The following is a 72,089-nucleotide window of genomic DNA, read 5'->3' on the forward strand; positions in this document are numbered from 1 at the left end:
ATTTACACTGAATATGCTTTTTATGGTGCAATGTATTGTACGTATGTCTCATTATGTAAAATATTTTGTACTCGTATATAGTTGAGTAGGTGGCGTGTGGATAAAGCACAAGCATTTAAATGCACTGAAGAGCTCTGCTGTATGTATTGTATGATGACAGTAAACTGAACTGCTTGTCAAATGAGACTAACCAACCAAACTGAATGTTGAGACTTTTTTTCTCAAAAACAAATATAATGTACATGTTAAATAAAAATGGATGTGCATGAAGTCTGTTGTGCTTGTCTAGTCTGTCCTGTCCTGTAGAGGGCAGCACTGGGTTAAATCAGAAAGTGCTAGAAAGTGTCAAAATAAGAGGGATATGATGGCAGCGTTTTACAGACGTGAAGAAATAATGATGTTAACGACTATAGAAAGGAGCGTTTCCTGTTGAGCAGGTAGTTTTGGGAATACCATTTGGTGCCCCCTAAAGACAGAAAAGAGAAAGCATAAACATTACGGGAAATGTGCTGAAAATCCAGAAATGCTACAAAAATACACAAAAAACAGATAAAATATAATTTTTTTATAAAGAGTTATGTTAGGGTAGGTTAAATTAGGTTTCTTTAGATTGGGATGGGTTGGGATAGGTTAGGTTTGGATGGGTTGGATTAGGGTAGAATAGGTTAGGTTAGTATAGGACAGGATAGGTTAGGTTAGGTTATGACAGGTAATCTTAGGATATAGGGTAGGTTGGGTTAGATTAAGTTTGGATGGGTTACAATAAGTTAGGTTAGCAAAAGCATTCATATGATGGTGCTGTTTATCTAAAGCCTTTTTGGAAGGTGTTTTTTCATTTTCGACCTAGTCACACAATATTAACAAAGGTATGCAGACAGCCAAGTAAAATAAGTGAACGCCCATACGTTACACCCACAATTCCAAAACCGTTGGCATTAACATGTTGCTACAACATACTCTGCTCCTCTGAGAATCCTGCAAGATTTTGTAACCTGGATGAAGGAATTTGTCTCCAGGGATTTAAGGGCGTTAGTTAAAATGTACACTGACATTTAGCTTTGATAAGTTGTGACCAGCTAGTATGCCAGTTCCTCTAAGGTCATGGATCTGTGATGCCCAGTCAAGCTCTGCAACAAACTGGGAAAACCCTTTTGGGGACATTATTATGTTAAAACAAAAAAAAAGAATTTTCCAGAAAAAGTTGGAAGTATATATATTATAATAATAATTCTGTGTTGCAGCACTTTGATTTATTTCACTGTAATTGAAAGTAAGAGGCCGAGGCCAAATCATGAAAAACTGCCCAATCACCCAAAAGTCTGTATACTTTTGACCATAAAGTGAATATTCTGTTGTCCTTAGGAGTCAGCAGAAAAATATTTGCACACTAAAGTTAAAGTAATAGCACCCAACATTCCCCTTGTGGCCAATTATACAAGCTGCGCAAGGTGACTCACACACTTGAGTCTCCATGTTGCTCAATAAATCACATTCATAACATAACATTACACAAACATCTACCTGCATTCTAAGCGACAGGATTCAACTGTTTCACTTCCAAACTTGTTTGTCTTGAAACCTTTATTGAACACTGCAGGTGGTGTTTTACATTCCTTGTCTAGTTAATTTTGGTGAATAAATTCTATTTACATGCGTAGACATAAATCACATTATAGCCGATGTGGATTTTGTAAATGCTGTATATCTACTGTAGCCTATGCTGACAGAAGATATGCAGTAGATATAAATCAAATTACAAATCAGTAATCTGTCAAACTGCATTATATCTACATTATGAAACATCTGCATTTCCCAGAGAGGAACTTGTCATTTATCTACAGAAACTGAGGAGAATGGAAAAGGAAACTGTTCACTGAAACCGCAGGAGCTCACAGAAGGAGAAAGGGGAAGAGGAGACGACATAATAGGCTACAACTGATACTCCTGCACTCAGACTGTGGCAGTGTTTGTCCAGCAAACATTAACAGACTGAAAATCTGTTACAGTTTTTTCATGTATCCACTGTAGCTGCTGTGTCAACTGTAAGTTTCAGAATTCCATTATTATTATTATTATTATTATTATTATTATTTGTTGTTGTTGTTGTCATCATTGTAGTAATAGTAGTCGTAGTAGTAGTACCAGTAGTAGTAGTAGTACAAGTAATTATTAGATATTGGTTTATTTGTTTTGGTTTTTAAGGTCATGACTGAATTAATATATTTTAGTTGGTGCACATATCTTTACTATTAGTTTGATGGCTCAATGGAGCAGTAAAACAATAATAATTGTAATAAAAAATGTAATAAACAGCAATGTAACATAAGTATATATAGTTTTCTTTAAACTTAAAAAGAAATGTGTGTGTGTTTGTGTTTGTTTGTTTGTTTGTTTGTGTGTGTGTGTGTGTGTGCGTGTGTTTACTTTCAATGTATTTCATATGCACTTGAAATAGGCCACACTTTGGTCCTATGCTGTGAACTTTGACGGATTTGAAAAGAAACTTGAAGAATGAAGAATGAAGAATGAAGAATGTTTTCTAATGTTTCCTCTGACTCATCGTGGATCACATCTGTCCGGGGGAAGTGAAACAGATGAAATACATAAAAATAAAGAAAACAGTGTAAACAGCGGTTTCCACTTGCAGCTGAGAGAGAGAAGAGTCCTGTCTCCGGTGTGTGAATCCATCGAGCTGTTTCCTCTTCTTCAGGTTACAGGTGCCGTATTTCCAGTCGGACCTGTTCCTCTTCTTTCTCGACACCTGCGAGCAGCCGGAAGTCAGCCGCTGCTGCTTGTCGTTACCTGGGCGGACTCCTCAGGTGAGAGAGAGCTCGGTGATCACAGGCGGACTCCGTCGAAAACAGCGGATTTAAAAACCGAGGGGAACATCTCACACGAGGAGTCCACTCGACGGGAGGAACGTGTGTTTGTTTCTTTGGTTTTCCCACAGGAGAGTTTTCTTTGCGTCGTGTGAACGGAGCAAACATGCTCGTCTCCGGGCTGCTCCCCCTCGCTTTGTTCCTCTGCGCAGCCACAGGTGAGAGGTTTCGACTCGTAAAACTGAACTCGGGTCCACTTAGAAACGTTTAAACATCCGTGTTCGTGTGTTTTTTCTAACTTTACAACATCTGTCAAGGGTTCGTTGCGGTAGTTTGCCGCTATTTGTCAATATGAACCTCGGGGCCTGCTCCTGAAAACAACATGTTGACCTGCTGTGCGTAATGTCTCCTTTCTGTGAGTTAAGGAGGCTGGTAACAAGGCGAACTTCGTATAAACGTAATCATTTAAAAACGGCTCTTGTTAATAAATTACAAGTTATTTTGGTGTTTTACAACTTAATCTCTGATGTTTTTAATCAAAGGTGCACTCGGGCCTCAAATATGTGGAAACGAGAGGGGGGAAGGTTTATTAGTTCCTCCTCAAAATAAATGCCATTGTGATGTGGTCACTGAAGTGGAGATCGTGCTTTACTGATGGAGGAAGCAGGAAGGTTCACTGCATTTTCACATTCCTTCTCCCACTGTGCTGATTACTGGTTTGAAGATAAGATAACATTTCCCTTTTATTAGTCCCACAACGGGGAAACTTAATAAAGCTCACTAACAAAATTAGACATAAGTAAGAAGTAGTAAACCATGACATATAAACACAAGGTGATATAAACATACTGTATGAACAGAATAGATGGACATTAATTGTATTATTCCGCTTCAACGTCCTGATACAATACAACATGGATTAAAATATAAATAATATATCCAGGGTAAATGGAGAATGTACAGTGTGAGCAGTATATATTGCTTAGTAGCCATTGAATTGCTCCGATAGAAATGAGTACAACATCATGTTTTCAGTGAGGGTGGATGCTGAGCCCCCTGAATGTCCCGCTGGGTTTGATTCCTTCTTTTGCCAAGTTTTTCATTGATCTTGCACGTGAGCTGCATCCTGTGAAGAAAGTGAAAACTGGGAACACAACCCAGGTCCCCAGCTCTCACCATGTGATCCAGCTACTTGGATTTAATTTGTCCGGGGGAACAAATGCATTATTCAAAGCAGCTGCTAATGACGTCCTGCTTGTTGGTAACGTCACATGTATTCTAAAACGTGATGCACGGGTAGCTGCGACTGTGTTAAGAATTTCCAGGTTCTTACACATCAGTGCACCCTGCTTTCTAATCTGCTCACCTTGTAAGTTATTTATCTCCCCAGCGCCGAAACTCTCAAATTATGCAAACAAGGAAGTCATGGAGTTCTCAGGTTTCACTTTACACAGGAGCCCTGTCTCTCTCGGTCAAACCAAAACTGTGACGGTGCTGCCTTATCCCACCTGAGACCAGCCTTTAAAAATGTCTGCAGGGCCCTGTCCTTAAAGCACCTGTCCAATAAACATGTCACTTGTAAGTTTGAATCATCAACTCAAGTAAATTTAAGGCCCTTGCTTTAGTTTTTATTTAGCTGTGAGCTGGGTTATGTACACAATGAATGACTCGACACACAGTTGATAATTAACTGGCTCCTGTTCTCTGTCGTCGTTGAAGTCTCTCTCTGACTCGTCAAACAACAAGGTAGTTGAATCATCTCACTCCCGACACTTAACGCATTGGCAGCGGTGTAATGTAATGTAAAGTGTTGCAACAGATGCATAAATGGGGCGAGAGACCGGCAGCATTAATGATTTAGCCAGCCGTGTCTGGTGTCAGCTCTGTCGTGCCCGATAAGACCAAGTATCAGTGACACTTGCTCGTGGTTTCACCGGAAGTTTTCTGGCCGAGCAGACGAGAGCAAGCCACATTTTTGTCGTCCACACCCTGAAGGCTCATAAGCACACTGGCATTGTTTTACAAGGGACGTGTTCCCTGATAAAGTGCTTTTAATGGGAACTTTAGAAGAATATAAATAACGTGAGCTGCTTCTGAGGGGATGATGAGCTGGGTTCATACCCTTTTCATTTATTGGTAACACATGTAGATATTTATAGTCTGGTAGTGATAAAAAGTCTTGTTTGTAAGGCAGCAGCTAAATGTTATCGTCACAATGAGCAATAATTACATTTTCTTGGCAAATCGACCAAATCATTTAGTCTTTAACACGTCAAATAATTTCATACCGAGTGTCATTTTCTCGAAGGGCAAATTGACTTCATATTATCCTTTTAGATATTTGATTTACTATCAAAGAAAATGAAGAAATCCTGTAGATATTTAAATTTCCTGAGAGGGAGCAAGTTTTTTTTCTCTCGACTGATATGGACTCTTTGGTGCTGCTACCAATATTAAGTATCGTACAACATTTTGGCTACCAATTAAATCCATAAATAAATAGAAACACAAATACAAAACATGTTATACATAAAATGCGAACATAAATGTTTCTCTTTTCAGCGTTGTTTATTGTATAAAAGGCTTTGGTCAAACATAAACACTGATACCTATGTGACCTTAAAGACTCATATTGGCCAAGTGATGTATTGGTCAGGCTCAGTTTATTTTCTTTAAAATGACAGCATCAATTTCACACATTATTCCTGAAAAGAGAAACCAAGAATATCTGCTAATCTCAATATCTAGGGCTGCTTCTTGTGTTTTAGCCTCATGAATATTACAACAAAGAGGTTTTTTTTTAAAATCCAGCTCTGGCCTCATACGAGGAAGACTAGAAATACAGGCTTCCCTTCCAACTCTAGCCACAACATGACCGTTCTGTCTGCTTTGGATTGGTGCTGCTGAAGTCCTCAGAGATCACCGACCTAATAATCATTATAATCATATTCATCGAGATTGAAAGATGTAGCTCTACTTACAGAAAATGAGAATTAATGCACAGCATCCTGTGGTCTTAAGATACAATTTACTCAAATAAGGATACGTTATTCTAATCAGTGTTTTTTTTGTTTAGGTGTAAGAGGCTTCACAGTCACTACCAGTACTCCAAATGTGCGGGCGAAAGAGAATGACGGTGAGTCCTGGGAGTATAAATGAATTTAAATGTATTTAGTGATGAGGGTTTGTCGTCATCTTGACGTTTGCACGGACGTCGCTCTGTGAGATGTTTGTGAATGCAAAGAGAAACACAACTGAGCCTCTTTCAAGCTGTCGTTTTTTTCATTCCACAGTTATATTCAAATAAAAAAGTTGTGTGATTGTATTTTATTCTTTGATGTCTTGGAGTAAAATCATGTTTTATCTGTACTATTGTAGTTGTTGCTATTATTATTATTATTATTATTATTATTATTATTATTATTAGGGGTGTAACAATTATCCATCTTGAGCTGATAAAACTTTTGCCCCTGGTATGAGCTTGATGATTTTTTGCGGTCGCGATACAAGATTGTGGTTTTCCACTTGTAGTAATAATGATAGTAGTTATAATAATCATAGTGATATGGTGGATGGGTATTGTGCATTCTCTTACTGTGAGCTCTGTTATTTCAGGAGCTGACCTAAAATGCACTTATTCGGGAGACTTTGGTTCAGATGCCAGAGTTGAGTGGAAATTTAAGGACTTAAAAGGCTCTCAGGCATATGTGGTCTTTGATGGGAAACCAACAAGTAAGTAGATGGAAGTTTCTTTCTTTTGTGTCTCTGTCAATGTAAACATTGTCTCACTTATGTGTTTACCTCCTCTGAGGAAGTTCTGTTTTTGATCTTATAGTCTCTGTCCCTATTTTAGTTAGCGTAACATCTCAAAAACTGCTATAAAAGATTTAAAGGAAAATTGGTCAAAAGTTTGGTCAGCTCACTCTATCCATGCCTACATTTGACCCATTTCTCAAAACATTCATATCTCAACCTGTCTTAAATTCATTTATTAAAAAGGTGTCCTTTTTTATTTCCATATAATTGTTGGCAAAATCCTTGTGTGTTGCGACCACACATTGTAGTTCATACCATTCTGTAATCTATAAATCAACTGGGACGATGCACACAATTTAAGTTGACATCTGCATACAGCCTGTGTTGATGATGCAGATTGAAAGTTTCTAATGTTGATAAATAACACATTTAGAGAATCAGGAAGCTTTGCCTGAATCTTTTGTTTTGTTCTCTAATGCAACGACTTTTCCGCAGCGCCATATTCTGGTCGAGTGACAATGTACGGCACCAATCTTAGATTCTCCAAATTGACCCGTGACGACAACGGAGTGTACGACTGTGAGGTGTCTGGTGGTGGGCAGTTTGGGGAAGCCAGGGTGAAGTTGACAGTTGAGGGTAAGGATTCCCAAAACAAGCCTCACACCACAAAATCAATGATATTTGGACATAAACTTAGTCCTGAGTTTAAGTGTTGCAATGTGCATGAGTAGACCTGCTGAAAACTGAACATTATGTCCCGCAGTGCCTCCATCTCCGCCACTGTGCAGGATCCCCTCGTCAGTGACGACGGGCAAAACGGCCATGCTGACCTGTCACGACAGCGTTGGCTCACCTCCTTCCAAATATAGGTGGTACAGAGATAGCACGCTCCTGCCCCCCGAACCTCAAAAGATCGCTGCCTTCAAAAACTACACCTACTTGCTCAACACAGACAATGGCGACCTGGTCAGCTACCTATTTACTATGACTGTGTTTTGTCTTTACTGCGAGCGTTGTGGCTTTTTAAACTAAAAAACTTGTCATGCCTGTCTGCTCAGGAGTTTGGCAAGGCAGCCAAGAAGGACTCAGGAACCTACTTCTGTGAGGCGTTCAATGATGCTGGTCCTCCTCAGCGCTGCAAAGCAGTGAAAATGGAAATCTGTAAGTGCTCTTCACTTTCATTTCAACAGCTTCAATGATACAAATGTATTGTATTCATTCAACAACTTCCAGCCAGTGTCTGTGGTCTATATGCCCTTAAAGGACAGTAAACTGCTTCATCAATAGAGAAAATAATCAAAATTTCATCATAAAGACACAATCTTCATTTGCAATTATGTTTTCATAATTTGGGTGCTGAAGCAGTTTGAGTTTAATTTTCGGTTATTTATTTTTATGAAAAGTTACTAGTTTACCACTCCACTGTAATTCAATGTATCCTTAAAATGTGATGTTTTCTTTAAGGTGACCTCAACACTGGAGGAATTGTTGCTGGAGTAATCATTTTTCTGCTGCTTCTGGCCCTGCTCGGATTTGGCATTTGGTATGCCTACAAGAAAGGATACCTGCCCAGTGAGTGTTCAACATTGTATTAAATCATAGAATTTGAAATGATCATCTAGATTCTCATACTCAATGTTGAGTTTCTGCTAACCTTGGACGAGGGTTGTCACGGCGTGGACCAATCCCACATTTTATGTAGCTCTGGCTAACGCTAAACCACTTCTTCACTGCTCTAAAAGCTCTAACAAAAAACTGTACAACTGTGGTTTTGTAGCAGTGGATCCTTGATTTCTGGGAAATGTAATTTGCAGCTTTATCTGGGGGAAACTTGTGTACTTAAAGATCAGATTGGTACAGAGATTCACATATTCGCGATACCCCAGCCAGCATTTATGGGAGTATCAGATGTGGTATCGTAACATCTACAAACAGTTACTGTTAATGGCCGATTTGACGTACCTCTAATTGTGCCTGTTGCCAAATTAACGTAAACCTAAAGGCAAAGAAGGCACAAGTTTGCCAACTGCAAATTCACTGACGCCATGGCAACGTAATGTTCTCTATTCACATCCCCCTAAAGACCCCAGATTATGGGGATTATGTGTTGTCGTAATTACTTTTTCTGGATTGAAGCCCACAGTGTTAGTCTGTGATAATATGTAGGTTACGCCGTATAAGTTTCTATTTCTATATCCTGAATTAATAGATTTTATTTTGATTTACACCACAAAAGAGAAGATTCAAACTCGTGTTCCAAAATGAATAAGTGTCTTTCTGGAGACTATGTGAAAATGGAGTTTGCTCTTTTAAACCTCAACTTGGTCCCACCATCATGAGGCATGTCCTTCATAACAGAGTCATAACTGTCAGCTGTATGTGTTTACATCTGTACCAAGTACTTCATCTTACTGATGACGTTTCCCTTTTCCCCTCCACAGAGAAGAGTGAAAGGTAAGAGGATTTACTTTTTTATTGTTTTTACTGAATTTTAGCAGATAATCAACAAGCGGATCTTCCATCTCTGTCACCAACCCTAACATGTTTTTTGTTTTTTCCTGCAGCAAACCAAAGCCAAACGTGGTCTACCAGCCTCCATCTTTGTATGGCGGTGAAGATGATGATGTAAGGATGAACCTGCCTGTTTTTGACCTGTCCCATGCATTGTTGTTATCTCAAATCTTAATATCACAAGTTTATTTGGATTCTTTTGTGATATTTATTTGATATGTTTGTTTGCAGAGGGATTTCAAACAGAAGTCGTCATTCGTGGTATAGTCCACAAGGAGATGTCACTGCGGGAGATCACCTCGGGTTTCAAAAGGCTCTCAGCTTGTTTTTTTTCTGACAATTTTCTATTCTGTTCAGTAATTTACAACAGATAGATAATGAGATTTTAATGGAATGTGCTGTGACCAATTTTGGCCTCAGATATTTCTCCAGCTATGTTTTGAAGTGTGTGCGTTTCTGTGTTTCTGATTTGTTTTGTTTAAATGATGCATCTTCATGTAAATACTAAATGTAGTACAGATAATATCAGCACCATCAATTGGGTTTTTTAAAGCAGTTTTTTGTGGATGTTCGTTGCGAACACACACAAAACAAACTACTTATTGAAGTACAATAGACACAATTTTCTCAGATAATGCAGTGTCTTGATGGAACTTTTTAAACTCTAACAGATTTTTATTATGGCACCTTCATTTAAGTCTAATATCTCTGTCTGTCTGTCTTTTTAACAATGCACAAGCTGTTGTAATGTAAACTATTCTTTCTGTAATGCTTGACTAAGGTTTTCTTCCTTGTAAATAACATTCTTTTTAAATTACATCGGTTGAAACTAGGAAGTGTTTTTACCGAGCTCCTTGACACCAACTACAAACTTACTTCACATCATCTCTGGCTGTTGTTTGCATGACTAGCATGTTTCAGGGGCACATTTTCCTGAACATATCATTAAGTAGTTGAAATATATTTTGTGTACACGTGTTGTCTCAGAAATACATTTGCAAACCTATCAGCTACGTTGACATTTAAATCATGAAATTAGTTTCATCAGCAAACAATTAATGGTAATGTGTTAAACATCATGCGTCACCTTTTCATAACCATTATCTACCCTGACATGATGGTTCTGTAGTCGACGTCCAGACACTGAAATGACACAGATGATTTTGTATCATGCACAAACTCAGTTAATGTGTTTGGGTAGTTTGCTTCACTGCACATTTTCTGCATCGCTGGGTCTTTTATAGACGTTTTAGAGCTGTTGTGTCAGCTGACGATTGTAACGCTGCTTAATGTATCGGTTAATAAAAGGTTTGTTTTTACGGCTTTTTTTTCTCTTGTGTCGACAAATTAGTATTCAGCTTTACTCAGGAAAGCCTCATTAGAAAAAGCTTGTCTTTACTACTTTTGTTTTTCTATTCATGTGTGCGTGTCTGAGAAATGGAAAGTAGAGGTCAATTGCTGCAGATTACAGATGAAGACACAGCTTGGTGTACTAAATAACAAATTATATTATTTAAGGATCCAAGAATACCGTACAATACAAAAGTATTTTTACTATGAAAATGTGACTGCAGCCTCATTAGCCCTCTGTTCCAAGAGCTACACTCATCTATTTCGTCAATATATTACTCAAAAGTGCAAAGTCATGCAGTAAAGGCATAACGTACTCCCAAAGCAATGGTTCAGTAAAGAGCATGAAGCATACAGTCACTCGTGCATCATCAGCAGTCTGGCTGTAAGTGAACTACTGTCTAGGTTTTCTATGTGCTCATCCTTGTGTCACCCCCTTGTCTCCACATGGTATAAAGATGACTATCACTCGTGACTTTTAAACCAGCAAGTAAAACAAAGAAAAGAGGAATGTGTCTCCACCTTGTAAGCAGTCACAAAAAACGTTTTCTGTAACTTGTGAGGGAGAAATGTTGAAACCAGTGGACATTTTAAAATTTTGAATCACTACTGGTGCAGTGAAATTATTGTTTCCATTTCTAACAATCAAGATATAAATACACAGAATATAGTGGAAACGTTTTAGTCAGTTTAGATGTTTAGATTCTTATCCATCATGCAGCACTATGAAGGAGGCATGTGATCAGTCCCAGAAATATCAGAGAGGAGGAGTCTGAACATCATGGAGTCATTTCACATAACATGAAGAGACGGAGACCGCCACAATCCACAGGTGAACCAACTTTATTTTTGAAAGCATCAAAAACCTTTGTTCTGAACTGCATATACATGAACCATCCCAGTCTTTTACAGTTTACATGAGTCCAAATCTGAGCATGAACCGAATGCCCAGTCACTAGGACCCAGCCTTTTTGTAACAATATGAATAAGCTATGTTTTTTCTGTAAGTGCATCCTGCTCACACGAGAGGGGGATATTCCCTTTAATGTTCATGATACAGTCTGACAGTTTGTGCATGTCCATGTTGTCACCACAGTGGGGTTTCAAAATAAAATGCATGGACTTAAAGTGTAGAATCAAAAGGTCTACACAAGTCCTGATGTTGACCACGATGGACTGTTAATTGCTGGATAACCCTAACCCCCTAATCTTAACTATTAAGAAATATAAATTATATCTCATACACCAGATTTTTATTTTATTATGTGCATCAAAGATTCAAGACAGGTTTTTCTCTCACTGTGTAAACTGCGTTCTTTCTCTCCAATACGAGTGTACTGTCCCTGTAAGAAAAGTGTCCTGTCTCTTTAAGAAGACTGATCTGTCTCTTTAATGAGAAGAGTCTACTGTCTCTTTAATTAAACTCTACTGTCTCTTTAAGAAGACTATTGTATTTTTAAGGAAAGTGTACTGTCTCTTTAAGAAGAGTGTACTAGGAATCTGTATTGTCTCTCTAAGGAGACTATACTGTCTCTTTAAGGAAAGTGTACTGTCTCTTTAAGGAGACTATACTGTCTCTTTAAGGAAAGTGTACTGTCTCTTTAAGGAAAGTGTACGTCTCTTTAAGGAAAGTGTACGTCTCTTTTATGAAGATGACTGTCAAAGTGTACGTCTCTTTAAGGAAAGTGTACGTCTCTTTAAGGAAAGGTACTTTTATGAAGACTGTACTGTCTCTTGAGAGACTGTACCGTCTCTTTAAGGAAAGTGTCTCTAAGGAAGTGCCTCTTTTATGAAGACTGTACTGTCTCTCTGAGGAGACTGTACCGTCTCTTTAAGGAAAGTGTACCGTCTCTTCAATAAGACTGTACTGTCTCTCTGTCTCTCTAAGGAGACTGTACTGTCTCTTTAAGGAAACTGTACTGTCTCTCTGAGGAGACTGTACCGTCTCTTTAAGGAAAGTGTACTGTCTCTTTAAGGGAAGTGTACTGTCTCTTTAATTAAAGGGACCGCAGTACAGGACTGGAGCTGTTCTCTCTCTCTCTCTCTGCTCTGTATTCATTCATAAATAAGACATCTTGTGCAGAGGAAGCTCATCTGTTAGCATCATATTCTTCATCCAGTGAACCGGATGTGAAGGTCGAGCAGGAGCCAGACCCGCTCACCTCCTCTGCGGGCGGACAGTGAGTCAGGGGCCCGATGGAGCAGAGCTGACTTCCCGGGGCTGACCCCTTCATGTGCGGGCCGACAGGAGGCAGCTCGGTCCAGCCCACAGCGTCCGTCGAGAACCGAGAACATGCTCGTTTCCTCGCAGGGTTTGGTGTTTTCTACGCGCTTCCGCTCAGCACAAGTCCTCCCGGATTAAAGAGCCCGCCGACTCCTTCCTGCTTCAACCCTCCGATCGCTTCTTGATTCTAAACAAATGTAAATACGCCAGAGGAGCCGAGGAGCGGACACACTGATGGAGCAGCAGTCAGATATGGCAGCGAAAGAGGACGTGTACGCCAAAGTGACCCCGCGGAGGCAGCGCCAGAGCCGGCCGAGCACCGTCAAACACGGGTCCGCTCTGGACGTGCTGCTGTCCATGGGGTTCCCCAAGACCAGGGCGTGAGTACACACAAACACAGACAGACACACACACACACACACACAGACACACACACACACACACACACACACACACACACACACACACACACACACACACACACACACACACACACACACACACACACACACACACACACACACGGTTTCCAGTCTGCATCATCAACATCAGCAGCTGCAAGGAGACACTACATGTCTGCTTCTTACTCCGCCTGTTGTAAACACACGTCCCAGGCTGTGGTTTCCCCCTCTTAAACTGACATTTATACTCTTCAATACACACTAAGTTCATCAACAGGACCATTCTACAAGTTTAAATGTATGTTATTCAGATGTATGTGTTTTCCCATTTTAGTGGCGAATAACACAGAAGAAATAAACCTACATTAAAGGGATAGTCCACCCCAAAATGACAATCTACTCTACCACTATGCTGATGGAGGAGTGGGTGAAGTGTTAGAGTCCACAAAAGTATTTTGGTATTTCAGGGGTAAACAGCGTTGCAGCCAAATCCAATACAATCGTTTTTTATGTTTGAAGACGTTGTCCCCAGTTACTTCAATTCTATTGGATTTGGCTGCAAAGTCATAGCGGTGAGTAGGTTATGATTTTGGGTGAACTATCCCTTTAACATCAGTTTGTATGTTGGACTGTAACATTGTTCTATGGATGTGGCTGTTTTTCTTATATGATAGTGGTGGCAGAAATATTTTTATTACATTCATGCAACAGTGTGTTACACTGAAAAGTAAAGGTCCTGATAACCAAAGTTAAAAAGAAAAGTAGTGAAAGTTTATACTACCAGAAAAGTTTCCATAAAAATATTAAAAGTACTAAATGCAAACAGAGCAACTCCTTCTAGTCTTATGTTGCTATATATTATGCAATAGCATTATTATTACTGATGCATGAAGTGGCCTTTTAATGTTGTTAATGGTGAAAGTAGAGCAAATTCATATGAATGATGAGTTTAATTAATTATATTACAACGCAACATATATGAATTGTTAACTGTAAACCTGATAGCTCCTGAACACTTTGAGAATTTGCCAGGAGACGAGCAGTATTGGCTTGTGATTGTAGCCTGCGGATTATGTAATGCCATTCAAAAATGACGAGCAGTCATGAGTGGTCATGTGTAGTCTGCTCGCTGCTTGTGTCAGTGGGGTCAGACATAGCATAACGGTGAATGATTATTGATGATATGCTCGAGTATTTGGTTTAGAAGTAGAGGATTGATTAAGTCTCAGTGACTGAGACCATCAATCAACAGAGGCATCTTTCATATAAAACCGGAAACCAGAGAAATGATAAGAATGGTAAATATAGACGTGTTGCATTGTCAATGAATCAGAGAATAACCTGAACCAGCCTGAATCATTTTACCCCTGAATACATCCTGTGACAGGGCTTCTGTGGCCACAGACACTTAATCGCTTCACAATTTCAATGTCAGTTCTCACGGCTCAGTTTTTACATCTCAGCCTCCTCTTTCTGCACCGGCTCTACCTCATCAGATAACCTACAGTCATAATGTCCCCGTCTCATTGTTCCTCTTCTCTGTGACACGCCCGTTATATATTAAGCCTGATGATTTGAACAGCCTCGTCTCACACAAAAACCTTTCTGAACGCACAGCAGGGCCCCAAACTGCCTCCAATGTATCAAAAGAAATTTAAAAAAAAAAGTTCACAGTCGTCAGTGGCAGGAATCATCTGGGAGCTGATTAACTCCTGGATCTATTACAGTATCTGCTTTGTCGGATATAAAACCGTCTCCCAAAGTAAAACCAGGGACTAACATTTATCGTGGAGTGTTGACAGTTTTATTAGCTTTGCTAAGTAAGACAGAAATGGTGAAGAGTCACTTTTCTTTTTTCACTTTTAACTACACTGATGCCGTATCTCAAAAATACAACCTTCTTATCTTCCACCAAACTGACTGGAAGGTCATTCAGGCTTTGATGGTGCCAGACGCCAGCTCTGCCTCCTCCTGCCTCCTGCCCCACTGCAGACAGAGTGAGCAATTGAATTTGGTTATATGTGCAAAACTGGCATCTATTATTGATGACAGAGAACACACTTTGATTTGATCGAGGCTTTAAAATTATAATGAAGCAGAATAATTCAGCGTCGGTAACTTCAAGCCTGTCTGGTCTGATATCTGTGAGGACACAAGAAAAGAACACAAATAGTTGGATAATACAAAAGACGAACGTGTGAACGGCCTGAAAACCCTGATCACCCTGGGTGCTGGAGTTTGTTGTATTAGTTTGATGTGACTTTATTCCAGTAGTAACATACAGATATAAGTGAGAGAGTATTGGTTGGGTATCATTAGAAATATTTTCTTATCCTTTTCGAATAGGACATCCCATGTTTTTTATTAGTGTTAAAAAGATAACCGTGGCACCTTCCTACTCTATTGATCATTTTAGCTTCTTTCAGAGTTTTTTTGACTCACAACTTTTTTTTGCGGCGGCTCACTTTAGTGCCAGTCAACCACAAAGTGACCTTCACTCACCCACACAGAAAAACAAGTGGGTCCAGGGTACATCATCAACGTGTGTGTGTGTGTGTGTGTGTGTGTGTGTGTGTGTGTGTGTGTGTGTGTGTGTGTGTGTGTGTGTGTGTGTGGCATAAATAACTGGGCATACTGGAGTCACATACCTGTTAACCAGAACTAGGAAACTACAATAATAAGACTTCATTTTATACTAAATGAGTATTGAAAGGACTAGTTATTGAATTACTGTAGTGAGCTAACCAATAACTTTCTAGCTTGTCCGACCCAGTTGGCTTTATTCACTCCCTTTTATCCCAACAGTTGTGTTTACATTTCCTGGAAGCTGCTGTCAGCAAAAGGCTCTTATATATACGCACTGTACACTACCTGCCACGCAACAAGCAGCAGGCAGGCACATTGGATTGCTTCATATCGGATCCATGTGAAAACAGGCAACTGTTTTGATAACAACTTCTCAATGGAGGTTTTGTTTTGGGCAAACATGAGCAGCAGTTTAAGAGTTTTGGCTAAATATAATACAATCTGAAACTGGGAAAATGTTGATTTGAATGAGGACGTGTCCAAAATATCAAAAATAAATGTCAGTTTTGCTCAGGCCTTTCCATAGATGGTGGTGAGAGAGGGAATAATAGGAAAATCAGTTATCAGTCATCGCTTCAGGGAACAAGAGCTTCATTGTGTTTGAGCACTAGGGAGCATGAATCATCACAAGCACACACCAAACAGCCTCTGTGATTTTAATTGGGGGGGTTCTGCTGAGTCATTCAGGAATTGACCAGTGTAATCGGATAGGAGCTGTCTGGACAGGGATCTCTCTCGCTGTGCTGATTGAGCCTGATGGTCGGAGGCGTGCAACTTTGGGAACGTATCCGACTGAGAGTGTGACAGACACACAAGCGGCTATTCTCAGGTTATATTCCTGTGACTCTGGTAGCTATAGCGTGCAGTGAGTGGACCAGAGTAGGGTTAGATCAGGTTTGGTTGGACTATAATGAACATTTAATTGGGCGGAGTGCTGTTAAATGCTTATGACCGCAACTATTTTCTGATGAGTAAGATCTCACTCCAATTGTCATTTGTTATTCAAAATTTGGGCTGTGACAAATTGTAAATGAGGATTATCACAATTTCTTGGACAAAACAATTAAGTGATTGAGTGAGAAAATAATCGCTTGTTGCAGCCCAAATATGGAACATTTTCTTAAGAGCTCAACTGAATGAACTGTATATAACATATCTGCGTGAGTACTTGGCCTCTACTTTACCCCAAATTCTCTAGTCCTAGAACTCTGGTGGCGAAATACTTATAGTCAACAAATAGTTTGTCTACAAATCATCATAAATGTGTTAAATCTTGTAAACTGTAGAATGTAAACTCTCCCCAAGGTTACTAAAACACACACAATTTCCTAAATAAAATACTGAGGAACACTGCTCTCATTCAGTGATGCACACATTCATGGAAAAACAGATGACTTAATTTCTCCTTCAGTGTGTGTGAATCATACGTTTGTGTTTCATTAATAGAACTTGTGTAACTAGCACTTTCTTGTATCACTGTGGTAAAAGTGGGTGAAGTATTAACTTCTTGTTTTGTTTCAATTTCCTTGGTATTCTAGTTATATTCTATTGTGCTTGTGCGTAATAAAAATACTGGTTAGTCAACTGGTGACCGTTGAATACAGAACAGGCTGTAGGAAGTAAATTTAAATCGGCACATGTTTAGAGGAACCATCTTTCAGTTCAAGTGAAGCCTGGTTAACACAGGAAGACAAATGATGAGTGTGTGTAGTTTTAAATGTTAAATGCTAGTGGCTAAAATACTGGAGCTGCATAGATGTTAACTGTAAACACTCATCACAAAGATGAGTCCCTCTGCTGCTCGGCTGGACACGGGAACCTACGGTAGTGGTCATAACGATACTTTAATTTAAACAAATGAATTGGTTTTGAGAAGCATTAGAAACTTCACAACAGCAAAGTGAGCAGAAAGCACGTCTGCGGCTCCGACATGTCAGCAATGCGACATGTCAGCAATGCGTACGAAGCACGAACCTGCCTCAAAGCAGCCGTGCAAAAAAAAAAACTCAACCGAAATAGAAACACATTTGACTATGATGCAGTTTTCAATCATCTACTGCAGCTTTGTTTAGTTTAGTTAGGGCAACAGCCTCAAAGCCTTTTTATTAATCTGGTACTAACATCATGGAGACGGTGGCATTGAACCAGAAGAAGAGGAGCAGTTTCCCGTAAAGGAGCACGACACTATCATGTGACATTTTACACCAATCACACACGTTCTTACAGTGACACTAGCCTGTGGAAAATTCTAAGACCACACTTTGGGGGGAAAAGCCTGTGCCCGGATATGGAGCCTGAAGCACATATGGTGCTTTATTATTTTCTTTCCAGCAAAAGTCATTTTTAAATAAGTAGTTATACGCAGATTTTAATCCTCCGTTGATTAAGTAATTGATTAGCATAGCATTAGCATAATCATTATTGCTCGACTAACCCCATGATAAGGGCCTGTAGGACTGACTTAGCCCGATGACATCTGACAACACAACCGTGCGTCATAACGGTTCACTGAAATGTGAAAAGTAGCTTCTGCTTTAACATGTTCAACAGTGATACAGTTCTTGAAGGTTGCTCATTTGATGCACATGAAACTGTCTTAAGGCCCAGACGTGTTTATGGTGTGTTCCATCCTGCTTCCTTAGCAGAAAACTTAAAGGTCGCTGTGGTTACTGTGCTGCATCAGGCTATGTACGGTAAATTCACATTTTCTCTTCACCCAAGCTTTTGTGTGTTGAAGAGGAAGTCAGTGTGTGTGCCGACTACGTGAGACTGTGCTCTTTAACCATACACGTAAAAACCACATGTAAAACTTTTTTCTACCGTGGCAAAAAACTGCACTGTGACAACTTTGTCCCGTAAGAGCTCCAGATAAAGGTGATCATGACGCACAGTGTGTACAAACTGTACTTGGGAAACTTTCTGCGTGTGCAGCTCGTAAGCACACACAGCTTCTAGACGACCAAGAGGAAGTCGCCCATTTCCGGAAGTGGCTTGTGACCTTGACTGAGCGCTCTGTTGAGATGGTGGTTTGAGGGCGGCTGAAGCAGGGGGTTCACACGTCACTCGCAGTTGGATACACTGACTGAGTTACCACAGTTCTTACATATCTAAATCTTTTGACAGATTGACTAGTAGATCATATTCCCAGATTTGATTATTGATTATAAATTAGATTATTATAGAGTTTGGATGTTTTAAAGTTTTTTTTCCTCTTTTTTTTTTTTAAGACGCCTATTACGAATCATGGATGTAGCTCTCATACTTGTTTTGTATGACGCAGCCTGGGACTTAGAGGATTGCTGAACGATGCCTCACAGTTTTGGCATTGTGCCTCGGTTATTCTTAGCGAAATGTTTGCTTTGTGCACTTTGACTTGTTTCACTGGCGTCAGGCAGCGCTGAAAATAAAACAGCACTTTAGGTTTGACAGAAGCCTTGATTATCATTTGTTCAAACTGACAAGCTTGATGGACACCAAACTCCAATGAGGAATATTATTAACATCTTTTACACCAGACAGTTGGTTCCATGGTGTCAGTCTCTGTCTTCTGCCTGAACATGTGTACTCCTCATCTCTCTTCTCCAGAAATAATAAAGTGAGAGGAAGAGAAGCGGTTCCAGACACCGGCTGCACACAGCTGGCCTTGTTAGACATGTGGTACTGAAATGTTGCCTTGTCAGCTTCGGAGAAAAGCTTTATGAGCGTACATCACCAGGAGCTGGCCTTGTTAGTGGCTTTGCTGACCCTAAAATAAAGGTTGCGGGCCCCCAAAACACACTTAAATCTTATTTCTTATTCATTTTCTTGCAGAGAGAGGATACAGCTAGGTTGGCCCTGTCCAAAGGGAAGAAAATATAATAATAATAATGAAGCTGTACTTCCTATTTGTACTTCTGTACAAATAGGAAGAACAGCTACACTGCTGTACAAATAGGAAGTAAATAAAAAACTGAAAATATGTGTGCTTAACTTCTTTAATCAACAGACATCCATATTCTATCTGTACACAAACAGAAATGTATAAAGAAAAGTCCTCATATCTCTAATAATGTTTGGTTTCATGCTATGACTATAGTAAAGTCCAAAAAATAAACACAGCATCTTATTCCGGGATAAAGCTTCAACATGATAATTATTGAACTTCAGACTGCAGAATAGGTCATAAATCCTGCCTCCTCCATGTTCATAGACAGTTCATGGACCAAACAAAAAAATGTCTTTTAAAATTTTGAAGTACTTATTATTGGACCACGCTACAATGGATTCATCCCCATATCGCTGCTGCGCAGACTCTTCCTCCTGTGCTAGATGGCAGAGGTCCTATCTGTAACTTCATTTCTGGATAGCGAGAGGAAGTGGAGTGTTGTCCATCTTACAGTCTATGGACTCACATCAAATACTGAACAAATATTGAAAGCTGGATTCATATGGTCACATTTTCTTTCGTAATTCCCCCTGACTGAAGGTCAATGAAGAGGTCAAAACATCAGGTGTTTGGCTCGGTGTGGGCTGGTTGACCAGGCTGGACGCAGAGAATCACATTTCCTCAGCTGACGGGGCTCTCCTTAGGGAGCAGTCTGGTGTCGGGCAGTGCTCTCAGTGCTCGTAGTGCGATAAGGGGTTTGTAATGTGTGTTCCCCATCGGCTTGTAAACAGGAAATGTTGAATCGCCCTAAGAGCTGAGTCAGGGAGGGGCCCTTGAGAGCATGTAGCTACAACTTCACACAAGTGTATTGCCAGGGAGGCATAGTTTTGCTCATTTCAATACACTTGTTACGTTATAATATGATCTCCTTGTTGTTTCTTGTTTCTTGGCAATATAGAGCCATGAAAAGCACGACATTATTTCATTGGGGCAGAGGCCCTCATCTAATAATGCTCATTGTCATTTACTCACACAGTGCGGCTGATTTGAAACCATAGCTAATCTAGAGTGAGTTCTGTCCCTGGCTGTCTCTAATATTTTAATCTTTCTCTAGCTGTGAACAGGAAATGCAGTTTATAAATAACTTGCTTAGTTCTTTCTAAGAGCAAAGGGGAAGCCTTTGGGTTGGATGCAGTTATCGAGCACAGTTTGTCTGTCACCGTTTTATACATTTAAAAAAGGAACTTTCAATCGAGCAAAATCAAACTCTTGGTCACAAAAATATTGAGTTGATTAAAAAAAATGACAAAATGATCAAACAGCAGATGTTATGCAGAGAGCTGTGGTGCAGGATGTCCCAGCTTCCTGGACAAAACCTGCTGGCTCATAAGGGAGAGAAGTTGCCTGTGGAACGCCTCTGCTAACTCTGCCCGGCACAGCTCCATCTCCTGTCGTCGCTCTGCAGCTCCCTGCTACTCCTCTCCTTCTGTCTCTGGAGATGTCGGTGTCCCACATTTCTTTTGCCTCGGGAAATGGAAACCGAAAGAAAGAAAGTTAGTTTGACTTTCTTCTACTCTGGAAAACTAGGGTCACTAAACCACTGCTAACATCCAAGACATGTGTCAGGGAATGGACAATAGGGAAGGGACTAGAAAAAGGTAGAAGCAAGAGTGAGATCACTGACCGACACATCACAGCAGGTGAATTTAACATTGTAGAGTTGAATCCACTATTCACAATCTCATCTGCAGCTGAAGCAAAAACATTCCTGGACAAGAACTTAAAATCAGCTTATCAATGCTGGCAGATATCTGTGTGGACTTGTCCCTGTCACAAACCTCAATCCACGCCTGCTGTAAAACAACCATCAAGGGACCACCGATAAGGATAAAACATGTCTCAGCCTCTTAAAGCCCATTGCACAAACTTCTATAGTGCAGAAATAGCTTTGAGAGAATCCTCCTGATTACATCCAGATTGTTGTTACAGACACATTGTACCGTCTCCAGTTCTTGTGTAGACCAAACAAGGTCAAAAAGAGGATGCCATTAGTACAGCAGCACACACTGCCCTCATACACCTAAAGAGCAGGGACAACTATATTTGTCTGCTCCACGGGTCCGTCCTGTAGTCTGCAAGCTCTACACCCATGACTGTGTGGCCTCCCAGAACATCACATCATCAAACTTGCACTGATGTCTGGGGTTAATGAGTCAGCAAGCAGGAGGCAGGTGGCTGGTCTGGAGAAGTGGTGTCAGGACAATAATCTCTCTCTAAACGTCAGCAGACGATAATTTATCCACGGACGAAGCGACACCCACCACTGCACATTGGATAGACTGAGGCGGAGAGCAAGCTCTTTTAAACTCCTTGGTGTTTACATCTTTGTGGGTCTCACCTTGACCTGCACCTGGTGAAGAAATACAAAGAACAAGTTGTAGAAAATTTGGCCAAGTATAACCCTCAGCAGCTTCTACACATGCACCGTGCACAGTCTAGTTTTGCAGCTGCACATATGGGTGTTGCGACGGGGTAAGCAAAGCATCCTAGAATGGCTGATTTTGTTAGTTCACAGAAACAACATGATTCGTATAGGGCCCCCCCCCAGGTCCCTTTTGCCTGGGGCCCCCAATGGACGTTGGCAGGTACTCACTCAAAGTCACCCATGCATTAGAAAGGCCAGAAGGGGCATCAATACCCAGGGTCCCAACTGTGAAGGGCCCTGTGGGAAGCTTGGATTGAAAAGTTTGTCTATCTGCAATTTTTAGCATCATCAGTACATTATTGTTGTTGTCAGAAACAATAGTTTGAGAGATCATTTTCTGTGCCTATAACAATCGTGCTGTTAAAAACAATTCTCAACAGTAACGATAATTTGAGGTTGCAGCCCTGTGAGAAACAAAACGTGGATCAGCTGCAGATCTGTCACCAAACCACAATGTGAAAGCGTTAGGTGTTGAGAAAAACGACTTTGAATATGTTGCAGTTCCTGTTTGTGCAGACGGAAACTCAGACAAAATTAACGATGTTTGTATTAAATGTGTTTATGAGCAGTTGAGTTCTTATTGTGTGTGATATGTTAAGGTGTTGATTCAGTTTTATTCATAAGAAAGGTTATAATAAGTGAGGAAGATTTTCTTTCTACGAGCATGTTATCCATTCTACATAACTACATTCAGTGTTAAACCTTTGCTGTATGAATTCATCACATAGATAAACTGCATTTTCTTTTGAAGTGCCCTCTTTTGCTATTATAGGAAGAGGAGCTATTATTTATCTTGGTGGTCCACATCAGAAAAGAAAACCCACTCTATTTAACCTCATGATCTCTTTCCTCATCAAGCTGTCAATGGTGTCTGGACTTTGCCGTTCACATATGAAGAAGGCAGCAGGAGATAATCCGGGTCAGACATGTTCACAACAACAGGAAAGTCTCCGGAGCATTCAGGCGAGGGCTGGCGTCTGGGGAGAGCGTGTAGGAGACAGGACATGACGTATACATTCCGCTGTGGAAATCAAGTGTTTGTTTACAGCACACAGATACCGGCGCCGACCCTTATCACCAAACGCCCTCGTATCTTGTTGTCCTTCCAAGATGACATCATCTTTGCCGTCTTCTGCATGTGTGGTACCTCTTTATCATCCTCACGCCCACTTGCTCATGGTGAACTCTCCGGACATTTTCCTGCTGTATTCTCACATGGGCTGTCAGAGATTCTGTGGAGTTTTTAGTGCAGCGATTGTCCGAAGTTACTGACTCTTGACACTTGTGTTTTCACATTCAGCCCCTCTGAATAATTTCAGGAGATTATCCAGAGCATGTCTGTAAGCAGCTTACGTTTTGACTGTGCTTCTCTGTCTTTGTAGATTGTATTCAATCTTAGTTCAACCTGCATATTATTATATTTGCACATTATTATATTTGTGTGTGCATGCTATAGTAGATTTGTGTGAGCCATCTGTTTTGATGCGGTCGCATTGGAGCTCCCTGCGCTCTGCGCTCTGTCAGGGCACACTGCCCCAGGCTGTGGGGACTTTGCTCTATTTAGGACCCTCTCAGTGGGACACATTTAAAATGGCTCATTGGATTTGAGCGCTAGAGTGGCACAATGGGCACTGTTGACATTGACAACACAATATTGTGTTAACAGTGGATGTGTGATGGTACAAATCAACACGGCTTCTGCTCACTCACTTAACTGTAACCTCAGCTATAGATTGTTATTTTCTACTCATGAGAACAACCAGTCTGAACAGTGACAGGCAGTGCTGTCTTAATGGGCAGCAAATAAAGCACAGCAGCCGGATGGAGCTCTCGTGTTTGGATATCTGATGAAGTGAATGGTGCTGGGTTGGTTCTCATTGACTTTGCATTTCGCTGTCGTTCACATAAAGAACTGGAGCTGAAAGGAGAAGTGCTCGCATGGCTTGTGGTAGAGTTTTAAAGGTTAAATTCTTCGGAGACGATGTGCGGGTAATTTTCTGTTGCTTCAGACTGAAAAACGTTATTTATTTATTTATACGTCATGTCCTGCCTCTTGCATTCTCTACCCAGACGCCACCTCTCGCCTGAATGCTTTGGATGTTTTCCTGTTGTTGTTGTTGGGAACATGTCTGACCTGGACAATCTCCTGCTGCATTCTTCATATCTTAAAGGCAAAGTCCCGATTGGCCGGACATTTTCCGTTGTTCATGTCTGAAAACGGCTGTACTCTCAGCTCCCACCATTTTGTATCTTAAACATATACACACTCATTTAGGAATGTTGTGTGTAGTTTTTGCCAGATCGTTTTAGATCAGGCTGTATAAGAGTGTAGTGTGTTCAAACAGTGTGTCGCTGATGCGTTGATTGGCTGAGAGAAGGCCGGAGATGTATGTGAACCTCCAGAACTACACTCACATTTAGAAATTCTCCGTTCATCCTCTCTGAACAGAAGAGAAGAAGAAAGCTGCTCGACCCAGTGAATCCCTTCAGAGGCGGCCCACAATGCTAGAGGTTTTATAAAAAGACACTAATTAGATTATGAGCACTCAAGAGTCATCATGTTATCAGCTCTCTCTTGTTTCAGCAACGTCTGGAGAAATTAGAGTCAACGAAATGACTCAGCTAAATCTCGTCTCCGGACACAGACACTGCATCTTTCTTATTATTGTTGATTATACTAAGACACAAGGGATTGATGATAACTTTTCTCAGCATCACTGTCACATTTTGAGATTTTAACATTGTGACCTTTTGCTGCTGCAGGAATTCATTGTCAAAACCAAGATTGAGAGCTGGTTTTCTCTAGAACCGACTCACCTGTAACAAAACCACATCCTGATTCAGCTTCATGCATCTACTGAGCGGTTGAACACACTAAACTAGTGCTGGAGCCGGAGATTTCAAACAATACAACTGTTTCAAATCCATATCCGAGCTGTTCCTCTGAACCTCCGGTATGATTTAAGAACCCCTGTTCCTTTTGTGAATTATAGTGCAGTTGTTGTCATTTCCCAGCTCTCTTGGGTTCTCGGTTTGCTGACATGTGGAAGCGCAGCAATCTCCTCCCAATAACCGCGTCCGGAAGAGAATCTATTGATTTTTCTGACTGTGTTTTGACCTCCTCTTTTCTCTTTGCAGCTTGAAAGCTCTGGTTTCAACAGGAGGCAAAAACGTGCAGGCAGCTTGTGACTGGTGAGAATTACACTTCTCCTTAAATGCTCTCTCACACTTATTAATGAAAATGAAAATGTTAACAAAGGTAAACCTGACATGCCCCTGACCCAGTTTAACGTTTGCATTGACGTGTCACTGTGCCGTGTCAACAGTAGTGCCCTCTGCTGGATGTTGGCCGTCCTCACCTTCAGTCTTATTGGTTGTGTGTGTGTGTGTGTGTGTCGCTCCAGGCTCTTCTCCCATGTGGACGACCCTTTCCTGGACGACCCTCTGCCCAGAGAATATGTGTTATATCTGCGACCCAGCGGGCCGCTGCTGCAGCAGCTCTCACTCTTCTGGCAGCAGTCCCGCCTCTCCTGTGGCAAGAATAAGGCGCACAACATCTTCCCCCATATCACCCTCTGCCAGTTCTTCATGGTCAGACTCTCTGTGTGTGTGTGTGTGTGTGTGTGTGTGTGTGTGTGTGTGTGTGTGTGTGTGTGTGTGTGTGTGTGTGTGTGTGTGTGTGTGTGTGTGTGTGTGTGTGTGTGTGTGTGTGTGTGTGTGTGACATCCTGTCTCATCTCACTAAAGCTCTTCATGAGCATACAGTCAACAACATGGAATTCATTAAATGCGGTTTTCCTCAAGTTTACTTTCATGTTTCTCTAAGAAACTAAACTAAATTTCATATTATCTTGTTAGTTTGCAGAATTCATTGACTCCCTGTCATTTCTTCATGATAAATCCCTGTTCTGACCCCACTTCCTCTATGTTTACACATTTTATGTAAAAAAAAAAATCTTCTTTCTCAATATATTTGGCTGTATGGATTTTTTTCATTTTATTTATAATATAGCTTAAACTGTAAAATATCATGCCTCAATTACATTTCTTTGTTATATATATAACATCTTAAAAATCAATGCTAATGTTTTGTCATATCCGCCAATGTATTGGTATCAGAAATATTTTACTCCCTAATATTGGTAACAGCATCAGCCCCCAGAAATCTGTATCTGTCGAGCTCTATTCTTAATTTTTTGATGTGCTCCTTGTTACATGATAGATTATTTTGTAAAAGATACAGACCTTCATGGTTCCCAGAGGATAAATTCTACCATTTTTTTGTATCATACCACTTTATCTCTAACGCCAACAGCAAATATCCCAACATCTCCTGCATAGTTTGGTGCAAAAAGTGATTCATGGTTCCCAGATTATGAACTTTAATAACTGTGGTGGTCCCCTCATCAAATTCCACCATCTGCTCCAAAGTTGTATCTGCTAAATATTTGTTTTTTGACCAAACCTGCAAAAATAATATCAACCTCAGCTTTTTGTATTAAATACTCCTAGCATGGCTGTTGTTGGATCATGATTCCACCTCTTTGACGTTCATTTATGTCTCATGGGCACATGTGATGGATGTCTCATGTAATGACCGGGTGCTCCCTGTTTCACTGCTGACGCTGACTTTCCTGTTTTGTTGTCTCTGCTTTTTCTCAGTGTGCCGACGGGAAGGTGGAGGCTCTGTCCGAAGCTCTCCAGACCACAGTGGCCAAGTGGAAGGGTCGCATACCAATGCCCCTCCCCCTGGAGCCCTACACCTCCTCGAGCTTCATCGGCCTCTTCGTGGAGGAGCAGGTGGCGGAGGTGCTGAAGAGCTTCGCTGCTGATTTTGCCACAGAAGCAGAAGCTAAAGCAGGTTTGAGTCACATTATAAACTGCCAGATGTGGACTTATTGCATTTACTGTAATCATCTTTTGGGGATTATCGCAACTGTATCACCAGATGATATATATTCATTGTGTGTTAATGTCAGCAGAGAACCTTTATAATCCAAAGAATGTAAAAGGAACTTTACATCATTGTCATATATCTGGTGTTCAAATGTTCCTCTTTTATCCAGATGTTCATGTGGAGCCCCATAAGAAACAACTCCATGTCACTTTGGCGTACCACTTCCAAGCCAGTCACCTTCCAATTTTGGATAAGTTAGCCAAAGACGTGGATGTGACTTCGGGCTGTGACTGGCTGTCTGTGCTCTTCTCGCGGGACATTCGATTTGCAAACCACGAGGTAGATACAGGTTCCCTTACTTAGTTATTTGCATTAAGTGGAAGAAATGTTGAACTTCTTATCACCACTGTCTAATGGTTGTTCACTGTCTGCCCCCTGTAGACACTGCAAGTCATGTACCCATACTTGCCACAGAATGATGATGAGCTCGAGCTGGTGACGGGGGACTTCATCTTCACGTCTCCGGCGGAGCAGGGCAGTGCCAGCGAGGGCTGGGTGTACGGCTCGTCGCTGAGCACGGGGCTGTCCGGCCTGCTGCCCGAGAACTACGTCAACCGTGCCGATGAGTCAGACACCTGGGTTGTTCACGGGTACGGGAAGCCAAATGCGATACTCTGCACAGACACAAACAAAATCCATGGAGGTGTAGTGGAAGCACCTGAGATTGTGCACAGACCAGTGACAGATCATCACCAAAACCAAAACGTCCCTTTTTGACACCACTTCCCTTCTATCTCAAACTTGCAAATCTCTCCAGTGTGTTTTTTTTTACAGCACAAATAAGAAAATGTTGTCGTGGCAGCTGGAAAGGTTACAGCAAGAGAACAGAAATGAATCATTGTGTTAGCCTGCCTTCTTACTGGCCCTGTGACTGGGCTTCTTCGCCCCCACATTATTATTATACCCTTTGAACATGCTGTGTTTCACAGTCATAGGAATTTCTCAGCAGCTGACACTAAACTACAGAACTCACTTCCTCCTTCCATTCAGTCCTCTCACTCTATTGATATTTTCACGACTTAACAAAAACAATTTTACTTACCATTGTTTTTTAATAATATAATAATAATACAACTTTCTGTAGCTAAACAAGGTTACAAAGTGCTTTACAAAATACAAGGGAATAAAACAAAATATAACAAAATGAGACAAAACTAAAATAAGAAACGTAACAATAAACATCCATGAAAACAAGTTAAAAATAATTTAAAGTCTTTTGGATAAAAAAATGTTTTAAGAAGCAATGATTTTAAAACAGGTTAATCTCCTCAGGTAAGGATTTCAAAGCCTCGGGGCCTTGATGGCAAAAGTCTGGTCACCGTTTATTCCTGTTTTTCTGCAAGGTCATATCACTTCATACTGTTAAGTGCACAGTAGTTGGTTATTTAATTTAATTTCTTTTCTTACTGTGGATAAATGTATTACTCATATTTGAAACTTGAGTTGAGTTCTGTGCGTTTGTCCGATTCTCAGGTCACACTCCATCCTCAACTGTGCCTCTCCATCTAACTCTGGCAGCACTGTGGGCGGGTTGTTGTTTGATGGACAGATCAACGACAGTCTACTCGACAGTCTGGTGGATTCTCCCAGCCTCGCCGGCCTCTGTCCTCCCCTGCAGGTACAGTGGTTTTTGTATTGTGGGACTTCTCCTTTTAAAACTAAGTATCCTCAGGCTGTATGATGAAGTGAAAACAACATCATGAACCTTGCTGCTCTCTAGTGGCAATGTTGTGCCTTCCAATGAGTGCTGTGATTAGCTGTGTAGGCATCCAGCTTCAGATCAATGCTGTGTCAGCTTGTGTCCAATTCCTCACAATTTGAAATCTTCCTCTCAGGTGTCGAGGCCACCGAGTCAGTCCTCCCTGTCTAAGATGAGACTGTTTGTGTGTCGCCATGGGGAGAGGATGGACGTGGTGTTTGGGAAACACTGGGTCACTCAGTGCTTTGACTCCAAAGGTTAGCATGCAGGGGAGATGACACCTTTTCACCCTGCAGACGGACATCAGACACGTTTGACTTGAGTATTTCTGTCTTCTCATAAGAGTCTCATTTGTGTCCGTGAAGGTCGATACGTTCGCTCTAATCTCAACATGCCGTCCAGCCTGCCGGCCAGAGCCGGGGGTCATCGGGACTATGATAAAGATTGTCCAATTACAGTGTTTGGCTCCACCCAGGCTCGTCTTGTGGGTAAGTGCATCTTTTTTTATTGGATTTCTTTTCTTTTCCTGGTGTTGTTTAAATCACTTTGTAAAGTACTAATGAATAGTTACCACAGATGACTAAATGATTGAAAGACGGATACTGCTAACACTACAAATACTAGAATGGCTGTCAGTAGAGCACATACCTCCGCCACGGCAGCTGTCCCCTCATGGAACCACATTTCATTTCACTCTATCCATATTTTTATTTTGATCTGCACCAAAATGCACACACTAATAGATATGAGTCCCCTAAACATGACTGACTTTTATCATCAAGATCCTTAATTATTCTGTAAGAAATCAAGGAAAATGTTGAAGAACATCCTATCTCACAGTGTAAAGAAAGTGATAAAAATTCCTGGAACCGCCCCCTCATCTGGATCTGTACCAACATTTTATGGATTCTTCTCTGACCCCTCCCGCATCTTTCCACCAAGTTTTGTGTTAATCCGTCCAGTAGTGTTTGCATGATCCAGCTAAGTGACGAACAAAATCAAATCATAACCTCCTTGGCAGAGATAATTATGTTTCCTTAATTATATAACAATCAAGATGCCTGACATAAGACTCACAGTGTTTTTTGATCCATCACAGGTGAAGCTCTGTTGGAAAGCCACACAGGGATAGACTTCGTTTACTGCTCTCCTTCTCTCCGCTGCGTCCAGACAGCTCAGCACATTGTGCAGGGTAGGAACTCGTCTTCATTTCCCTCGTCAATACTCCGACCACGGTCACAGACAACTGACACAGCATCTTTTTTCGGCTCCTCAGCTGGAATGGTTCACAATGTTGGATCTTAAACCTTCAGTTTGGTTTAGATGTGTGGTTGTTTCATTATTTAAAGCATTAAATGTTAACAACAAACCTTCTGTTGTACCTTGAGACGTCACTCGGACACTGGAGAAGAAAGAGATTCAACAGAAAGTCTAACTTCTTTTCATGTCTTTGCACCTAATGAATGTTTTTTCTTCTTTTTTAGAAATATTTCTTTGTCAAAACCTTGTTGCTGTTCACATTAAGATGTCTTTATAGATTTTATACACAAGTTCTAACAGAGCAGGTCAAACTGACATTGAATAAATGCCAGTGTGACCAGAAGACACGACTTCCTCTCTGACATGTTTTCTCTATGCGGCAGGTCTCCAGCAGGAGGGAAAGACAAAACTCCGAGTGGAGCCTGGTTTGTTTGAATGGACCAAGTGGGTTTCGGGCACGTGTTTACCCAGCTGGATCCCCCCGGCTGAGCTGGCTGCTGCTAACCTGAGTGTGGACACAACATACAGGTACACAGCAAGTGCTATAGAATCTATGCACTTTTTTTGTTGTAATCTGTGATGCTGCGGTTGACAATAACCCTCTCTGGTTACGGTTTTGCTCCTAGACCTCATATTCCCGTAAGTAAGCTGGTGGTTTCAGAGTCTTACGACACCTACATCAGCCGGAGCTTCCAAGTGACACGAGAGATCCTGGCCGAGTGCAAGAGCCTAGGTAAAGTGGAAATGTGCATCCCCGTGCTCGTATGAAGGTCCCAATGCCAGAGTAGTGTTGTTCTAATGTGGGTGTGTTCATGTAAAAGGTAGCAAAGATAAAAGGACAGGGGTGATAGGTGTTTAATAATAAAATATAATATATATAAAATGTCTGTATTGTCTAAAAAGTGGTGTGAGACACTTGTGAGAGATGGACATGCAGTTTGCAAGTGACAAAAGTTAAACATAAGACAAATTCACATTAGAAGCTACTATTTAGAGCGAATTGTAGAATTATATTTATTGGTTTATAGATAACAAGACGCCTACAACTCAGCAACTCGTATGCCAAAATGTTCGCCGACTTTCGGAGTTGTTTTTCCAGCCGGGAACTCCTTTTTACGATTATTCTGACACCATGTGAATGCACAAGAACTGCCACGTATCCACGGTCTTTACGAAAACACAAAATGTCGGCAACATCCACTTGCTACTTTGGCTATTTTGTTTTTGAGATGATTATATTTCACAGCTTCCTGTTTTGATTAGTTTTTTCTTGTTGGAATTATAATCTATGGTGGCCAGTGCGCACCGAGTATGAAAGAAAAATGTAAACTGAACAATGAAACATGCTCCTTCTTCGCTAGCCCTATCCAAAGAAAATGTACCAGACTCTATATACACACATAATATAACCTTCAAAATTAATAGGGTAACATAATTGTAAAAGAAAATGCCTTGCCTTCAGAATCTAAATGTTTACTTTTGATCAGGGGGCCAAAAGCAAAAATTTTTCTGTTGATACTGTCCCAGCCTCTATGTCAAAGAGCCTGAACACTTCAAACTGCGTATAATGACTGGTGAGTGTTCATAAACATCACAGTGAGAGAGAGCTATCTGTGGAATGTGCGTCTCTACCTCTTTCTCACAGGAAACACAGTCCTGATCGTGGCCCATGCCTCTTCCCTGGAGGCCTGCACTCGCCAGATGCAAGGCCTGAGTCCCCAAAACTCGAAGGACTTTGTCCAGGTTGTCCGAAAGGTCAGTCCGCTCCTCTAGTGACGATGCGTCTTAAAAATTCTATCCTCTCCGCATCTCTTTTTCTCTGATAACAATCTCATCTGTCTGCTTTTTCTGTGCAGATTCCTTACTTGGGTTTTTGTGCATGTGAAGAAATGGGTGAGACGGGGGTGTGGCAGTTGACTGACCCACCCATCATGCCTCTGACACACGGACCCAATCACAGTTTCAACTGGAGGGAGATGCTAACACAAGACTGAGGGATGCGCTGTTTGGCTCACTGTCTTTCAGCTGCCCTGAACTGCTGAAAAAGTATTTATTTTTTAACTCACACTGCTATAAATCCAGCCCAACGACCAAAAAAAGCAAACCTAACTATGGCTTCTGTCATCGTGCAAAAGAAAATATGCATAAAGCGAGGCAAACGTACGGCTCAGGAAAGAGAAAAATCCGGTTTGTTTGGAGATCACAGCCAAAACCGGAGCTACAGGTCGGTGGCATGGCCGTCAACATTCCTCTGCTTTGACCCAAAATGTAGAGGTGCAGCTAGAATATCGGGAGATTGCTTGAAGGTTCCTGATGAGCCTGGTTTTATGCCACGAGAAGCTGCGACATGAAGCCCCCCGTCTGTGGCTCCAGCTCAGGAGGAAAGGGCCGATGAAGACTCTGCTCTGCTGCCTTCGCACACACACTGTGACAAGAGTTCAATGAGAGGACTTGTACCACAGAATTACTTTTTCCATGTGTTATTATTTAACCCGTAGCTGTGACCCTCCTGCAGAAGAAAAAGCACAAAAGAAATGTTGACAATCAGAAACGGAAGAACTGATCTTCATTACTTCTGGTGCTGTGGTGGGAAGATTATCACAAATGTTTTATCCCTGTAAATGTCATATCATTAAGCGATTCCTCTTAAGTTAACATGTGTGTGCCCACGTGAATCCTTTAAGCTTCCTGTGAGGTCGTGGTCTGCAGGCAGTATGTGGAGGCAATGCCGTTTCTGTTACAAACTTAGAAATCAATATAATGAAATGGGTTGTTACTTATGTCCAGATGCATTGACTAAACCTTGTTGCTTGTTAATCATGACCCTGACACACACTCTCTGTAAGCCTGATAACCACACTGCTTTTCAAACACGTTTCATTGCATTTCAGTATTTCTTTGATCATGTCAGATGATTAAAATGCTTTCTGCCTATACCACTTATTTGTTGTATGACACAGAAAATCTCTCACCAATGAATAAAGCAAAGTTGTGGAGGTATGTCGGCTTATATACATCAGCCTGCACCATGTGATCTGTAAAAACGTCTTCATGCCAGGAAGAGAAGTGAGGAAAACTATATTCACTATATTATTTGAATATTATTTATTCACTATATCTTTTTACCTTATCTGTATCAGAATTAGGGACATGGAACCTTTTATTTTACATTCTTTTGACTTGACAAGGCAGGAAAAGCTCAGGCGGAACAACATTGGCACTGAGAGTACATACAGTACCTGCGCCAAGGCCCCACACATGAAACTACATTTAAATTAACTTGATCCAGATTGTTATTAGGATCTGCACCAATTTGCGCACACTCATAAATATCAGTCCCCTAAACATGCTTGTATTTTTTTCATTAATATCAATAAATTATTCTCTGAGGAATTAATGAAAATTGAATGAATGTTATAGAAAGTGAAAAAAAAAAAAGATACTGAATCCACCCTTTATATGGATCCACACCAAAATGTAATAGAAACCACAACCTTTCCACGTGGTAATCCATCCTGTAGTTTTTGTGCAATCTTACAAACCAACTAAACAAACATACGGGTGAAAACATAAGCTCCTGGGTGAAAATAACATAAAGGCTCAATTCCATTTAGTGTCCCAGACTGTTCTAGAGACCTGCCAAGCACAACACCAGGACCTCCACCAAGGGGGATGCAGCCGTTATTAATGTTATTCCATAAAGCTGATGTGCTTTTCCTGTTGTGACATGTGAAAATGTCTGCTGTGCCAAGTAATGAGATCCTGTAAAGTCAAGTATTTAGGACAGAAAACATACATCTTTTATATATTGATATGTATTTATGTATATTCATGTCCCTAATCCTTGCCCTGCAACCCGAATGAAATTGAAAGAAGAAGCACTCACTGTTACTTTATAAGTTTTAATTGTTTCGCTTGGATAGAGGAGTTTATCAAGCACTTACTTTTGCCATAAAGAGTCCGCATCAATAATCCAGGTCCCTTATCACCTCCCAACAAATAAAATATCTAGTTGTCTTCCCTGAATATTAATGTTGATGATTATTCTGTTTTTTTTATCCTCATTATAATTAATAATAGCTTTTTGTGTGTTTTGAGATTAGATTTTTGATTGTTATTCTGCGTTACATTTTAGTAAAAGAATGTAATTAAAGGCCAAACAACAGAATCGATTTAACTAGACAGTTGGAGTATCTTTATCTTTAGAGTTTGTGGATAAAATAATACTTAGAATTGATATCCAAACTTTGATCGGGCAACTGTACTGATCAGACAAACAGCAGCCAATCAGAAACGATCTCATTAATGTCCCAACGGCAGACAGAAGCAGCCAATTAGAAACAAGTGTGAGGAAACATTAGGCTCCTGGAACAAACAAGGATTTATCAGAACTTTTTAAAAGAAACAAGGTTCGGAGCCCTGTGCTTGGTGTTTTTATGTGGTTTCGCACCAATAGTCTCATCTGTGTCGTGTCCGGCGGTGAAGCTCCATTTTGGGCTTCACCATCCTAAGGTGGGCGGTGAAAACGAGGAGGGGGACATGGGTAAGAGATGTTCCTCTGTGTTAAATTCACAAAGCGTATCAATTAAATCTGTGCGCTGATTAACGACCTTTAAGAAGATTAGACGAAGACATTTTATTACGCTGCTTTTTAAAAGTTGTAAACTCACCTGTCTTAGCTGGACTCCACCACCTGATGGCGCTGCTGTGGTGGTGCAGGTGTCTGCGTTAAGAAAATAGTTATAGAAAATAAAAAACTTTGAAAGTATAATCTCTGTTTAACATGATTTGATAATACAATGAGAGTCATTGTAACTTTAAGTGAAAAGTGAGATACACAGATTTATTGTTTATGCCCATCATCTGGATCAAGCACGATGCTGCCTTCACGGGAACTCCGACAGAAGACAACTCCTTGTGTATATTTAAATTCAAGGCAATAACAGCGGCGTCATCGGAAAGAAACAGTTCACGCCATGTTGGTGCAATTTAAAAGTTGACACCCTGACGGTCGGAGTAAGAACAGAAAGCTGACAGAAATACTGAAGTAAAGCAAAGGGTCGTCTCAGTTCTCCTCATGAATCTGTGGTGTGATAAAGGAGCAGGACGAGTTAGCTCCTGGTAGCTAACACTTACAGCCGGTTATCCTCTGTTGCTAGCGCAGGTGAGACATTCTGTGTTTAATTCTTAGATATAATATGAACAGCACATGTGTAGAGTTGTATTAATGTCCGCAGAGAAGAGCAGCAGCTTAGTGAGCTTGAAACATCAGTTTCACATTTAACAAATTCAAGTTTCTATACATTTGAACACACATGACCACTTCTTTACGTGTACAGTGTATCATCCTTATCTCCTGTACGTTCACGTTCAGCTGCTGACCTCTGACCCCTCTGACAGCCTTTAAAGTGCTGTCATGAGAATACAAACCTTTAAACACACTGTTTGTTGGTAACACTCAGGTATTGTGATACAAAATGTATCTTAAATCATATTCGTTATATTTTAAAATAAATGAAAACACATTGCTTTAATGTGACTCTAATGTTCCCATTTTGAATTCACAAGTAGCTTTATCAGCATATCAACACAATTCTTTTTTTATCTAAAAGAAGTGAGTGATGAATTTCAAAATAAGGCCCAGTTATACTGGTTATAGTGTTTTTCACATGTGGAGAAATGTAATCAAATGTTAACGGTGTATAATGTATGACTTAAAAGACCTGGAGTCCATTTATATTTCCTTGATTGAAAAAAACAAATTGATATTCTGAAATATGATAGTCTATATAAAAATGCATGGGGCTCTACTATTACCAGTATTTTTAAATTGTTATAAAGGAATCTTCTGTGCACGCAACAGTAAAGTCAATATTAGCATGGTCCTGCACACCACTAGAAAATTGTATGATCTTGTAATGTAATGTTCTCTAAACTGTTATATCTGGTTATTTGGTCAATACCATAGACTGTAAACAAAGATGGATGACACATCTTCACTTCCTTCCAGATAATCTACTTTTGGGTAGCAGCAATGTTGTGCATTTTTATATACAGTCTATGGTTTATACATACTATGAAAGTCAACTTAAGATATACTATATCTTCGGCTAAATTAGTCACTATATTTGAACATGTCTTTCAAAATACTGTAAAAGGAAGTAAAAGAGAGTCAAGGACCTTCTTCCAATATTTACACCTATATAAGGTCATTTAATTTTGAGATTAAGCTCCTCATTTTCCATGATGTCTTAACACAGCACATTCTCACAGACAGACAAGGTTTGTCACAAACACTAGATGGTGCTGTATGATGACCAATAGAAGTAGGAGCCCTTCTGTGAACTACATCCAAACACTTGGACTATCAGCACATTTGTGTATTTCGATTTTCTCTGCACGAAATTCAATAATTTTTTTTAATTTGAATAGCTCATACTAAAACAAATCTCTTTAAACGTCAACATGCAATCTTTACGAAACAGCACTTATATAAAATAGGTTTGCTTGGTGCTCAGTGGTTATACTTAATCCATGCATATCCCTGCAGGGCTCGGAGGGCAGGGGCAGTGAAGGCCAGTGTCCCTGCAGGTAGCAGGTAGGCGTTCAGTGACTCACTCCTCTGGATGGATGAACACCTGTGAGGTTAGTTCTTGTCTCTGTTTCCACTCTTCTTGAAGTTAAGAATTATGAAGAAAATCAGTAGCAGAGCTGGTGCTCTTTTTTCATACATTTATAGTAATATATTTACTGTTAGTTAATGGACATTTCTGAAAGTAATTTCAAATTAAATTTTGATTAATAATCAAGTTTCAATATTCAAGCTTGAACCAAAATACATTAGAATTACACATTAACTCCTTTTAATGTAATAATACATTTCCCCCTTCAAAAGAGTATCCTTTTACTGATGTCTCTTCTATAGTACTACATCTGAGTTGCTATTTGCAATATATCTATATCTCTCTTCATTTATTTTTTAGCTAGCCACGCACTGTGTTTAATATTAAACAATCAATCCTCAGACAAGTAATGCAGGCAGACCATCACTTTCATGCTCTTACTTCCTATCATCGAAAGAAAGGGGAATTGGGCGTGGTGTACAAGATCTACCAGGAGCTTAATTTAGCATCTTTACCAGTACTTTACATAAAACTGTCAAACATTTTCTAAATAGATATTTAATATGAATAAATATTTGTTTTTCCTTTTGGTTGCAAATGTATACCATACAAATGCTGTGTAGTCGGATCTACACATAATAACTAATGTCTCCCCAATTAGATTATATGTATCTTTAATTAAACCCAAACTATTCACCTTTTGGCCACTTGGGGGCAGTGTAACAAGCTGTAAACTTAGCACTGATATGGTATCTTCACATTCTTAATGTTAAAGGTCACATCTCGCCAACACTAAGCCACATTCAAAGTCATGTATGTAGCGGCCAGATGAGGTTCACCAACTGGACTATATCTGGTTCTTTATTTGTTAGATGTTCCGCCATGTTCAACAGCAGAGAACTTACTTTGTCTTTTGTTTGGGCAGGTAGCAGATGCCTCCTGTGACCAGAAACAAGGTTTATGAGAGCAGCGACGACGATGATGATGACGATGCTAAAACCCTTTTGTGGAGCTCCAGGGGAACAACTGAGTCAGGTGATACTTCTGTCTGAGTTCAGCATTACGTAGTATTAATTGGATTGAAACATGTAATTATTCTGTGCATGGTCATCTTCACAAATCAGCTAATTCGTTGTTTACTTACAAATGATTGATTTAATTCAGCAGTGATTTGCTACTAAAAAACTTACGGAGCTGCAGCTTGCGGCCATTTCGTCCACAATGAAAATATTTCGGACTTTTGAAGTCTTGGTAACTTCTGACAACAGCAAATGGCTGTCCAACCCCTTCTTTGAGCAGTTGAGGCTCTTCAGACACAGCAGAGCAGTCGTGAAGGTATGAAAGGGAGAAGTATCTTAAGTGGCTGTCACGCAAGGCTGCTGGGCTTCCTGTTAGCAATGACATCAGCTGAGACACTGGGGGAACTGAAATCTTGTTTTCCTTTAAGATGGTGTAGAAAAGGTCAAGAGGTGTGACCTTTCCCTGTTAAATGTTAAGGCCAGTTGATGGCAAAACCCAAACAACACAAGTGGAACATAATGGTGCGTGGAACAGGTTTTGAATAGTGTGCGACGGGTTTCGGAACCAGGAAGCTGCTGGGCGACATGAACTTTTGCTTCATTAGATTCAGGCACGTGGCAGATATGTGCACTTGTTCCTAAATTTGTGTCTGTGTTGCACTGGATGCGGGAAAGTAATGTTAGCTATTGGGTCATCTTGATTTTATAAATTATTATTGGATTCACGTTTTGAAAATAAACTATAGGTTCCTACATTTCTTTTTTTGTTGCGTAGTATTTCAGTATATACTCTACAGCTGTAGGATACAAAAAGTTATTTGTCATTCAACCCTTTTTCTGAAGAAACTAAAACTTGTGGCAGATCTTTGTAGTGATAAGGAGATGGTAAACCTCCTCTAATTAATACATACAACAAATGCTTATGTAGAAAAATCACATTTCAAAGACCATTCAAGGTTTGTCCCCCCTCTTCTTGCCTTCCCATAATAGCACCCAACAGCGCCACCAGGTTCTCACGTCAACTCCCAATATTTGTAAATGTAGTGAATGGAAATGTGGTGGAAACGCATATTAATCAACATTTTCTTCAGCTAACTTTAGAAGAAAATTAAGACGTCTTGAGTGATTTTACCGGGGTGAAGGAGTTTGTGTGATTTAGAGATTTCGTCTTTTAGCCTTTGAACAACAGATCTAGTCATCCTGCCCACTAACAGGGTTTGACACAGCTGTCACGAGTTATTGAGGCCTCTTAGATGGACCAAACCGGCTTCTGAAAGCAAGAAGTGTAATTCTACTGCACTGGAGCAGATGCTCTCTATAGTAAAGTGCTCCTAAATTACTGTCCAAGATAATTGATTTGAATTAAAAGTTATTCAACTGTAGCAGTGATACCAAATAAGCTTTTTTAAATTTTTTTTTTTAATAAGTATTCTAAAACATTTCAGTTTAGCGTTGTCCACTGTAAACACAACTTTGTTTTTCAGAAAATTTTGAAAGTGAGAGCTTGCATGTTCTGTTTGAGGGCAACTTTAGCCCGAGGGAGGCATTGAGTGATGTTTCCAAAAGTCTCCATGAGCCCCCCCCCTCTCCTTTCTTCTTTTATAAAAACTGAAAGTTCAACACTGTCGTTAGAGGCATTCTTGCCTGCCTCGCTAGGCTGACACACACTAGCCACTAATGCACACTTATGCACAGTTCTATATAATGAAATTCTTCCAGAGGGTCAGTTAAAGTTAATGTGTTCTTTATATTCTCATGTGAAAGATGCCATGCTCAGCGACCTTTGTGTGCACAGAACTACAGTACGTTTGTGAGTTTCTGTGCAACTCTGTTGTGCACTGAAAGCAGTATCGGATGAATTATATCATACTGCACAATGTGAAGATAAAGATGTAAAAAATCTGCACTTTCATCTCTCGTCTGCTCTCTGTGCCGCTGGCCTCTACAAAGATATTTGTAAGAAATAGGTGTATAGGTCAAGTTGATTATCTCTTGTGCTGCTTAAAATATTAACTCTACAAATACTTCTGTCGTTTGGAAATAAGCTCAACGTGTGAAGAAAGAAGAGAAGGGCTGTTGCTGCGCCTCATCTTTCTTGTACATAAGCTGTTTTGTGAGTTATTCAGGCCAAAAGTAAAGCTTCTGCATTACACTCACAGCTGTTCACAAGAAGAGGCTCAAGAAAACGGCCGCTTCTGAGTCGTCCTTTCTTTTCTGCTCTGTCTTGGAGCTGTTTGGGAGAGAGGGAGGGGAGGTGCAGGGAGGAGGAGGAGTAAGGTTGGAGTCCCACACAAGGGGGAACCACTGGCCAAAGCCGTTTCATACTGTGTTCCTCTGAGCTGTTTGTATTCGCTGGGAGTGAGCGTGCACCTGTATCTTTCAGGACGCACTGGTCTCTCTCATTCCAACTGCTTGTTTGTGAGTGCTGTCATGCCAGCGGCTCGTGCAGCAGACCAGCAGGAGGGAGGCAGAACTGGACCGGGCAGTCTCAAAAATAACAAATACTCAGAGCAAAGGAATTGTGTTTGGAGAGTTTCTGCCTCCATTTTGAGACAAAAGAGATCTGAGCAGCAAACTTGCCTTGCCGGGGATGAAGGACTGACAACAAGCAACCTCTTGTGTGGAAGAGGGTAAGTCACTCACAAACAGCTGAAGTTATTCTGGCTTGTTTGGCTTCGACCAGGATCTGTATATAAAGTGTTTACCTTCTTGTGCAACTCCTTGTAAACCCTTCAGCAGACCGAACAATACTTTCACCGTGTGTGAGTGTGTGCATGTGGGGGCGTGTGTTGTGTTTGTTGAATTTCACGATGCCTTGGTTGCTCTGTGGTTCATCTCTGGATTAGACTCAGCTGCTCTGGTTCTCTCAGGGTTTGTTTTGTTCTCCCCTCGTTCATCTGTTCAGACATGAGCACACACACACCTCCACACACAGGAAGCAACTGGACATTGTGATGTTTTCCCTCTATAGGCCAGACATTTACCCCTGCTTGTTCAAATAACAAACGTTTAGTTGTAAACCATTAACCTGTAGTACTTCAGTAATAATAAGATAAAACAGCTCAGTCAGTCTGCAGTGTTGTTGGTAGATTCTCTCTGATTCTAGAGAGTTTAGTTTTGTTTCTTTTATAAAAATTGTGTTTAACAAAAATACCACATTTGATCATTCTGGGAAGTTGTCATTTAATTACCTGCCTTATGCGTTTTTTTTATTGTTTGTGGTCGGAGTTATTCTTCTGGTGCAAAGTTTAAATATGATATAATATAATTAAATATAATTATGATCAGGAACCCAAAGGACATACTGTATGCGTAGAGTTTTGTGCTAACTTATAGCTTTTCTCCGCACTGTTAAAATAGCATCAGAATTGATCAGTCTGGCAGTAGATAATGCAGAAGGTGGCGCTAATTTAAAGTCGAATAAGTGTTGATTTTTCATGAATTCCAGGTTTGAATGTTCATCAGAGGTGAACAAAAAAGTTTCTGGTCACCACTGACACCCAGCAGTGTCCAGACATGACAAGATTTTTGAACCAGTCGAAAATGGAACCAATCAAAGTGGAAAACCAATCAAAACCGCATGTGCATGATCAATTAAACATGATTGTGAGTAACAAACACCAGATAATCAGAGCCGGTAGTTGTAAATCATTTGGACCCAGCCCGACATTGGTCCTGAGTCAGGTTGTGATGGATCTAAAGAGGCTTTCAAACCTATCATGCTTGGTCCGGAACTTCTGACTTTTCCGTTTACTCCAAACTAAAGTAACAGGTGTGAAAGGTGCCTCAGACCAAAGTTGGGACCAAGAGACCAAAATTTGGTTCATCCAAAAGAGGCGGTTTTGGTCTGGATCAAGCAAAACCAGGATTTGGATCTTTTGCAGTGTGAAAGCACTTTCTTTAATAATGGAGACAGTCTCAAACAATAGAAGAAGAAAAAGAGGATTGCACACAGTCTTCGCCTCAGACAATATGTTTGAACAATGTTAATTTTGCTGGTAGTAATACCTCAATGATATTACAGTGGCAATGAAAGTAACAAAGTGAACCGGTTCATTCATTTTCTCCATTCTCCATTCAACCACTACTTTCTTCTTTGCATTTTATATAGATATACAATAACCGAACTGACAACACGCGTAAGTCAAAGCCACCCAGGTGATGATGACAGGACGTACATTTGTCACACAAAAGTTTTTAGTGTGCTCCCTAAATTACGATATGAAACAAAAACTAACCAGATCAAATGAAAACAATGTAACAAAGACCATTGTCTGGACTTTCAGGTGTGAAAGCATCCTAAGCCAACCTGTAACGATCTCCACTTATCTCATTACAATAGGAAATTAAAATTTCCTTTACTCTGAATTAGTGAAGTCAAATCATTTTACCGTATAGGTTATAAACCCCGCCTCCTCCATGTTAGTTGATGTGACTTGTACCAAAGTAAAAAGTCAAAGTACATTGACATTTTTCAAGTTAGGTTTGTTTTATTTGGTTATTTAATGATAGGGTGAGACATCATGATTGACAGCTGAGAATGACTCGCTATTGGTCGAGTGTGTGGTCAAGACCTCGACTGCTGCTCCGCTCCACGATCACTACTGTGTAGACTCAGGCTCCAGAAGCACAAGATGGTGGAGCCCATGTCCAGGATGTTTTAGCATCAATTTTTGTACAGTGGTAAGAAGTGGAGACTTGTTGTCCATCTTTATGTGCAGACTATGATCCATACCTAAAGTTACCTGCTGAAAAAGTTATCGTTCAGAGCAGAGATAATGAAAGCCCGAGTGATGAATTCCTCGTCTCATGTCTATGAGGTTAAGCACTCGTAAAATGGCTGACCACTCTTCGGTAGCCCCAGTTAGGCAGTTTGAAAATCTACACGCTATCCTGCAGGGAAAAAGATTAAAATAGCTCTGCTGTTTTTCACAGGTCTCTCTGATGATTACCGCTTGGAAATACTGACCAGAGTCATTACCAAACTATATTTAGTGATCTTGCTCACAATGCTGCAAACATAGGAAAGTTGTGGGACAGGACCGACAGAAGAAAAAGACGTTGACATATAGGAAGATGGAGTTACCTTAGAGTACGCTTCATGTAAATCAAATTCAAAATAAAACGGAGGTACTGTACCGGGGTAGCAGCAAAAAATATTGACAAAAAAGACGTGGAGGTTGTTGGGAAGAGAAAGTCATGATTCAGCCTCTGCATGCTTAACATTCTTAGCTGCTGACCTCTATGGAAAATAACAACAGCCGGGCTTGAAGGTCGCAGTGCGGTGGCCAGTGGCTGAAGTTGACTGGGTGCAGACCCATTATGTTAGAAAGAGATATTTTAACAGAATGATTAAAAAAATGATAAAAACGTAATGTAACCTTACCAGTAATGATTTTCCTTATTACTCAGAAAAAGACCAGAAGTGTTGAAGATGCTTGTTACCTCTTCGCTGTCCATCTTTAATGTATGTTAATAGGTTAGATTATTCTGTTTTACATTAGGACCACAGCTGTCAGTGGTGTTTTTGGACTCAGACTCCTGTCTGTACGATGTGTGGTCTATTCAGAAGAGACAGACATATATATATCTGAAAATAAAGTAAAGTTATAAATAAAGACATATTTACGTTTTGATTGTGAGGTGTCATAGGTTCAGGGTGGATTATTGCAGTCAGGAAATAAGTCTAAATTTATCTTGCTTGGAAAATGGAAAGGACGGATCACGTAATTGGCATGAGGCTTAGGGTTGAAAAGACAGCATCATTACAGTGATCACAAACCATTTCACAAACGGTTCAGACTAATCCCTGAACAAACATGTCAATGCCAATGTCATGATGAGGCACCCGTGTCAACCCAAACAGGAAGTGTCTAAGGTGTTTTCTGCACATGGATTTAGTGTTAGCAGGGAGCAGATATTTTTGAAGTAAAGCATTAAGGCTTAAATCAATATTTTTCAATAAATATTTGCAACTTTTGTGGACGTTTTATTACTTGATGTCCCTTCATCCACTTCCGTCACTTTCCCTGCTCCTGTAGTATTTCCTATCAAAGCTTAAGACTTCTCATCTGACGTCAATTTATGTTTTTGGCTCAGGTGACATTGGATGGTGGTAGCTTAGCATTGCTTCATATTTAGTGCAGTGCCTGCTCTAAACTTGTCTGTTTGGAGCAGGCTGTTTGTTTGGCCTGTGGCAAAGCTGCTTTCAGCTTTTCTTTCTGAAAGCGTACAAGTGCAATTTATTGAGCTGCGGCAAGTAAAGACCGACTGCAGCTCCCGACCCCTGCAGAGAGCTGTCACCTGTTTATTCAAAGTTCAGTAAAGCTCGACTCAGTACACAGAATCCTGAATTGGAGAATCAGTTCTCTTTGCTGTTCTTGTAAACGTGCTGTTGTCTTGATCGATAACATCTCTTAAGTTGATGAGTCCCAGACGCCGCTGCTACAGACCGATGGAAGTCTAGTAACATTGAACGTATCACGTGTCCAAATCGCACCAAATTCGACACTGCACTTCTTTGGGCCCTTAACAATACACATGCCAATTGTGAAGCAGATAAGATAAATGTTTCTCAAGATATGCCCGCCAAAGACAGAAGAGAGCATCCATTAGTAAATGGATGCTCTCTTCAAAATATTCTATCCCTGGCCACAATCATAGGGTTTGTTGTTGGAAGCTTTGTCAAAACACAGACATTTCACTCTTTTATTGTAGGATAGCATGTTCATTAGTTTGGATGAGTGGAACCAGTTTATTTTATCCACATTATACAGCTTTATCATCAGTTTGTGTGAATCCCAATGGCTCTGCGTCCATTCCAAGTACTGTATATGGTAAATGGACTGCATGTGTATAGGACTTCTCTGGTTTAACGACCACTCAAAGTGCTTTAGAGTACAAGTCCATCCACGTATCACACATCGATCGCACACTGTTGCTACAGCCATCAGGGCATTTAGTGTCTTGCTCAAGGACACTTTGGCAGGTGGATCGAACCATGGTGAACCACCCGTTATACCTCCCGAGCTGCAGCTACATACAGTAAGCTGACTGTAGGTTACCAGCCTAGAGAGGCAGTATAAGTTGAAGCAAGTCCTCTTAAACCTTTTTATTTGAGCTGTGAACTGTTGGATGTGGATCTGTGGATACATATGGTTTGCTTATATGAGGAGAGAATCAGTAGAGTCTGCTATGGAGCCACATCCTTGTGTTAAAGAGTGCGTAGAGATGACTGGTTTCAACCTGCTCAACTTTTTTTTTTCAGTAAGGACACCTCCTCGTAAATGAAACGACTCTAATAAAGTAACTCCTGCTGCGCCTGCCAGACCACACGCTCGCTGTCGGCTGTAAAATATGACCGTGCTGCTTCCCTTTTTCTCTCCTCCGTCTTTGCACTTTCGACCCCTTCTCATTTCTGTTCTCTCTCTCCCACTTGATTTTTTTTCTTCCTTTCTGTGGGTTCCTGTTTTGCCTCTGTCTTCTTTTGTCAACAATGTACCTCCCTTTTACTATAGTCAGTTGTTTCCCTTTGTCTGGTTTCAGCATGTTGTGTTATTGTTAATCGACAAACTGCACTTTCAGTCCTGGAATATTTAAAAAGCTTCCATACCATAGCCCACTACAGTACGCCCACATTTAAATCCCTAAAGAGTTTTAACTAAAATGGAGTGAGGTCATAAATCCAAACCTGACATTAATCATTTTGTATATTTTTACAAATTGAAAAAGTGTCCTTTTCTCTAATAACGTGTTCAACAACATTTAATAAGAAATCTGTTATTTTCGCTCGACCTTGGTGGCAGTGATGTTTACAATAGAAGTCATTTTTTTTTACAGTCAGGAGACAGTTTTGTAGCACACATGAAGAATAATGAAATTAGTTTCTCTGTTGACCTTTGGTGATCTCTATCCATGCTGCTGTCATTTGTGAAAGTGTAGAGATTAAACAGTGTAAAAATGTCATATCATAGGTGTCCTGAATTATCAGGAATGTTTTATTGTGGTATTGTTTAAAATGTGCCGAAAATGTTTAAAAATTACTAAGGCTGTAATGATTCTCAAACCCTAACCTTCGGTTTCGGTTTGAGAATCGTGTGGGTAGACCGACTTTGTGAATATACGGACTGAACTCTTGGCGTTGAGACTGTGGGAGACATCTCACCAAGTTTTATATTTAAACATTATATTTATTATTAATAAAAATGATAATATAGCCACCACCATATCGCATGTGCAACATAAATATTAAAGGTAGAAGGCTTTAGCTGTAGAAGCTTTTTGTCAAAGCTCATTTTCCTGAAATGCAGGTTTCAGTTCAACTTAAATGTGAAAAGTTGTGCGAATTGTTTTCCAGAAGTCTTATTTCAGCTAATATCAGAATGTCATAATAATAATGAAGACAACAAACTAATAAGCTTTGTTTCCTAATGTTCAGATCCCCCTGACGGCAAAGTAGGCTAATTGTATCTGGGAGACTGGCTTACTTTGGTTAATGCTGGACAGTGTCAACCAAATCACCGCAGTTATCTGCCACGGTACCAACGATACCAGTAGCTGTTGGGAATTTTACCGTAGTTTACCATGTAGTCATTAACCATTTCATCCCTAGTGTGGGGATTTTATTTCCGTGACTGTCATGTCCACACGGTGGTCACAGTAGAGACAGATACATTGTGGTCTTGTAAGAACAGCTTTTGTTGGAATGCAAACAAAACAGTCGCTCACAGAAGAAAAGTCCAGCTCATGCTTGAGAATATAACAGACATAAATTGTCCTGACAAAAAGGTCTGTTGGCTGGTTCTTATCTTTTTAATGGGAAGGATGGCTCTGCTCACTGTACATATACTTCCATACCAGCCAGATCTTTTTCTGCTCTGCAGGGCCTCACTGTGTCAATCCCAGTAACCTGGTGGTTGCTTCTAAGAAGTCTGGCTATTGACCAGAGAACAGGACCAAAATAAACAACATACTGTGAGGGGATTAAGAGTGTTGGAGAGCTTCTAAAATTACAGCCCTCAGAACATATCCAGATGTTGCCTTTCTGATCCTCCTCAGGTAGCACACGTGACAGGGCTGTAGTGTGCAGAGGAGCAGAGAGGAGCGAGAGTGGCTCATGTACAGCAACCCTCTGGGTTAACCTCTTAACATTCTTCTGCCGCCCTGGACTCCAGCTGGTGTGATCAACCTGCTGGAGGCAGAGGGTCTCCCAGTGTGGAGCCGGCTCTGTGTCTGCAGCTGATCCCGTACTGAGCCGCTGAGAAAAATACACAGTGTGAGGCTCGCTGGAAAGAAAGGCTATTAACTCTCAGTCACTCACTTGTTCCTCTTCAGGCAATATTTAACCTTTCAAAGTCATTGAGTTTTACTCTCACTTACCAGAGAGAATAATTTAAACAAACAAAGCAAAGAAGAAGCAAATTTTAATTTTAAACACTGATTTTCAACGTTGACCCTGTGTTCACTTGAATATGACAATTAAAACGTCACCTTGAAATGCATAAATCTGAAGCTGTAGGAAGTAAAAACAAAGTTTAAACTAAATCTGAAAACAAAATATCATATGATTACCTCAATATCACTTGCATGCATATACATTTTAATTTCAACATGGTTCCCAAGAGCCCTTGAAAGTGTTTGTCACAAGTCATTAAAACATTAATTCAATTGGTGCAACAAAAAATATGAAAATTAAGTTCTTTTTGTAACGTAATGTTAGGAAAAGGCCACGTGTTGCTTTCTGCGTGTCTCCTGCCATCTCCCACCTCTTCTACTCTTCTAAATAAATCTGCATCTATCTGCTGAAATGAATGGTTTTGCTACCCTGCATTTTGTCCTCACAGAAACAAAATTATCATCACACTGTCCCCACAATTGTGTTATTATATTGAGCAGCCTAACTGACAAAACAAGTGATAAAAAAAAAAAGAAATCACACGTTATTTTACCACCCTGTGAGTTGGTTCAGTCCAACCTGTCGCTGATTGTTTTCCACAGCGTGCTCTAGCTGTCAATCACAGAATGGTGAGAAAAGTGCTGCTTAGCTTACCTGCGATTGTTCCCTGAAAACTGAACACAGACAAAAATTGGCCCACTGACTACTATCAAATGTCAAATTGGCTGAAAGTCGCATTGTACTGTAGCAGAAATGTTGGAAAGAAACTGTGAGGCAACATTGGTTTAATTTGCCAGCTTGTACACTTAGCGTTGGCTAAGTGTCAGATAGGATTTTGCTGCAGAGACAACAGCAGCACCTTGCAGCAGCAAGTTATTCAGACCATCAGCGGAAAGTGAGAAATGCTCACCAATCTGTTAAATTGTTATTTCCTTTCCATTATGCTGCTCAGAGTCGTCAGCATCCTCTTTGTCTCCTCTTGTGCCGGAGACATTGTTAGAGATGGTCATCATGCATTTATCTCCTTTTTATCAGTATTGATTCATGGCTTAATTTATCTTGGTGTCAGAAATTGTATTACCTTTGTCCAATCAGTAAAAAGTTAAAGTTATCTTTTTCAGTAAAAACATATGACAAATCCAAGTTTAAAATTGAGTCGTGCAATAAATAGTCCTTGATTTGATGTAAAGTAGGATAAAATAAACTGCTTTTCTTATGATTATTCATTCCTGTATCACACTACAATTACACGTAGTGGTGGAATTAGATAGTTGATGTAAGGCCCATTTCATTCATCTAAAAGGTGTTTTTTTGCAGTTTGTCGACCTCTAAGATGCCTTGTGACTATTGAGAAATGCAGGCCTCATGCTTACTATTTTTGAATCATATTTTTAATGATCAAAATCATCTTGTAATGTGTTGTAAAGGTATTTTTTATTCATATAAATGTTTGTCCTTGTTTGACCTCAATGATGGCTTCAGCCTGTAACCTCAAACTATTTTAGGACACATAAGGGTTTTATCAACATAATTTCAAATATGAAACATCCATTCTTCTTATAATCATTTCCTGTCCTTATCCGCGCTGTTACATGCTGGTCTTGATGTGTTATTGGTTTTTATAGCCTCCTCAATCTAACTTAAATGGATCAGTGCATGCTGGCTGGAGCTTGATCGACTCAATCCAAGTGGTTAGGTTTAAATGCAGACAATCTGTTTTAGATCATTTATTTTTTTGTTTTTGGAGGGAGGACCCACAGATCCCTGCCAATTATGTATCTTTCCAAGTTTGCTTCCCCACTATATAATATTAACAATTAAAAATGATCAAATATTGCACCATTATTTGGTTTATCACAAATAGACAAATTAAAGAAATTAAAATATATATGTGTTATTGATGAATCCGTATGATATGGGTGTAATTTAAGAGAAATTGTCCATTATTCAGCCTCTTATTGTAACAGGCAGTAGGAGACAGAGGCTTGAGAAACAGCTGCATTCCCACAACACTCTCCAGCACCCTGCTGTGTACTGCTTCCAGAAAAGCTCCACCAATCAGCTGGTTGTGTTTAGGTTATAGATTCCTAATGTCAGTTTTATGAGTTATGGTCTGAGTTGGGTATGCTAATCATGGTGAAGGATTTATGGACTTTTAGAAATCCTGTCTCCGCAGTGAAGTGGCTGCCTCATGGCAATAAAATCCCTTGGTCAGCAAAAAGGTTTGGTTATAGAAATATTTCCTGTGGTTTTTCCTACACTCAGAAGTCTGCCACATGGCTCAAAGATAGAGGATTTAAGATTAAACTCTGGATTAAACACAGAAACCAGCAATAGTTTAAAGCTGCAATTTTAAAAAGGAACTGTGCTGATATTACTGCTTTACTGCCATCAAAGTCTGCTGACAGGTCTTGGGGTCTATTGCCACATATGGGAAAAGATTCTAGTTGTCTTTGGTTTCAGAGAGAGTGAAAAGTAGCTCTCTCTCTCTCTGTGTGTGTGTGCGCGCGCGTGCGCGCGCGCACACACAAAAGTAAAATGGGAATCTCTTTCTAGTCTCTTGAGCTTGGTAGACTTATCTCTCTTAACCAGGTACATGTCTATTTTGTATTTTCTGTAATTGCAGGTGAGATGGGAGTTGCTGCCTTCGGATTATCAAAGACAAAATAATAAGAATAGAGTTTCAGATTCAACTCTTGATCGAACATAGGATTCCTATGAAGAGACTTGAGTTTAGAATTAAAGCAATATTTTTAAACATTCTCCAAACCCAATATAAATCTATAAATTCATCTTTAATTAGCTTGTATTCTGGGTGTTTATACTGAATTCCCCAATTCTGGATTTTGAAGACAGTGAGCAAAAATGACCAAGACCAAGATATGATTGATATAACAGATTATATTAAACATATCTTTGGTATTTCTTGCTGCAGTTTCTTGTTCCACTTTGGCTGACATACACCCTCATTTTTTCTTTCAATAAACTGTGTGTGTGTGTGTGTGTGTGTGTGTGTGTGTGTGTGTGTGTGTGTGTGTGTGTGTGTGTGTGTGTGTGTGTGTGTGTGTGTGTGTGTGTGTGTGTGTGTGTGTGTGTGTGTGTGTGTGTGTGTGTGTGTGTGTGTGTGTGTGTGTGAATAACTCAACAACGTTTTAACAGATGCTCGCTAAAATTGGTGAGAATATTACTTTGGAGGTTATCTCTAGATGATTAACTTTTGGGGTTGATAAGTCAAAGCTCAAGCTAAAGGCGTGGTCCAGAAACACTCCAAGACATCTTGGATAATAAAAGCTAGAGAGACGATCTAAAGCTTTTATTGATTAGAATCAGAGTAAAGTTAGAAAACAATGTTATGCATAGTTTGAAAAAAAAGATTCTATATGGGACAATGGACGCAACCTAAAGCTTATGTAGATTGAAAATTATAAATGGTCATATGGTAGGACTGATGTCGTGATGTCACTCTGAACTACGAAGATTACATCATTCGTATAGTAATGCATTAACTTTTGCAACCGATACATTTATTTAGATTTACCAATTATCCGTCATCATATGGTGTAAGTGACATCATGGTGATGTCATTATGAAATGGCATTATTACAGAATGAAAAAGTAATCATTGCCTGATTGGGTTAGATGCAACATTTATGCAGGGTATGCTTTGCTCCTCCCAAGCTTTTTTAGTCTACTCTGCAAGTCATGTGGCTGCAGATAAAGAATATAGAAAAAGTTGTATCAGTGCTTGAGGGATGACCATCTGTGAGTGTGAAAATAAACACTTGGTTTTGGGTAGCTCTGCATTTCCTCTTTCTCACCACCCTCCATTAAAGATGGCTCCATTCACTTATCTCCTCAATCACAACATTCACGCTTTACTTCTTTGTGCTTATCACTTGTGCTAGTGGTAAGAGTGAAGAATCAAACTAACAGACAAAAGAGGATTATAATGAGTCCTATTAGTAAACTGATCTCGGACTGTTCAGTTAGTCTTCTGACAGATGACTGGTTCCTTTCACTGGACTGTTTCCACGCTAACAGTCACATCATTCCTCTTCTGAATATCCTCTCTGGTACCTCTCATCCTAATCCCACTTCTGGTCCAGACTCAATGGCCTCATGTATCCATAGTAACAACATACAAACAACTGGCCTCACAGACTTTCTGCACATCTTGGGAAATTCCTCTTACTGAGCGTCCTAAAATTTTGACAACCATTACATGGCTCCAGACTAACTTCAGTTGCACCAGCACGTAATTTAGATGCACCCAAAATCTTTCACTGCGACTTTTGGATACCTATTATACATTTTCTTCACAGTTCCCATATATATTTGTAATTTCTGAAGGGCTCGATATCGCCACTGATTTCCCAAATCGATTCACAACGTTTCGATTCGATTTCAGATTCCATTCAGTTTAAGGATATTTCATTCTGTTATACCAATTTTACCTGGATATGAAAGTTCTCAGAGAACTAAAGCTGTAAACTGTGCAAGAAAACCTCTAAGTTGGTGCATTATTACAAAAGTATTTTTAGGTAGGCTCTTCGCTATAACAAATTTTGTTGGACAATATTTCTTCCCAGAATGATATTATTGTCATGATAATATAATAGCATTATCATGCAAGTACACCCTTTCATAGAGCAATGACCTTAATTCTTAAGAATATTCTGTCTGACATTTGAATTAGAATTCAAAATAATAAAATATCCTGAATAAATGAGACATAAACCAAACACAACCAAAACAATAAATAATATTTACTCTCTGGCTCTGTTAACATAAATTGCTCTCGAATAAATATTAAACATTTGGTACAGGATGTATGTTACCAGCTCGGTAAACAGGATGGGATGGTTATGATTTACATGAGCTTTGAGGTTTGTATTGTATTAAGTTAATATCCCAGTGTTTCCTCGAGGATTGCGTGTGTGTGCGTGCCAGTCCCATTTTCTTTGTGTTTAAACATGTGTCTCATAAACTCTGGAGCGAATCAAACAAACACAAAGTAAACTTCAGTACTGTTCAGGTCCTGATAACTTGTGATTAGTGTTGGTGTTTATTGTTCAAAGTATAAAGTGAGCGCAGGTCAGCAGGAGTTTGGAGGGAGGACACTGACACAGAACAAACCAACTGCTGCCTCTGCTCTGATCCTGAAGCAGCAGCGCTGATCATTTAGCGTGAGCGCTCCATATCGAAAACCCTGTATTCACACTTTTTGTCGCCACTGTTCAACAGTTTTTGCCTCATTCATCGCATCTAATTTCTGCTTCACTGTCCGTGTGTCAGTGTGTGAGTGAGTGGGGTGGGGCCTGTGTGTGTGTGTGATTGTAAACTCTGAAGAGGAGATGAGGAAGCAACACAACTCGCTAAAATACAGAGACACAACCAGTGTGACCAAGGACATTTTTTTGTCTCACTGCACAGATTTTGGGTCGCACTCTGGAGCTGTGTATTATTTTCTATTGTATAATCTCCGTAATGCATCACTGTCCTTGGGAGTTGATCTTCTTGCCCTGAACTTCAGATTTCAGTGCTCCAAGTAATGAAATGAGTTTTTTTCCTCTGGTCTTTTCTCTTTTACTGCCCAACATTCTTCTTTCTATCCGGCTATTCATCTCTCAACCTAAGCCTCTGCATCGTGGGCTGAATCAGCATCATGAGTGGAAATGCAGACCCTTGGGTCAGAGAAAAGGCATGAGTGTGCAAAAAAGGCTGAAGTGCACATTTCCTAAGTATCTTCTATCCTCGGATAGCTCCCATGGCTGTTGCCCGATTCGCCTTCCAATTTTTCATTCCTATTTGCGTATATAGTCGATGCTCGTATGAGGAAGAATTTGAGTAAAATGGACGAAGGGAACAAGTGTGTGTCAGCCTGAACATGATATCTGAACAGCACAGGAACACACGTGTGATGCATGTTTACTGGAAAAGTTTTCAACCTGCATTAGGCCTCATCAAATTAATTCATGGTTGGCTGCGTCAGCGGAGACTTCAGTCTGAAGTCACTGCTAAAACCAAAAAATCAGTAGCACAATGATCAAGAAGTTCAATGCGGTTGTGCGTGGAATTCAAACCGCGACGTTGCAGTTATATGATATGCAACTTATCCTCTCTGCCATCAGGACACCCCAGCCCTGCAGATATTATTCTAACCCCTCTTCACTCGTGCACATGAAAGCTGGAAATGTCAGACCTGCATGAAACCCAGGTCGACTTCAGGCTCACAAGTTGCTCTAAAAGGGCTATTTGTGAAACAGCGAGGGTCTTTCTTGAAGTGGACCTTGTCATTGCTCTTTGTTTGTTATGTTTCCAAGAGGCATTTAGTTGAGCGGCCAACACCCTACCTTCATCATAAGGATGTAGAAGTCACTTTAGGGCTGTATAGAAATGCAGTACAGTGTTATTTTAATCTATGTTCGTCTTTGAGCAGGATTACTCAAAATCTACTGAACTGACTGTGAAGGTGTTGGGTATGGCCAAAGAGGGGTCTCTTCTTTCTTTAATATGGCGAGATAGGGCGGTAGCCTGGGTGGAGGAATGCGGTCCACTAGCTGCCTTCTATTTTATTTTGTTGTCATAATACCTTTGCAATTACAGAATTGTGGAAAATTCAGATATTGTATTACTGTTGGTAATATTATTAAACCTGGACAAGGATTTCAAAAATAAATTACAAGAAAGGAGAAAAAAGAGTCGCACACAGTTGGAATGGAGACTATGGATCAAAATGGAATTAGGTGTTGATTTTATATAATCTGTTCAAAATGGAGATTCTAAATAATGTAATTCACACATTGAAAGTTGTAGCATTTTTGTCAGATAATATATTTAAAAAAAACATTTTGGTGGAGTTAAAGTCCCAGAGACAGCCCCAATGGATTGTACAGTTTCTGCCTCAGGGCGAGGTTCCACAACTATCAACTGGAAAATGTATATTTTATGTTCTATACCTCAAAGACGATATTTCAGATTACTCTTCTAAGTTGTCCTGCTGTACCCTGTGACATGTAGACTCCAAACTCAGTGCTGCTAAATTGCTAAATACTGTTCTTCAATGTCTACCTGAAATGATCTCAGTCAAAAATCATGTCAAAGTTTGATTTGAATCTATTATTAATAGGTTTTCAGAAAAGCACTTAAGGGGAATATCAGACATGCTCCTGTTCCTCTATGCTGACGTCCTCTCCCACTCACATGCTGGCAGAGGCATGGAGGAACTAAGTAAACAAACTTGCGCTTGGGATTATAACAAGCCAATGACGTGGTTTTTCGTTTTAGAAATTCTTAGCAGTTGTATTGAAAGGCAAAGCCTACTGACTTAAGCTAATGGAAGAAACTTCTGCATGTGGGTTTTCAACAGTTCTAGTAATATTGTGATACCAATGTGGTCGTCCAGACTCTCAACATCTAACGGATGGATTAGCATGACATTTTGTACCAACAGTCAAGATCCCCAGAGGATGAATACCAATGACTTCTGTGACTTTTCCTCTAGTGCCACCATGACAATGGGATTTGTTTGTTTTTTTGTGAAATATCTTGACAAATATTTAAATGAACATGAACATGTGTGCCCCCTACAGGATAACTTCTAATACCATAGGTTATCTTCTTACCTTTCACCTAGTTCCATCATCAGCTCAAAATGTCACCATGTCCATTACTGCATTCCTGCAAAATCTCTAACATTCCCATCAGCTTCTGTTGTATCATGCTAAAGTTAAAAATGAGCTAAACATTTGCGAGTATTCGTGACCACAACCCCTTCAAAGTGAAAAACACCTTATAACACTGACACATATCACCAGTACATTTCTTTAGCTTTCAGATGATGTACGTTAAGAATTCATAGAACTGAGTGTTCATTATTATTAAGCTGTCATTTTAATAACTTTCCTGGGACCCAACATCTTGGGTTTCATTCACATAACGTAAAGTCTCCACCTTCCCTGGTATCTTCAGGGTTCAGAGCATGTTGACCTGCAAGTTTAGCCTTGCAGGATGACACAGAGGCTGTGGAGAATGATTTATAAGCCGTTTTCAGACATGACCTTCGGGTAAAATTTGAAGAATTGGCTACGGAGTTCATCCGCAGTTTGCTTTTCACACATGCACAACACAGCAGGAGGTATTTTGCACAGACGCGTTCACAACAGCAACAAATCCTTCACATTATTCAGGCGACAAGTGGAGCAGCTGGGTGCAGCAGGCAGAGGCAGGAAGCGACGTATTAGCTCCTCTGCAGAGATCACATGATTTTCTTGACAACAAACAGACACTGGTGTCGGTTCTTATTGTCACAAACTCTCTTGACATCTTCGTCTGTTTGTTCTACGTGTGTGTGTGTGTCACCACTTTTTCAACCGGAGAAATTTGTTGTCTTTTAATTTTTTTCATTTTTGCATCTGGCGCGTGTTAGAAGCGTCATCACCTCCCCCCCATCGCTCGCGGTGAATCCAGCAGTGGATCCCCTGCTGTGTTCACACATCGACTTCTCCTGGATTTCTAAGGACATTAAGTCAGGCAGGGAAAGTCCGCAGATTCACACATTCACCTCCTCTGGAGAAAATATGGAGGAACTGTGGAGTTCAGTGCATATCTGAAAGCAGCTTAAGAAAGAACACAGTAACATTGTTCAACACTGTAAAACTACACACTTACAATTAGTGAAAGCATTATTTCTACAACGGTAGTATTTCTATTACTGTTACTCTCGCTTGCTTGCTTGAAACCTTTCCACGCACCAGTCTGTCCACACCTCTGCTTTATTTTTTAGAGGCTGACTGATTTATCAGTTGGTTGATATGAGCATTTCACATATGTATAGGTATCACCAATTGCTGATATTTATTTTATTTTACAGAATGCAGAAAAAGATGTGCATTTATGTTTATTTTCTGAAGCCAAGTACGATATAGTTGGTTGTATTTGCTTTCTTTTAATTTTTTGATAACGACATCTGAGGAATCAATGACATTTTTGCAATATATACATCAGCGGATATATTGGTATTAGTAATTTCTTACTTACTGATAACGGCATCAGCTCCAAAAATCAGTTGTGCTCTAGTAATTTAAACATGGCAGTGGAGGTTGATAGCGACATAGCCTTTTATTTTTGAGGCGCAGTTTCCCGGTAAGTCGTACATATTTTTACATATTTTTGGAGAAGAACAAAAACAAAGAATAGAATTACTGGAATTAAATGAAAGATGGGAATCTGATTTCTGCTGGATAATTGTAACCATCACACTTCTCAAACATCAGGATAATCACTGTAGCACAGTTTAGCCCAGTTATCTCCTCTGGCTTCTCCCTCTGGATCCCTCGATCGTTTTTCCTCTAATGAAGCTTCTTGTCTGTTTATAAATATGCCTGGCCATGAAATTGAAGTCACTTACTATCGTCCAACATGGTTAATTTGGTTATAAGATGTTTAGTCAGAGCCATGTTTGCCAAATCTCTATAATGGTGGTGCATGACCCACAGTCAGAATGGCCACAATTACGAGAACTAAGACACAGGTTGAAAAATAACAGAACATCCCTGTAACAGTGCTGCTTTGTACCTGATCATTTACCTCGGACTATTTCCATTTAATTGGCTGCAGCTGTTTCACCCTCCACTGAAGATACGTGCCGCTCTGTATGAATCTGTGTGCACGTTCATTGTGCGCTGTTTGCATTGAGCTGGATCAAATATCTCAGGTTTAAGGGTACATCGTACATATTCGTTTAAAATGAAGTTGTCTGTGTTTCTGCATTTTGGCTCCCCCCCTACACACACACACACACACACACACACACACACACACACACACACACACACAACACACACACACACAACACACACCCGTAAACAAACAGTCGAGCACACACACACACGCACACACACGCATGCTTGCGCGCCCTTTACCTAAATAGCAGTAAATTGGACAGAGAAGGGCCACCTGGTTCCTGTGTGTTTCAGAGAGCTTTACTTTTAGGGCGAGCCTCGCTACTTAGTTAAACAAAAGGGCCTCCGTGTTGGTCCTCTAGATAAACACACTTTCCTGAGAAAACACGGACACGGTTACACTTTAACTTACCCAGGGAGGCCACAGCGACATCCTCCCGGACAGTTTAGGTCGGATTGGGCTAGAGTTCAGACCCGCAGCGAGAATCATGCGCTGCACGTGAAACCATGCTGGCCTGTCAAACAATGGAGCCTTTGACAGCCCTGCCCTCCCTCCCCGGTCCACAGTACAGTCGGAGCACTGTCTCTCTAGGGCTTGGGTGTCACTCCCCATCTCTGTTGTGCTCCCCTGGAGCTGACCAGCTGGCTTCTAGGCTCTGGGATGTGAAAGCAGCCGCACAGAGGAGGTACAGTCAAAGTTCAGCCCAGATTAGCCCAGCAGAGAGGCCAGCAGCATCTCAGCCAAGTCCAAACTATTCCTGCATAAATAACCTGATAAGACTGGACAGTTTAGAGGAGGCTGAACTGCTCCTTTTTTAGTCCGAACCATCTCAGATCCTCTCAGCCCTACTCTAAAACAATTTTTTATGATGTGGTATTTTTTCAAAGCATCTCTACACATATAAAACACTAGAATTTCTTTAAAGGGATAATTAGATTTGTTTTTTTTGCAATAACAGTGTTGTCTTCCAGTGACACATTGACAAGGTTGTAGTGGAGGCATACTAACTGTTTAGAGTGGATTACAGGTGCTCTCTGCTATGCTCCAAGTTCATACAGTCATATCACAAGTATCTCTGTGCATGTAAAACACAAAGGAAAACGGAGGTAAGCTTACAGTATATCACTGGGATAAAAGAATGTGTTGAGTGGTCTTATGCAGAGACAAGAATGCGGTTTCTTTGGTATAAGGTCAACCCTGAAGCCATTGAGCCAGGATTTACAGTACGTACAGTCAGGTAACAGTTTTCAGTATTTCAAACAATGAATAAAGGCTTCTTATCTCCGTGGTGGATGATGAACATAAATGCAAGCAATAAGTGTTATCTGATGATGTTGTTATGTGAAGCTGCCACCTCCCCCCCGGCCCAACAGCAGTCGTGTAAACAGACAGCACTCTGGAGGAATGCTGTACTCTGTGACCTCCCGCCCAGAGTGCTGTTACAGTGCACTGAGTTCAGCTGAAACAGCCTGCCCCATGCTGCGCCTCCCCAAAGCTCCGCCTCGCCCTACCCCAGCCTGAGGCCCCTCAGGGTGGAAAAAAACACACCTCTTTCACCCAACACCACCGCCTCCTCACATACATACGCAAACATGAACAGACACACACACACACACACACACACACACACACACACACACACAGACACAGACAGACAGACAAGTGCTCAAGTGCTCCCTTTCTTTATCACCCCAGCTGTCAAAGCAGCAAGGTTAGTTTCGACAGTTTCAATCTATCTTCGTTTGAAAGATCTAACGAGTCAATTTATTATACTTAGCCCTGCCTCATACAGTTCATTTTTTGAGTAAAGAATGATGCATATTGTTGTTGGAAATATACTTTCAATAAAAGAACAGATTTTCATTATTAAACTTGTGTCCGGTACTCGGAAGCCCCTTTTAGTCATTACTTTATCTCGTCAGTCAGTATTCCACTATTCTATTTGCAAACCTCCTGACAAGCAGATGTACTGAGCTCGATTGTGCGATGGAAAATAAAAGTGCATGTTTTAAAACCAAAAGGCCACGTTTGTGTTTTCTGAGAAATTAAACCCCTAATTTCTCAGAAAATGTGGTTGAGGAGAGGCCGAGTGTTGTGTCAAGCAGACACTGCCCTCTGCTGGAGTGCAAACAGAGGAGAGAGGGCAGGTCAGGGAGGGAAGAGGCCACGAGATGTGAGTTTTGTGACACACCGATTCACTCATAAAGAGAAACAGAGAAGAGGTGAGGCACAGTCACTGAAACAGAGGAGAGACATATTTATATTCAGTCTGCCTCTCAAATAGTTGCAGCTGTCGGCCCATTCAAATGGAATGAATAAATCAGGTGAGACATCCGGTGGAAGTCGTATTTAACGCATCCCATGAAGTTGAGTTGTAGCTGCTTATACCTGTCATGGGTAATGACTGTGAAGTGAATTGTATCACTGATTGCAGTAAAAGGCTCACTGATTATCACTTCGCTGCACCTCATCACATTCAACACCAGGAAATTTACACATATTTGTGTTGCCATGCACAGAATGAAGACACATGCATGCCTGCGTGTGCGGAGGCATGCATGCACACACAGACACACAATCGCAGTTAGCCGATGTCTGAGGAAACGAGGAGATGTCTGGTGCCATAGCAACCAATGCGGATATCCCACCCCTCCAGAGCGAGAGGGGGAAAAAAGAGAAGTGGCAGTGACAGATTGACAAGACCCTAATGAGATATTTGATACAGAGATGAACTCTATCCATCTATCTATCTATCTGTCTGTCTATCTGTCTATCTGTCTATCCGTCTGTCTGTCTAATGTCCCTGTCTTTTTGCCTCTCTCTGTCTCTCTTTTTAGTGTTTCTGTGTGTCTGTCTTTCTGTCTTGTCTCTCTCTGTCTGTCGCTCTGTCTATATGATGTATCTGTGTCTGTCTCTGTGTGTGTGTCTTTCTGTCGCTCTGTCTCTGTCTGTCTGTCTGTCGCTCTGTCTATATAATGTATCTGTCTCTGTGTGTCTGTCTTTCTGTCTGTCGCTCTGTCTCTGTCTCCCTCTCCCTGTCTGTCTTTCTCTTTCTCTCTCTCTCTCTGTGTCTGTCTGGTTGTCTGGCACTTTGTCACAGTGACACTAAACGGGGAAGTCGAAGCCTTAAAATGTGGGAACAAACAACATTGGGGCGTATTTGAAAAAAGGAAAATGGAAGCAGCGGAGTGAGGGCAAGAGAAGGGGAGAACACACACTGATGAGGGAAGGGGAGAAATGAAACGAGGCAAGAAGAAAAAGACTCCGACAACTCTCTGGGGCACGTCTGTCTGTTGTGAGCACGGAGCCACAGCCTGAAAACACAGACACTGCCGCAGTCTGCATCAGCCTCCCTTTCACCGCCCTGACTCCCATTTGAACTGCAATCTCATATGTAATGCTATTATTCTGGCCCATATACCCAGTTACGTAACACTCCGAGCCAAATCCTGTCCTCATTCTACGTAGCAGCTACTCTCGTTCTGATCAAAATGTTGGGCTCTGTGTCAGTACGAATATTTGATGGTTTGAACAGCTATTTGCTCTTGTTACGATCTGATCATCTTTGTTTTTCTCTTCCTTAGCTTCCTGTGGGAACTTCTGTAGAGGATGGAATCGGCGACCATGTTTGCCAACGGTAAGTTGAGCCTCACTTCCTGGGCTGGCCTGCAGGTGGAAGTCACACCCACTGCTCTGTGCTCTATACACACACAGTGCAATACAAGCAACAACACCACAGTTAGGGGAAAGAAAATAAACTCCACTCCCATTTCACTGTGCCCGTGTCTGCCAAGTCTGGTGTGATGTGACAAGGCGACAGAACGTCGATGGCCACTTCACCTTCGTGCGACGCCGTGGCGAGTGGGAGGCCGTGTTTTTGTTTTGTCCGTTCGCTGTTGCTGATGCTTATGTCAATGGTTTATGGCAGAAGACCACATGAAGTGACTCACAGCACAGGCGTGACCTAATTTTTTATATTTTTTTTAGGCCAGTGTCACTGTGAGGTCTACGTGCGGCGGCAGCCAGCTTGACTAATATTGTTCCGCTTCGATGTGCTGCCCTGAAGTGAGTCGGTGCTGCCAGGGAGGGTTGAATGAGACTGTAATTAAAAAAAGTGGACGATAGATTTTAGATACAAATTTTGACCTCTCTTAAGTGGTGCGACCTCTAGTAGGTGATCATCATAAATAAACAGCTTTTAGCTTTTAACAGCGTTAGGGTTTTACCTAAAAAATACTTAACCTCATATGACCTAATCTTACTGTGTTGTTGAGACTTGCTGGAACAAGTGATGATAATTCAACTTTTTCACTCAGCCCTGCAAAATCTTAGAACAGTTTTAGTTCTCCAGTGCATCCCTGTCCTCACCTCTCTGCGAATGAAATGACTATAAAGTGCAGGGAAAAGCATCCTGTTGCTCGCCTGCTGATGCTCTGTTACCTGGGGTAGCACAGAGTGGCTTGTCCACCTCCCCCTCCTCCCTGGGAGTGCAGCCCCACCTGATGCACACATCTGCTTGCCCACTCGTCTACGCCACGGCTTGGGGGAAGCGGGCGGTTGGTGGTCGTGGGGGGTGGGGGGTGGGGCAGTGGAGCAGGGTTGGAGCGCCAGCCAATGACGCTCCTCATCCAGACAGCGTTGAAGTGACTTGACACCAGTATTCAGCCAATCACAGAGCACTGCAGCAAAGACAGCAGCAGTAGTAGAAAAAAGAAAGAAAGAAAAGAGTAAATACAGTCAGAATTTTTTACAAAGGGGGAATCTTTGCTGTGCTGTGTCATAGTGTTCAGTATGACAAAATGACAATATTTCAATTGTTCGATCATAATTATTCAACCGCTCCTGGATATTGGATCCAACTATTGATAGTTAATATCGTATTTTGAATCTGGCACAGTTAAAGTTCTACATTCTGTGTTTTGTACGATATCTATGAAAATGATTTAGATACAATTGAGATACAATTGGTTTTATAATCAGCAACATCTCATCCACTCCTGTTATTCACAAGAACAATACCTAATGGGATGGCTGCCCCTGAAGTTCCATATCACTCTGTTCAATGTTAAAAGACAAAGGAATATGACAGGCGATGATCGGTCTCTGTCTGAGCACCATCTCTGGATTGCCCCTCAACTCACCTTCATCTGAAGCCAGATCACATAGTCTTCACACAAGGTCATTGTGACAGAAATCTGTGTCTTTTAATAACGAAAAGGAAGAGTAGAGTTTTGTCTGTCTCCCTTTTTATTGTCATTCAGTCCTAAACCTCCGTATGTCCCAAACTCACTACCTCAAATATGTGGAGCATTTTGTTGCTACTGCACTGTTCTCTAAACTCAGCCCTGTCACTTCTTAAAGAATTAACCCAGAATGTGGGTTGTCAGTTTCAGGACCTGTCGAGTCCGTCACAGCAGAAAAATCGGACTCATTACCTCGAGTGACACTGTGTGGCTGTACAGACTTAGCGGCTGCAGATATGTGTCAGACAGCACTGGCCAACCGGCAGAAGAAGCTGTGTGTCGGTGTGCACGTTACTGTGCATGTCACTGTTCCCTCAGTGCTGTTATTTCTGTGAGGGAATTAGAGGAGGACGTAGACGACCAGTGCACTGTTTCAATTGCAGTGTCTGTTGTTTTGTTTTTTTATTGGGGTGTTGACGTAATAAAATCACATCGGCACAAGAAAATGTTTCACCAACATGATGCAAGATGGAAACAGTCTTTCCGACCATCTGTGGGTCGACGCAGTCTTAAATTTATTTACCCGTCAGCTAATACTTACACAGTGAATACTTCTGAAGCTCTTGGAGCGGCCTGAGAATCATGCACATTAAACACAAACAAGAATAGTTTCTATAGCTGCTCATTGTTTTACATCAGAGTGACCTCATATTGCTACCACAGTTTAGTTAATACATTCTCAGCATGACCTCGTCCCCACCCCTGAAAGGGAGAATATTGTTTGTTCTTATTTGTGTTGAGCAAGATTGTTTCCGAAGCTTTCTTATACTAACTTAAATTACTTTTGTTTGTTTTAAATGTAAGATAGGGGTAAAAAAAACAAGTAAATCGTTTTTTGGTATGGGACTGCATCAGAGAGAACCCATTCAATTTTGGTGCAGATCTTTAACATTGCAAGATCTGGCGTTTTTTAAGTATTTTCTCCATTTTCCCACGGAATAATTCATGTGTCCTGATGAAAGATATTTAGGGAACTGATATCTACCAGTGTATGAAATTCTGTGCGACTGTATTGTATTGAAGGGGGCTGATTGGGCCTTGACGGAAGTATGCGCTCTGCCAAGTGCCACTCTAGTTTTATCTTTTGGGAGAGAAATGTTCCCTCTAAGAGCTTTGTAACGTTTACTATTGATAAATGATGATGTTAAGCTGCAGAAGTACTTTTTAATTAATAAAAATATATTTTAAAGACTAGATTCTCAACTTTTCAACAACCTGTTTAGTGAGTTTGCTTTAAATCCATTTTCTCTGCGGAAGGTTCCACTGTAGTGGATTTATGGTAATATTTGTAATATAACATGAAAAATAACCCACTTATTTTAGTTTGACGAATTTAAAATGAAGTGTTTTTGAAAAGTCAGTGCCACTGAAATGACTCCTCCCTCAGACAAAGTTGAATATAATGTCTGCAATCCTCTTAGTCTGTTACTCAAATTATGGCAAAAACACAGACGGGTCGATTCACATTATGGATCCGAGTCCAAATCTCACGGTAAATATCGTCCTTTCTGTCTCTGACAATGCTACATAAATTCATCATTCTTCTACGTATGCTCTGTCTTAGCACAAAGAATAGATTTTTGATAAAACAAAATTTGACTTAACTACTTCATAATTATTTTATATTCTCAACTTCCTTTACTTGCAGTCAAATAACATTTAAGGACACACAATGTATTCATTTAGGAACAATAACAGCCATATGCCCACTCTTTAACAACACTGAAATACCATCCTGTCTGTAAAGGTATAATAACTGTCAGCATGCTGTACCTTCCATCTGTGTTTGAGTCAATAATATTCCGTTATTGATCTCCATTGTTCAAACAACTGGGATTCCTGCCACATAACTTAGATACTTTTCAAATGGGCATGACAGGAATGTCTTAACACCTTAACTCACAAACACCCGCGAGAGAAGAGACAGAAGAAGAAAACCAACCACGTTTATCTCAACAAAGTTCAAGTCAGTGAAACAGGAGGAAAGTCTGCCTGATAATCCCAATGAACTGGTTTAACCTTTCACTTCACTATTTAAATCACTGACTTGGGATTTGAGCTGCATTATAGATGTCTGGAACAAGGGGACCTGAAAATAGGAGATTCAACAAAAATAAAATCAGTATTAAGATATCAAAATAGACAAAAATCTTAAATTAAAATTAAATTGTTCCGTGTTATTTTGAGTTGAGCTAAGTTATGATGTAGCTTTCAAATGAGATGTCATTTTGTTTGAATTTTCGGAACTATTGGGCTCCATGCGTAATGAGCGCGTTATAGGAATGTGATTGTCAGGCGCAACTTCTGTTGGAGCTACACTGAGGAGAGAGACTGCTGTGCCCACTGTGTGTATCTGTCCCCCCGCCCACCCTCCATCCCAGCTTCACAGCTATAGTTCATGACTCGCCATGTCGTCTGTGCGTGTGTGTGTGTGTGTGTGTGTGTGTGTGTGTGTGTGTGTGTGTGTGTGGTTACACTCTATGGGGAGTCGTCTACCTTGTGTGGACCAAAAGCAAAGCAAATCCCCAGAATGTAAATCATCAAATTTTAAGGTGAAGACGTGTTTAGAGGTTGAGGTTAGGGTAATGAATAAATGAATAAAGGCAAACAAATATAAGTCAATGTAACGTGTGTGTGTGTGTGTGTGTATAGGTGTAGTTGTGTGTCAGCGCGGACTGGAAAGGTTAAGGAGGCACATTGCAGACTTGGGTGGATCTCTGCATCATGGCCTCGACCACTGGACAAGACTTTGTGAAAGAAGAATATTCTTGATTGTTCCAGATTGTGGGTGTGGGTCGGTGTGTGTGTTCGCGTGGTCAAGGATATGACTCAGGCTGAGTTTCTTTGGCGGAATGACTGTTGGTTTCATGTGATCACTCCAAGTGAAAGTGCAACTGAGTCATCAGACAGACACAAGGGTGCAGGAAACCACAGTGATGTCTACACACACACACACACACACACACACACACTTTTTAGGAATTTTTTTTTCTTGCTCATAAAGGCTTTTCATTGAATCATGTCCCCATTGGTATTTTAAAGACACACCCAACACAATAGTTTGATTTATTGGATTTGAAACAAAAGCATTTGTTCAATAGCGACAGACGGACACTGGTGAGACACTCATCTGAACTACTGACCCACAGACGATTACAGTAACTAGAACTGTGCTGTTTTGATAGTGTTTCCAGGATTGAACACGTGTATGCAAAGGAAATTAAAGCTTTATATACATGAGAGAGAGCGAGAGAGACAGAGAAAATTATGCTATAACAGTATTTCTGATATTTTCCAATCTTCCAATCTTTTCTGTTTAATACAAACTCAAAAATGTATCATTAAAACGTTAAAGCTTGAACAGAGATTTTCAGAGGCTTTAATTTGAGGGAGGACGAAGACGATATAACACTGTAGAATATTTAATAAGGGAGCATGTGTTGTAGTTAACTTGTCATATTTGTTTGAGTTTCTTGGTAATTGTTTTTTTTCTGTGACTTATTGTGGTTATCATTTGTTTAACATTTAGTTTTAAACATCATTTTTATAATTTCAGTGTTGGAGGGGCAGGATTTTTCAAAGGCCATAAACAATATGTGTCTAGTCCTCATTATAAGAGAATTAAAACACAGACATTTTCCACTGAACAGTAGGGGATAACCACTAAACCCTTTCTGTCAATGTTTCATTTTTCACACATTCTCAAAGAGTTAGTTAGCGTTAAGTTATTTTTCACATATCCTGTCACTTTGACTTGACAGTCTTTTCTGTATTCAAAAGCTTTTGCAGGGTAACATCCGTTTTTACCAAATTCTTGTGGAAAATGACTTTACTTATTTAAGAATTGCTGCCGTAGCTTTGGTATACAAATTATAAGTCACTGAATTACACTACTTAAAAACATAATTTCCCCTCACAACAAAGCACACTTCCAACCGCCATCAAAAACAAAACAAGAAAAAAAGAAATGTTTGCATAGCTACTTATCAAACTTACCATCAAGTGAGACCCTGGCCCCTCTTCTGCCCTGTCTACAGGTGACAGACCCATAGGTCCCAAACAACCACAGGAACAGATTGAAGGAGAAATATCGTTTATTTATAATAAGAAGGGAAAAAGGTTGCCTAAGTTGGCTTCAGGGTGGTCAGGCCAACGCAACAAACAAAAACAATCAAACGGAGACAGTAACAAACCTTCATTAACAAAACTATCGGCCAACTCATTCTTATTCAAACTCCATTAGGACATGAGCATGGAAGATATAGGCCGATATCTTGCATATCACAAGTGAAACAAGTGTTAGAGGAAGATGAGTTATGCTCTGCACATCCCTGATCCTGTTTAGACTTTTTATAAAGTTTAACTTCTCCTGGGAGGAGAAGTCGACTGTAGGAGCCGTCATTCTGTTGACCAATAGACAGTTTTTTTTATCTGTTAATTCGCATACATGGTCACACACACGTCACATATCATATGTTCATTTACAATGACGGACATATCGAATCTAATTTGGAACACGCAACAAAATGACCAGAGTTGTATCAATCTAAGAAATACTGTTAGCCGCATCCAGTCTAAATTATGTCAAAGCTCGATAAAAACATTAAGTATAAAATTAATAGAAAATTACTTTTACTGCACCTCAGAAAGAGTCAGTCAGTCAGACTTGTGTATACTTTAAGAATAAATAACTAAGAATAAATCAAGATTGCTAATTAGGGATAATTTAGAGTGGGCTCCTCCTGGCAGTTTGACACGGTGCAGGTAGAGTAGCTGAAGTCACGTCTTTGTTCGAGCTTGGAGTGAACTTTTGTTGCCTGAGAAAAGCTTGTTACAAACCTAAATTGCGAACTTGTTTGCTGTCCGACTCTGACTAACTCTTCCAGACTAATTACTGGCCTCTCATAGATCCAGATGATTGGCTGTCCTCCTCCTCCACAGCAGACATGTGTAACAGTCTGGTAATGTCTGTGTGATGTTTGGCATTTTCCAAACCAGAGCACGCTGCTAGCTGTTTATTAGCACAACTACAAGAGAGTGATGTCCCAAATGAAAAAGAGTAACTTGTTAGAGGTGAAGGGTGTGACCACAGACGGTCTGAGTGACATCAGCCGCAGGTTTCTGAAGGGCGGTTTTCACAACGTAATTTTGGGTTTGCCGACCCGAATTTGGACAGATGGGGAGGCGGTCGGCTGTGAAAGATGTAATTCAAGAGTTGCTGTGAGAGGCAGAGAGGCCTGTCAATCAAACAGAGACCACAGATTGTCAGAATGATGTAGCGAAGAGAACGTATGAAAGTTTAAAAATGTAATTAAATAGGCAATAAAAAAAAAATAGAAATACACAGAATATATAAATAACAGCTCTACATCAACAAAAGTCAACCTGTATCACACATTATTGATGAGATGATTTCCTCTGATATTGTATATTAAATGGTCTCTGATTGTGTAGTTACTAACCATTTTTCCGTTCCCAATACCTGGACTTTACTTATCTGTCGATACCGATCACCGATCCAATACCTGCACATTTTTAAAAAGAACTTGTTAAATGTGTTTTTGACAGTTGTTTACCACTTACCCAACATTGAAGTGATGATTGCTGTCATTGTTCTGTGGTCCATTGCTAGTGTTATAATTGGCAACACCCCTCGAAACTGAAGCCTTACGATTGGTACACGTACCTGTTTTACTTGTGGGTCTTTCCAGCGCAACACCACCTTTGGCACCTTTGGTTGATACGCGGTCTTGCTGTGGCTAACTCATAGCCTAGATCTTGCAAATAGGTACGCACCGCCCAATAGCTAGCATTCCACATGGCAAGTTGGCCGGATGTGGGATGTAGGCCAAATCTGGGCCAAAACAATTTTGCTGTGCGTCTATGTGTTGAAAATATTGAACTGTTGACTGAATTTTGCCTTCTGTAAGTCCAAAGAAACTCTGCGTTATCTTGAGCCAGCGTTGGGAGTTTTGCTGCTATCTTGGGCTCACCATTTATAACATTGATCGTGATTTTCTGTCCCATGTGTTCATTTTAGCATTTTTACTTTAACAGTATTATTTGATGGAATTAAATATCAGGTTTGTAACATTATAACAAGGACTACAGATAATCAGGGTGTTGTTGAATGTAGTTATTTTGTTTCTCTTCATTATCATTACATTCGGAAGTTGCCCACATTGCCATTAATTGTTTGCTTCTCAGTTGCACAAGCTTTCTGCATTATTCACCGAGACAAATCAAGTTGTGGCAAAATATGCCCCTTTAAATAGAACTCGAACCGACCAATTTAAATTCAATTACAGTTGACACATACTTTGCACACAGATGGAATGGCCTCCCCCTTGCACGCTTGGCTTGTTGGCGTCTTTGTCTGCTGAGGTACTGCAGCAATAATCACAGCCAAATAGAGCAAACAGCACCGTTTTTTAAATGACCTGCAACCTTTTATAAAATAAAAATCTTTCTTATGCTTCAATAACTGACAGAGCTGACAGTGCACAAATCATCGTGCAACTGGATATCACATATTACCTGCAGAGTCCTTCACAGACTTCCTTTCCTTTAATTGAATACAGGCCCAGGCACTGGAAGTGTCACTATATTAATGTTAGTCAATTCCTATGAATTCAATTGACAAAATTAGATTTATTCGATCAGAAAAATTAAGCTGTTTTCCTGGATAAGATTTGATTATTCTACGCTGTAATCTTGTTAATTTAAAAATGTATATGCCTTTTGAGGTGCTTTTGTGAGCGATCCCTCATCATCTGAAGTCTATCTATTAGGCCAGCCTCTCCGCAAAACTGACGAGTCTTGTGGCCAAGCACACCATTAACTGGGGAATTAGAAACCCTGAGAAGTTGTTAACCACCGCAGTCATTCACATTCCACATAGACTCTACTCCGCGCAGGACCTCTATGAGCTGGGGAAGGGGCATGGTCTGGGGGAAGCTGGGCCAATGCTATTGGACCCAGTGGTCTTTAATTAGAGGGAGAGTTTGGCAGGGACTGATGGAGGAGAAAGGCTCTCAGGATGTGAGTCCAGGGTGAGAGGGTTCACACACACAAAACACTGGCTTTTCATCACTGCATGACTCACTCAGCTTGTGTGTAAAGTGCGGTGTATGTGTGTAAATGAGTGCACGCGCACGAGGCAGATAAAGTGAGAAAATGTGTGCACTCGTACTGTATGCATGTGTGCGTGCACGTGCGCGCGTGAGTGAGTGCACATGACAGCGCGCGCATGTGTTTCTTACCTCACTGCTCAGGCATTCCAGTAGAGAAAGTGGTGTGAAGTGAAAGAGCGGCTCTCACAGTGTGGGTATTCATGGATCTGGCCCCTGTGGGCCGGTCCGGGCTCCAGTGTTCGCAGACAAAGCCTCTCCAGCAGAACCCAGACACACTCACACACACACAGAAAAGGGGAGCAACAGAAGGAGAGGAACGCTGGTGAGGAGGAGGAGGGGTGGTGGTGGGGGGCAGGTAACAAGGGGAGAGAAAATGGAGAAGGGGGTGGGGGCAATGGGAGATGGTCTGTGCGGCTGCTCCCATTTCTCCAAGAATGCAGGTGTGATGGGTTTTCATGTAAAACCGGATCAAACCAAAGCTGCTCCGCTTTGATCACAAATCTGAAGTGAGTTAAGAAACATTGTTCATTAAACCAAAGACCTTGTCTCACTGGATATTTAGTTCTACATGTTAGACTTTGGAGTTATAACAGTCCTTCTTTTTATTTGTTCCTCATCTTAAATGTAACTTTACAATAAGAAAATGTCATATTTGAATGCATTTACACACGCCCCACCCCCTCCACCACCTTTACCCCCCCCCCACTCACTCCACTACTGGCAAAGGACATGAATATGCTCTCTTCCTGGGAACAGGCTCCTCCCTTTTTAACAACAGCCAATCCCCGTCCCGCTCTCCCAGCGCTCTCTACTCCCTCCAGCACTGAGCAGCTCGAGCTCTTAGGATTCCATGAGAGTTTCTTCCACTTGGCTGTCCTGTCACTGTTCCCCCTGCCTGGCCCCTTCCCTAGATCGGGTAGCCTGGTTCACTGTGTCCTTAAACAACCCATGTGCATGTACAGGAAAGGGGCCCCAAAGTGGGGAGGCCCATCTCTTACCCTTAGTTTTCGAAGAGACAGACTTGCGCTGGAAAAATCTCTTCGCTGAATTGTCTTTATTGATGAACTCCAGGGTGTGATAATTACCACAGTTGGCATCATCACAGCAATATTTGTGTTCTCTATAGACGCACACATTGTATGTGTATTTTCAGCATTTGTCCAACAATGGACAGGAAGCATTTAAAACAGTAATAGACATTTTGTCCTTGTGCCTTCTGCATTTTTGCAGGGTAGTTGTTTTTTGAACAAAATGAAAATGGACTGAAATGCATAATCTCAAATCTGTCTAATTGAAAACCACTAATGATTATTTGTGAGAATCTTGAGGTTGACCATTACAAATATTTGAAGTACTGTTCTAAGACAATGCTGCTTCAGTATGAAGGTGGATAAAGATAGGCTGGATTTTATATTGACTTCTTCACTTTTTCAAAAGATTGGTGGATTACAAAATTTCAAATTTAAGGGGGAAAAAAACAAAAAAATGTCATTGTGGACAAATTTTAAGTGTATATTAATCATTATTCTAAATACAGTTAAGAGTCAAATCGTTTTATTCAGATACAATTGTATATAACTTAAGTTATGGAGAGCTTGGGCCTCTCATTCCTCTCCCTATAGCATGAACATGGGGCACCTGTCTGTCTCCAGATGGATGGGTGGCACCAGCTCGGATAAAATTGATGGCCTTGTCCTGAAGGTGCAGAGTCAATAGGCGTGCAGGCGTGTGCAGCAGCCAAGAAATGGACAGAAGACGGATGAAGTCCCTTTTGAAGTTAAACTAATGACTTAGGTTGTAGTATACATAACTGTATTTCACTGGAGGGAATTCAATTCACTGACAAACCACAGATGCAACTGACACTATGAACTCCAATATGTTAAATGTTTGATGATTTTCCTGTATTGTCCTAAATTAATAAATCGGATAAATTAGTATTAAGAATGCCATGGTTGAGAATACTCTGTTCATGTGACTGGAGAATCGTCAGTCTTTATCTGTGCCAGCTCTAAAACTATGAAAGCAGAGCACAATGTGGCTGCTTGTAGTGAGACCTGGTCTCAATAAGTGGAGGCACAAGCTTCGCATGTTACACTGAAATGCACTGAAGTGCACCCGATTTGTCAGATTTCCTCTCTAGTGGAGTTTCTCTATCCATTTCCACTCAAGTTATGTCTCCGTGAGCCATGAAATTACCAAACTGTTGCCGGTAGGGGAAGAAAAAAAACCGATTTCACCAAGGTCACACCACTGGCACAAAATTAAGATTTACAGTCATGTTCAAGTGCATATAGCAGCTCTCCTCCATGCTCACTTGGTCCACCAATGCAACTGCATGTTTACATCCTAGAAGTGAGATTTAGTGGTAGACCACGGTACAATAGAGGTTTTTGGAAAGGACATAAATATATATAATAATGTATATATGTTTGATTTGGCAAATTATGTCGACAGGACACAGCAGAATCAAGAGAAACAGAACAGTTTACAGTAGAACGTGATAATGTGGCAGCAGCTGATTTATTTAGTCGTTGCCGGTCTGGTTTCTTTGTAGAATACATTTTCTAAGATACATATTATGTTGATTCTGTACAAGGTAAATGTGGCCGACATGCATTTTATTATCGGTGCATATGTACAGTATCTGCTTTGCTCCCTTGTTGGAAAACCTTCATGAATATTCTCTGAAGGCTGAATCTTAAATAGAGTGCATCAAGCGACTCAAATGAAGGAAAAAGCACCTTGATTGAGTTTGATTTGCAGATGTTTCACTCCAGGGCTTGCGCAGAATGCATTTAACCTACTGCTTGGTTAATAATGGATGTGTAAATGAAGCTGGATTTTGTCTGCAGTGTATTGAAATGGTGCATGTTTTGTAAAAATGATATTCCTCTTCCTATATATAGTTGAATACCTATACCACAACATGGTTCAGACTACTTAAAAGATTTTCTGAGCATAGTTTTGCTTCACTGACTCGAAACATCTGTAAATGATGACCATATGTGTAACGCTCTCTCCCTCTCTCTTCATTCTTACCATATCTCGGTCAGCCAGCTCACGTGGGATGGATTATTG

At 40.6% G+C, this 72,089-nt stretch overlaps 2 protein-coding genes and 1 long non-coding RNA gene across 4 annotated transcripts in view; all 3 read left to right on the plus strand.

Annotated features, from left to right (window-relative positions):
• Positions 1-2,634: 2,634 nt before the first annotated feature.
• Positions 2,635-10,405, plus strand: f11r.1 (F11 receptor, tandem duplicate 1). Its single transcript, XM_047343627.1, has 10 exons — positions 2,635-3,037; positions 5,896-5,955; positions 6,435-6,551; positions 7,071-7,211; positions 7,339-7,541; positions 7,634-7,736; positions 8,040-8,147; positions 9,017-9,029; positions 9,140-9,200; positions 9,318-10,405. The coding sequence occupies exons 1-10, from the start codon at positions 2,986-2,988 to the stop codon at positions 9,351-9,353; spliced, it is 894 nt and encodes a 297-aa protein (XP_047199583.1). The 5' UTR covers positions 2,635-2,985; the 3' UTR covers positions 9,354-10,405.
• Positions 10,406-12,437: 2,032 nt separating this feature from the next.
• LOC124854848 (ubiquitin-associated and SH3 domain-containing protein B-like) lies at positions 12,438-32,912 on the plus strand. Its single transcript, XM_047343411.1, has 14 exons — positions 12,438-13,040; positions 25,136-25,189; positions 25,402-25,588; positions 26,659-26,857; positions 27,063-27,232; positions 27,335-27,543; positions 28,427-28,571; positions 28,789-28,909; positions 29,018-29,140; positions 29,752-29,844; positions 30,296-30,440; positions 30,539-30,645; positions 31,558-31,667; positions 31,769-32,912. The coding sequence occupies exons 1-14, from the start codon at positions 12,895-12,897 to the stop codon at positions 31,904-31,906; spliced, it is 1,947 nt and encodes a 648-aa protein (XP_047199367.1). The 5' UTR covers positions 12,438-12,894; the 3' UTR covers positions 31,907-32,912.
• Positions 32,913-37,173: 4,261 nt separating this feature from the next.
• The window catches only part of LOC124854850, a 44,545-nt gene continuing 9,629 nt past the window's right edge, over positions 37,174-72,089 (plus strand). Inside the window, exons 1-2 of one of the 2 annotated variants that reach the window (XR_007034856.1) lie at positions 37,174-37,570; positions 60,217-60,269. This is a non-coding gene — a long non-coding RNA (uncharacterized LOC124854850). The other variant, XR_007034857.1, reaches the window with a different exon arrangement.

The sequence above is a fragment of the Hippoglossus stenolepis genome, chromosome 15 (genome assembly GCF_022539355.2).
Source record: "Hippoglossus stenolepis isolate QCI-W04-F060 chromosome 15, HSTE1.2, whole genome shotgun sequence".
NCBI lineage: Eukaryota > Metazoa > Chordata > Actinopteri > Pleuronectiformes > Pleuronectidae > Hippoglossus > Hippoglossus stenolepis.

Bases quoted from the DNA above. Each gene is read 5' to 3' on its own strand.
- f11r.1 (XM_047343627.1), top strand. From the start codon at position 2,986: ATGCTCGTCTCCGGGCTGCTCCCCCTCGCTTTGTTCCTCTGCGCAGCC. The intron at 7,542-7,633 runs GTCAGCTACCTA...CTGTCTGCTCAG, and splicing joins ACACAGACAATGGCGACCTG to GAGTTTGGCAAGGCAGCCAA. The intron at 9,201-9,317 runs GTAAGGATGAAC...GTTTGTTTGCAG, and splicing joins ATGGCGGTGAAGATGATGAT to AGGGATTTCAAACAGAAGTC.
- LOC124854848 (XM_047343411.1), top strand. From the start codon at position 12,895: ATGGAGCAGCAGTCAGATATGGCAGCGAAAGAGGACGTGTACGCCAAA. The intron at 13,041-25,135 runs GTGAGTACACAC...TTCTCTTTGCAG, and splicing joins GGGTTCCCCAAGACCAGGGC to CTTGAAAGCTCTGGTTTCAA. The intron at 29,141-29,751 runs GTAAGTGCATCT...GATCCATCACAG, and splicing joins CACCCAGGCTCGTCTTGTGG to GTGAAGCTCTGTTGGAAAGC.